The sequence below is a fragment of the Heterodontus francisci genome, chromosome 34, assembly GCF_036365525.1.
Source record: "Heterodontus francisci isolate sHetFra1 chromosome 34, sHetFra1.hap1, whole genome shotgun sequence".
Classification (NCBI taxonomy): Eukaryota; Metazoa; Chordata; class Chondrichthyes; order Heterodontiformes; family Heterodontidae; genus Heterodontus; species Heterodontus francisci.
Window position 1 is genome coordinate 22,531,647 of NC_090404.1, and position 60,948 is coordinate 22,592,594.

At 42.4% G+C, this 60,948-nt stretch overlaps 1 protein-coding gene across 1 annotated transcript; it reads left to right on the forward strand.

The window, feature by feature from the left end:
- Positions 1-24,031: 24,031 nt before the first annotated feature.
- On the forward strand, positions 24,032-39,103 carry LOC137348723 (probable G-protein coupled receptor 139). Its single transcript, XM_068013978.1, has 4 exons — positions 24,032-24,101; positions 30,249-31,126; positions 33,310-33,479; positions 38,938-39,103. The coding sequence occupies exons 1-4, from the start codon at positions 24,032-24,034 to the stop codon at positions 39,101-39,103; spliced, it is 1,284 nt and encodes a 427-aa protein (XP_067870079.1).
- Positions 39,104-60,948: the final 21,845 nt, after the last annotated feature.

Sequence of the window (60,948 nt, forward strand, 5' to 3'; positions counted from 1 at the left end):
TTGCACGTTGAACCTAAATGTGCTGAACTAAACCTGTGCACACAGATTGTGACCTCGCTGAACTTGGCCTCTCCACATTGCATATAACTGGGCCTATCTCGAGCAAATGCAAATGTGCTCAACTGGACATGTCTCCACTGAATATAGTGCTGAACTTGACCATCAATACTGATCGCAACCATGCTGAACTGGATGTTTCCACACAAAACCTAAAATGCGCACAATTGCATCTTTGTAGACTAAAATTACCGTGCTGACCTAAACCTGTGCACACTGAATACAATGAGTTGTGTTGAAGTGGATGCACCATCTCAGCGAGATTTGGAGTCAGGTGCATATGCTGCAGGATCACATGGAGTGGAGCTGAATAGTGATCAGGAATGCATCTTGGCTACATTTTCCTTCAGAACCAGAATATCTCTGACCAATTATACCTTGTACTGAGGGCACTTAACTCAGCTTTGAAGGGCTTAAACAGGGATTTCTCGTACACAAGTTTCATTTTCATCATTGCATCGCTTAATAACATTTTCATTATCATAACTGTAACTAGAATCATTGTGTAATCTCTGGGTATTTCCGTTTAAAGCAGTGTCAGTATCCTTGTAAGCCATTTAATTTCATTAAAACAAAAACATGAGTCCGCCAGCAGTTGCGCTAATTTGTTTGTTTCAATTAGTGTACATAGGAAAATAGGAATATAGGAACATGGAGTAGGCCATTCAGCCCATCGAGTCTGCCCCGTCATTCAATATGATCATGGCTGAACATCCACTTCAATGTCTTTTTTCCACACTACTCCCATATCCCCTTATGTTATTTGTTATGTCATGTGTAATTAATATAAAACATTAAACCATCTAATTATCTCCCTGGAGCCTGACATCAGGTATAAATATGTCAATCTTTGATTGCAGTTCAAAGCGTGCTCAAAGCTTCCAATTGAAATGCACGTATCACCAACAGGTCTGGTGTTTGCCATTTACTATCCCATCATTGCAGCTATTGGGGTTCCAGGTAAAGTATTGCACTTAGATATTAGTTACGGGAATCATTGATTAATTGTGTCACTGCTCTCGTTTGCCAGTAGCGCATTTCCACATTATGGATATCCTTTCGCGCCTTTAACAAGTCAATTTCTCTTCCTTAAAGGGAAAATTTCACTTCCACTTTAACGGTATTATTTCTCCATTGTAACAGTATAATTTTCATTGACTGATATAATTTCTCATCATTAATGATATAATTTCTCCCCTTTACTGGTATAATTTCTTTACAGTGTTAGTGTAATTTGCTCCCCCTTGCCTATATCACTTTCCACTTTCCTGGCATAATTTCTTATCTTTAGCAATATATTTTCCCATTAACCAGTGTAATTCTTCCTACTCAAAAGTATAATTTAGTTCTTGCAAACTGCATAATTTCTCCCCTTTATTTGTGCCATTTCGTGGTGTAAATGTATTTCCATTCTGTTCACACTGTTGCTGTGAGTGAATTATCACACTGTTATCATACTGTAAATTTAGTTCTCGTGTGTTAATGAGACTGTTTCTGTGGGTGAATTATCATGCTGTTACCACAATGTTAATGCAGTTATATTGTGTTATTGACACTCTTATTGTGGGTGAATTATCACACGGTTAGCAAGTTATGAATGTATTTCTATTGTGTCATTGACACTGTTACTGTGGGTGAATAATCACACTGTTATCACAGTGTAAATGTAATTCTATCATGTTATTGACAGTCGCATTGCTTCAGGCCTGCTTCTTCTTCAAGATTAGCTGCTGCTGACTGTCCCACAGTGACCACTACTGCGTCCAAATGTTCCTTATGCTCCAAGCCCTGGCAATGTCCTGGACTGTTCCTGTCTTCAATCTTTTCTTCTTATTTTGTATAACATCTCTCGCATTTGAGTCAAAAAGATTTAATTTCAATACCCACTACAGGACTACCCTGAACATCCATGCTGACATCCCAGCATAGTTTCCTCAAATGAGACCTCATAATCTGACAGTTATGGTGGTTCAGATTGACACAAAAGATCCCAGGTGACTAACAGGAGAAGCAGTCAGTGTTATCATTGCTCTTCAGCAACAGAAAGTCAGGGAACACTAACTGTCTCTTCAGTTATCTCTGTTTGAGGATCTTTCTGAACAAGTTGACAGTGGAATCGTCCAACAATGAATCATTTAAGTAATTCATTGGTCGAGGGCGTTTTAGTTTAGTTTAGTTTAGAGATACAGCACTGAAACAGGCCCTTCGGCCCACCGAGTCAGTGCCGACCATCAACCACCCATTTATACTAATCCTCCATTCCTACCACATCCCACCTGTCCCTATATTTCCCTACCACCTACCTATACTGGGGGCAATTTATAATGGCCAATTTACCTACCAACCTGCAAGTCTTTTGGCTTGTGGGAGGAAACCGGAGCATCCGGAGAAAACCCACGCAGACACAGGGAGAACTTGCAAACTCCACACAGGCAGTACCCAGAACTGAACTCGGGTCGCTGGAGCAGTGAGACTGCTGTGCTAACCACTGCGCCACTGTGCCGCCCTGAGCAGGATATCCTGAACAGGATATAATCCGCTCAATTGCAAGTTTTTCCTACTTTCCTGTTAGTTTCCACTTTTATTGTCGGTTATTGTATTTTTTACCCTCTTAAATATCTTCCAGAATATGTTCCTGATGTTATTTTTCTTGTCTGTTTGATGTTCCCATTTTGTTTTCAATGGGGTTCCGATGCCTTCTTGTTCCCATTATTTTTTTTTTAGTTTAGTTTAGTTTAGAGATACAGCACTGAAACAGGCCCTTCGGCCCACCGAGTCTGTGCTGACCATCAACCACCCATTTTATACTAATCTTACACTAATTCCACATTACTACCACATCCCCACCTGTCTCTATATTTCCCTACCACCTACCTATACTGGGGGCAATTTATAATGGCCAATTAGCCTATCAACCAGCAAGTCTTTGGCATGTGGGAGGAAACAGGAGCACCCAGAGGAAACCCAAGCAGACACAGGGAGAACTTGCAAACTCCACACAGGCAGTGTGTATATTGGATTGTATTTGATGGTTTTATTTTACATTCTGATGTGATTGAGATGTGTGATTTTTAATCCAGATGATTATTTTAAGTAATTGATCAGAGGTTAAGTGATAGTTTTCCACTCAGGATCAGGTGTCAAAGCTATGCATTTCACACAAAATTCTGTAAAATGGATGATTTTTTTGTGAGTCTGACCAGTAATTTTCCTGTTTTCTCTCGCTCACACACATACACTCTTCCTCTCTCTTAGTCTCTCTGTCTCTATTCCAGCTAACTTGGCAGTGATTGTGATCCTGTCCCGAGGAAGATGCGGTCTCTCCAGATGTATCACTTACTACCTGGTGTACATGGCAGTGACGGATTTCCTGCTCATTATCACTGTTGTAATATTAAACCGGATTTCTGGTATTTATTTCCCAATCAGTTTCCTGTACATCACACCAGTATGCAGTCTCCGTGTTGCCCTAAGCTTTGCGACCATAGACTGTTCTGTCTGGTTAACGGTCGCTTTCACCTTTGATCGATTTATGGCCATTTGTTGCCAAAGGCTGAAAATAAAATATTGCACTGAGAAAATGGCAGCACGAATTATAGGAATCGTGTCTACACTGAGCTGTTTAAAAAATACCTTATTGTATTTTATATATGAACCGTTGTATATAATTAACACCATACCCTGGTTCTGCAGCTTAAAATTAATATTTTATACATCATCGGCATGGGCTGCTTATGACTGGATGCATCGCATTTTAACCCCTTGTCTCCCATTCATTCTGATTATACTGCTCAATGCTTTGACTGTCAGACACATTCTAGCGGCTAGTAAAGCTCGCAGGAGACTCAGGGCCCACAGCAACGGAGATACTCAGAGTGACCCAGAGATGGAGAAGCGGAGGACCTCCATTGTTTTACTGTTCTGCATCTCAGGCAGTTTCATCCTGTTATATTTACCACTTCTTATAAATTTCCTTTATGTCCGAATTTCAAAATTTGCTTATTTTTCCGGTTCCAACTTCAATGAATCAAATTTTATTCTGGACCAAAGTGGATATATGCTTCAGCTTTTGAGTTCCTGCGTCAATCCGTTTATTTATGCTGGGACCCAAAGGAAATTCAGAGAGGAGTTAAAGAATGGGTTGAAATATCCACTGAGTCTAATTGTTCAATTGTTTAATTGATGAAAAAAGTGCAATCAAACATGAATTTCATGTTATATTCCATCCATTGCTGTCCCTGTCCATGTCATACATGGTCTCTCCTTCCAGAAAAATAGGGGCTAGCTTCGACCTCCTTATCTATTGAGTGAATTTAAGAACACATAAGCAACTCTGCATCACCGCACAATCCAGTTTTGTTATGTCATCTGTCTGCCAAATTTCCAAGTAGTTTAACCTTCCTGTAGATTATCCTCTTCAGCTTTGCAGTCTAACACCTGCATCAGCGTTGTTTCATCTGTAAATGTAGCCGTTGTCTTGTGACTCCTGGTTCCAGATCATTTAAGAAGTTAGAAAAAATAAAGAGACCCCAAACATATCTCTGTGCAACCCACTGGAAACATTTTCCCACCGCTATGACAATCCCTATATCACCAGCCTTTGGGTTCTATCGATCAAACAATTACAAATCCTATCTAAAATATGTTGAATGATTCCCGCTTTATTTCTTTTCAGTCCCATCATTTTCAGAGGAAGTTTACCAAAGGTCTACACAAATCTAAGTGCATCACATCCGCTGCCTTAACTGTATCACGCTCTTGTGCCACAGACTCAAAGAAAACTAGGGAACTATGTTGGCAAAAAGTTGCCACACCCCATTCATGAATAAATATAGACTTTATTTGAAGATTATGTTTCTATCCAGATGCTCCATGGTCTTATTTTTAATAAAGGTTTCCACAACTATACCCACAATGGAGGTGGAACTCACTGGTCTGTAGTTTCCACAGTCACATTTCCAACCTTAAAAAAAAATTAGGAATAGCATCTACTTTTATCTCCACCAGACACCTCTCCAATATTTAGCAATTTCTTCCAGATTTATGCTTAATGTCCTTCTATGTTCTCCCTTAGTTTCACTTGTCTCCTGGGATACATCACATCCATCCCCTGAGATGGATGCATCTTCAGTTTTCACAGCTTTTCGTCAACCGTGCTGGAGGTAATGTGAATAATGTCACAACTAACCTCTGAAAGATCCTCTAGTTATCATTTCCAGATCAAATCTATTATCTGTTCTCTCCTTGGTTAAAAAAAACTGAGGCAAAACATTATTTAGATTTTTGCAGGCTAAGTTGCCAAACGCCATCCATCGTTGTAATTTTTTCTCTCAATGTAACTAAAAAAAAAAGTATAATTATTGACCGGTTCATCTCTTTCCACATTCAGTTTTTCAAAGCTATCTTGCTGCTTTTTTTTGTACACTTCAGACTTGCCTTTTGGCAAGTTGAATCCATCTACACTATTTAGTGTGCCACTTAATAACATCATCAGCAAACTTGGATATACGCCTCTCTGTTCCGGCATCTCCTGGTATGCCTTTTACTACTGAATCCATCCTGAGTCGATGACATCTTCCCTAATGAACTTAAATGATTTAATTATTTCGTTGTACTTCTGCCAGCCTGGCTTTCAGGGTCACAAAAGTTGTCCCAGCATATCGAGATGCAGTCACTAGGAAGCGGTATAACTGTTGGTGGAAACACATTTTAAAAAATAATATTAGACAATTAGATAGTTGCCAATAAATTGCTCTCAGCCACGTATTGACTAATGAAGTAAATGCATTACATGCTTGCATTAAATTTAGACAATATATAAGTCTCAGTGTTCAAATTTTCAATTGACCATTAGTGTCAACAGCTGATAGAAACAGAATTCCACATAACTGATACTATTTATGTGAAGGAGTGCTTCCCGAAATTACCCTTGAATGGCTTAACTTTAATTGTACTTGAAGTCCCCTTTTTCTGGACTCCAAAATCAGAAGTTCACATTTCTCTCTACCTAACCTAACAAATTCTCTAATATTCGTAAACACTGTGTGTGGCTGGGCTCGGTTCGCCACTCCCTGGTTTCCCTCTCTCTCCTCCCCTGAAGGTGCCAACTCTGGCTGAGTTGAGCTCTACACTTATTGGCGCCTCTCCCTCTCCTCACCTCGAAGGTGATGACTCTGGCTGTGTTCATTTGTACAATCACTCGGTCCACTCCTTCTTCTCCCCTGAAGGTGTTGTCACATAGAAAGTGTGGTGAATGAGCCTTTGTATATGACAACAATGGATAGGTGGGGTATTCTGGGGATTGATGTGTTAAAACATCCTAGCTCACAGAGATCCACAATTTACATCTCTGATACAACAACACTTCTCTGCTTTCGCCACATCCAAACATGATTATGGCCGAATGGTAGGAAAATATTAATGGCCCAGTCCATTGGCCCTGTAAACAGTATACCATTCCTAAAGGCCACCTCCCCTTTTTCTGAAAGGTTGTTGAGTCCCTTAGCGAGCAAGTTGTCGTTCACACAGGAACCTTCATGAAAAATTTGAGACAATGTTTATTGATCACTGAGAAATCAAGACCCCTTTATATTAATCAGACAGAAGGAAAGCAAGCAGGGGATTGTGACGGATTGGTAAGGCATTTGCAGATTGAAGGAGGAATCAGTTCCTGAGCACTGCATCCTCCAGGTGGGAACTGTAAGGTTTAGAGGATTTGCATGACTTACTTTATGAATAACTTTGCCATCCCTTTTCTGTAAGGGTAAATGTAATGTCAAGACTGTATTGCAAAACATGATGGTTTTCTTTACTGAAATATGTGAAAATATCATGAGATATATGTGTGTGGAAAGTTTCACGTCGCCATAATGGAAGGAGGAAGTCATGCAGCTGGAAGGGGGGCAAATAACGTGGGGGCTAAGGACCATGACATGTTTTATGGTTGTGAAAATTAAAGACTGCTAAACTAATAGGACTAATTACATGCCTTGTATACTAATATACTGAAGTCTGTTTGAGCTAATACATGCTTTCTTATGAATGTTTTTTTCAAGGCTATATACTATTTAAAACTTTGTGTAGGAGCAATGGAAGAGATGGATTGAAGACCTCAGCACTCCATGCTGGAGGCGGTATGTGATAAATTTGAAACTGCAGAATTGCATAATGGTTGGTATCAGCACGAAAGTGACCTATAGGATCCTTGCTGAAGTAAAAAGAAACAGGAAACATCTGTAACGTGTGCAGATTGAACCATTAACTAACTTGGATCTCAAAATGATGTCAACCTGGACCAATTAGAATACTGCAGCAATTCATAACGTAATATGGTAAGATTCTGGTATCCCAAGAAATTAAAAGGAAGAGGCTTACGGAACATCGTTGGCACGCTTAGAGAGGGGTCAACAGAACATTGTTAACACACTTAGAAGGAGAAGCTGGACAACGGTGAACAGAACACAGCAAGAGAAGAAGGAGAGCATTCAGTGTCCAGCAAGTTCAGAAGAAAGAACCGTGCTGAGTCTTGCTGCATACCTATTGCCGTTGTTAAGTGTTAACTTTGTACATCTTAGTTAAGCCGAATAAACTCTCTGGCTCGATCATGGAACTTGAGTCTGTACCTTGTAGGACTATCGTGGTCAAGAACCCCTAGGCGAGACAGGTTGGATATCCTCTGTCTCACCTCTATACAGATAATATCTACCTGAAAACTCACAGATATTGAAAGAAACATGAGAATAGGAGGAGACGATTCAGCCCTTTGATCCTGTCCTCCCATTCAATCAGGTCATGGATGTTCGGCGTATTATCTTCATCTACATTTGTTCTGTGACCATTGATACCCTTACCTAATCAAAGTATATCAAGCTTAGTTTGGAAATTTTCAATTGACCTCCTGTCTCAATAGTTTTTTGTAAGAGTAGATTAAATATGGGTGGTTATGTTAATGAACAAGAAATTCTGGCACCTGTACTAATGATCTAAAGACATAAATTCAAATTCCACCATTAATTCAATTAATTAGATAAAGCTGGAATTAAAAAAAAATGAAACCATGGGATTGTCGCAAAAAAAAAAACCCACCTGGTTCACTAACATCCTTTAGGGAAGGAAATCTGTCGTCCTCAGGTCTGCCCTATGTGTGCCTCCAGACAAACTGTAATGCAGTTGACTCTTCACGAACCTCTGAAATGGCCCATACCTCTAAGAAAAATCATACTGATAATAAAGCTGATGTTTTGCTGGGGTTTAACTTGGGCATCAGATTCGAATATGGCAAGGTCGACCATGAAAAGCAGGGCTACGGGGTCGAGGGCAGGGAGGGGAATAACTGAGTTGCTCTTGCAGGCAGCTTGAACGGGCATGATGGGCTAAATGGCCTCCCTATGTGCTGTAACCATTCTATGATTCTATGATTCCATTACTCTTCACTGACATATATGGATTCGTTCCAAAGTGGAATAGCTGTCCCACAGTATAGTCATTGTCATATTCAGACAGGAGAGACCCACAGTGACACAGTGGTGTACTGTTGGGAGAGATTGGCCCGGGGAGTCCTCATCATTGATACCGGATGCCTGAAGTCTTGGAGCATCAGGTCACACCTGATAAATCGGCACTCCTCCATGTTGAACACCGTTCAGAACAAGCACTGAGGGTAGCAAGCGCACAAAATGTACTTTGAGTGGGGAACTTCAATTCCTATCACTAAGAGTGGCTCGGTAGTAACAATACCAGCTGAGTGCTGAAGGTTGTAACAGACAGACTGGGCCTGCAGCAGGTGGTGAGTTAACTAACAAGGGAGGAAAACCTACTTCGCCTCGTCCTCCAAAATGTACCTGCTGCAATGCCGATGTCCATGACAATATTGATAGGTGTGACCACCAAACAGTACTTATGGAAATAATGTCCCATCGTCACAAGGAGGATATCCTGCATCGTGTAGTGTGGCGCTATCACTGCGTGAAATTGGATAGATGCAGGACAGATCTAACAGATCAAAACTCGGCATCTGTGAGGCAATGTGGGTGATCAGAAGCAGCACAGTTTTATTCCACCACAATTTGACACATCGCAGTCTGGCATATCCCTCACACTGCAGCTACCATGAAGACAGGGGACTAACACTCGTTAAATGATAAATGCAGCAGAGCATGGCAGGACCAGCACCAGGCAAACCTGAAAATGAGGTGTCAAGTGGTGAGGCTACAACACAGGATGACGTACATGCAAAACTACGGAATCAGTATGCGATTGACAGAGCTAAACGATCCCACAACCAACAGATCGGATCAATGCTCTGCAGTCCAGCCACATCCAGTCATGAATGGTGATGGACAATTAAACAATGAATGGAAGGAGGAGGCTCCTGGAACATTCCGATCGCAAGTAATGGTGGAGGCCAGCATGTCGGGAGAAAAGAGAAGGTTGAAGCATTTGTAAGTATCATCAGCCAGAAATGCCCAGAGGATGATCCATCTCGCCCTCCTCCTGAGGTCCTCATTATCATAGATGCCTGTCCACAACCAATTGAATTCACTGCATGTGATATCAAGAAACGCCTGACGGCACGGGATACAGTAAAAACTATGGGCTCTGAAAACTTGTGTTCCAGAAATAGCCACGCTCTTAGCCAAGCTGTTCCAAAACAGCTACAACACTGGCATCTACCCGACAATATGGAAAATTGCCAGGCGTGTCATGAGCACGAAAAGCAGGAGGAATCCAATTTCGCCAATTACTGCTCCATAATTCTACTGTCAAAGTGATGGAAAATGCTGTACATAGTGCCATCAAGAGCGACGTCTCAATTCATTCCATCTTCGCTGCCTTCGGAGAATACTTGGCATCAGGTGGCAGGACTATATCTCCAACACAGAAGTCCTTGAAGCGGCCAACATCCCCAGCTTATACACACTACTGAGTCAGCGGCGCTTGAGATGGCTTGGCCATGTGAGCCGCATGGAAGATGGCAGGATCCCCAAAGACACATTGTACAGCGAGCTCGCCACTGGTATCAGACCCACTGGCCGTCCATGTCTCCGTTATAAAGACGTCTGCAAACGCGACATGAAATCGTGTGACATTGATCACAAGTCGTGGGAGTCAGTTGCCAGCATTCGCCAGAGCTGGCGGGCAGCCATAAAGACAGGGCTAAATTGTGGCGAGTCGAAGAGACTTAGTAGTTGGCAGGAAAAAAGACAGAGGCGCAAGGGGAGAGCCAACTGTGCAACAGCCCCAACAAACAAATTTCTCTGCAGCACCTGTGGAAGAGCCTGTCACTCCAGAATTGGCCTTTATAGCCACTCCAGGCGCTGCTTCACAAACCACTGACCACCTCCAGGCGCGTATCCATTGTCTCTCGAGATAAGGAGGCCCAAAAGAAGTGCCATCAAGCGGTTCCTACTCACCAATAACCAATAGCCTTGCTGCCAATTTAATTACATATTCGGTGCGGATTCGAATGGGCGGCCAATCAAAAAAAAGCCCCTTGAATGTCACCACCCAAGGCGTATTTCTATCCCTTTATCTCCTGTACATTGTGATTTGAACATTTAGTGTGGTTATTTCCAGTTTAAGCATGCTTAACGGGGTTGTGTATCGTTTGTGTTGCATTTCTTCCTTCATAAGGTATGAATCACTTAATTAATTTCAGGCCAGTAGTATCGGCAGCTGTAAGTTCAGCTGCAACAGCGTGCTATTAAAGGTTTATCTCCTCCCTTCAAGCAGAGACAATAATAAATGCTAACATGGAGATGGATGCATAGTCACTACATGATTACCTTCATGCATGTTTATTCACCGTTATTTTTACTGTTTCCTGATTATCAATTATGTTTATAGTTCTGCAGTTATGACCCTTTTTTTGGGTATGAAAACTCTCCCTGGCCTAATTCCAATTAATCCTCCCTCGCCATCTGTCTAACAGAGTGAGATCTTTAAAGATGAACTGGCAGCTGTTGAAGTCAATCGCTGTGATTCATAAATTAATTTGCTGATATCAGACTTCTGGAATCAGGGAACAACGGGTCCAGGTCTGATATGAGGAGCTGGTACAAGACGACTGGAAGCTTCTAACTGCGTTATATTTTATTAAAATGTGTCCATACGTTCCGGGTAGGTTTTGGATGATGGGATTGATGCTTTACAGCGATTAGTTTTGGGATGTGACGGGCACACCAAAGTGATCAATACTCGACCTTGCATTCGCAGCTGAACATTCTGTTAGTTCAGATGAAGGGGCACTGACCTGAAACGTTAACTCTGCTTTTCGGTCCACAGATGCCACCTGACCTGCTGAGTATTTCCAGCATTTCTTGTTTTTATTTCAGATTTCCAGCACCTGCAGTATATTGCTTTTATTTTAGTCTAAAATTCACAAGCTGGTGACTATCTTTTCTTTTTCTGGTTATTTTCCATTTTCCTGTTCCTAACTGGCAATATTTTCAAAACCTTTTTCACAAACCTCCGTCTTACATCATGTCTTGGTATGCAAAAATTCAGTTAGTGGGAAGAGTATGGAGATGGGTTTGTTCTCTTTGGAGGAAAGAAGGGTAAGTGGATATTTAATAGAGGTATCACAGAATCACAAAATTGTTACAGCGCAGAAGGAGGACTTTAGGCCCATCACGTGTGCACTCGCTCTCCGAATGGGCAATACACTTATTGCCATTCCCCCGCATTCTCCCCACAACCCTACACATTCTTCCTTTTCAGAGAACAGTATAATTCCCTTTTGACTGCTGCAATTGAACCTGCCTCCACCAGACTCACAGGCAATGCTTTCCAGACCTTAACTACTAGCTCTGTGAAAAACCTTTTCCTCATGTCACTTTTTCTTCTTTTACCAATTATTTAAATCTGTACCCTTTCATTCTCGATCCTTTCACGAGTGGGAACAGTTTCTCTCTATCTACTCTCTCCAGACCCCTCATGAATTTGAATACCTATGTCAAATCTCCTCGAAGCCTCTGCTCCAAGAAAAACAGTCCTAACTTCTCCAATCTATCTTCATAATTGAACTTCTTCATCTCTGGAAGAATTATCGTGAATCCATCTGCACTCTCTCCAATACCCTCACATCTTTCCTCAAGTACGATGCCCAAAACAGGACACAATGCTCTCGCTGAGGCTGAACTAGTGTCATATACAAGATCAATATAACCTTCTTGCTCATGTACTCTATGCCCTGATTAATAAAGCCCAGGATCCTGTATGCTTTATTAAGCATTATCTCTAGGAGGAGGGGGCAAAGTGTAATATATCCAAGATTTCCGACTATACAAAAATATGTGGGAGGGCATGTTGTGATGAGGACACAAGGAATCTGCAAGAGGATATAGATAGGTTGAGTGAGTGGGCAAAAACTTGGCAGATGGAGTTCAATGTAGGAAAGTGTTAGGTCAGGCACTTTAGTAGGAAGAATCAAAAGGCAGATTATTGTTTAAATGGAGAGAAACTCCAAAAAAAGTGCAGCACAGAGGGATCTTGGCGTTCTTGTGCATGCAACACAACAAGTTAGCATGCAGATGCATGAACTAATTAAGAAGGCAAATAGAATTTTGGCCTTTTTTGCCAGGGGGTTGGAGTTTAAAAATAGGGAAGTCTTATTACAACTGTACAGGGTGTTGATAAGGCCGCACCTGGAGTACTTGTACAGTTTTGATCCCCGTATTTAAGAAATTATATACTGGCTTTGGAGGCAATACAGAAGTGATGTATTCGGTTGATTCCTGGGATGAAGGTGTTGACTTATCAAGAACGGCTCAGAGTTTAGAAGAATGAGAGGTGATCTTATTGAAACGTACAAAACTCTGAGGGGGCTTGACAGGGTAGATGTTAAGAAGATGTTTCCACAAGTGAGGGAATCTAAAACTAGGGGACATAGTTACAGAATAAGGGGATACTCGTTTAAAACTGAGATGCGAAAGAATTTCTTCTCTGAGGGTCACGATTGTCTGTAATTCTCTGCCCCAGAGAATTGTGGAGGCTAGATCACTGCATGCATTTAAAGAGGAGGCAGATAGATTTTTGAAATATTTGGGAGTTGAGGGCTATGAGGAGCTGGCACGAAAAATGAGTTGAGATCTGGGGCAGATCAACCATGCTCTTATTGAATGGCTGAGCAGACTTGTTAGATACCAATTTTAGACTGTGTTTGACTTTGTTCAAATTCTGTGCCATTATCTTCATTACCGCCGAAAATCCCTTTGAGCACCAGAATGGCTTTTTCTTGTAGCACTTCTAATGTCTTTGACTGCGTGAGTGTTCCAGAGGATGAGTCCAAGGTTACTGTCGTTGAGGCAACGGTAGGAGCATGCTTCCTTCAGTTAGGGCAGCTGTCGAGGATGGGACACGAATTATAGAATTATGCAGTGCAGTTGAAGGCTATTTGGCCCATCGTCCCTGAACAGCTCGTTCAAAGAGTGATCCAATTAATCCCACTCCACTATTCTTTCCTTATTTCCATGTAATATTTGTCTTGAACAGTTCCCGTTTGAAAGTTACTGTTGAACATTCTTTCACTGCCCGCATTGTCAGCAGTTCATTCCAGTTTGTAACAACAAGCCAAGTAAAGAAAAATCTCTTAATTGAACCTCTCCCATCCTGGCTTTTATTTTGAGCAACGATCTTTGATTTGTGCCCCCTGGTTAGCGACCCTCTTGTCAGTGGAAGCAGTTTCTACCTATATGCTGCATTAATCCACTCCACTTCGGATAATTGTGAACAATTAAAGAAAGCCAGCATGGATTTCTGAAAGGGGAACTAAATTACTTGACGTTTTTGAAGAAGTAACAAAGAGGATTGATAAGGGAAATGCAGTTGATGTGATGTACATGGATTTCCAAAAAGGTGTTTGATACAGGGCCACACAACAGACTTGTGAGCAATGTTATAGCTCATGGAATAAAAGGGACGGTAGCAACATGGATACAGAATTGGCTAAGTGACAAGAAACAAAGATTAGTGGTTAATGGATGTTTTTCGGGCTGGAGGAAGATTTAATAGTTTTGTTCCCCAGAGGTCAGTGTTGGGACCCTTGCTTTTCCTGATATATATCAATGACCTAGTCCTTGGTGTACAGGGCACAATTTCAAAGTTTGTGGATGATACTAAACTTGGAAGCATTGTGAACTCTGAAGAGGATAGTGTAGAACTACAAAAGGACATAGGCAAGTTGGTGGAATGGCCGGACACATGGTAGATGAAATTCATTGTGGCAAAACGTGACATAATTCATGTAGGTAGGAAGAACATGGAAAGCTAATACAAAATAGTGGGTACAGTTCTAAGGTGCAGGAGCAGAGGGACTTGGGTGTATCTGCGCATAAGTCATTGAAGGTGGCACGACAGGTTGAGAACATAAGAACATAAGAAATAGGAGCAGGAGTAGGCCATTCGGCCCTCCAAGCCTGCGCCAATCTTGATGCTTGTCTAAATTAAAACCTTCTGCACTTCCGGGTTCCATATCCCTCTATTCCCTTCCTATTCATGTATTTGTCAAGATGCCTCTTAAACGTCTCTATGGTACCTGCTACCACCACCTCCCCCGGAAACAGGTTCCAGGCACTCACCACCCTCTGTGTAAAGAACTTGCCTCGCACGTCCCCTCTAAACTTTGCCCCTCTCACCTTATACCTATGTCCCCTAGTAACTGACTCTTCCACCCTGGGAAAAAGCTTCTGACTATCCACTCTGTCCATGCTGCTTATAACTTGGTAAACCTCTATCATGTCACCCCTCCACCTCCGTCGTTCCAGTGAAAACAATCCGAGTCCATCCAACCTCTCCTCATAGCTAATGCCCTCCAGACCAGGCAACATCCTGGTAAACCTCTTCTGTACCCTCTCCAAAGCCTCCACGTCCTTCTGGTAGTGTGGCAACCAGAATTGCACACAATATTCTAAGTGTGGCCTAACTTAAGTTCTGTACAGCTGCAGCATGACTTGCCAATTTTTATACTCTATGCCCCGACCGATGAAGGCAAGCGTGCTGTATGCCTTCTTGACTACTTTATCCACCTGCGTTGCCACTTTCAGTGACAGGTGGACCTGTACGCCCAGATCACTCTGCCTGTCAATACGCCTAAGGGTTCTGAGATTTACTGTATAATTCCCACCTGCATTAGATCTTCCAAAATGCATTGCCTCACATTTGTCCGGATTAAACTCCATCTGCCATTTCTCCGCCCAAGTCTCCAACCGATCTATATCCTGCTATATCCTCTGACAATCCTCATCACTATCAGCAACTCCACCAACCTTTGTGCCGTCTGCAAACTTACTAATCAGACCAGCTACATTTTCCTCCAAATCATTTATATATACTACAAACAGCAAAGGTCCCAGCACTGATGCCTGCGGAACACCACTAGTCACATACCTCCATTCAGAAAAGCACCCTTCCACTGCTACCCTCTGTCTTCTACGACCGAGCCAGTTCTGTATCCATCTTGCCAGCTCCCCTCTGAACCTGTGTGACTTCACCTTTTGTACCAGTCTGCCATGAGGGACCATGTCAAAGGCTTTACTGAAGTGCATATAGATATCATCCACTGCCCTTCCTCATCAATCATTTCCGTCACTTCCTCAAAAAACTCAATCAAATTAGTGAGACGAGAGGGATATGGACTCCGGAACTGCAGAAGGTTTTAGTTTAGGCAGGCATCAAGATCGGCGTAGGCTTGGAGGGCCGCATGGCCTGTTCCTGTGCTGTACTGTTCTTTGTTCTTTGTTCTTTGTTGTTGAAAGAAAAGATAAGATACGGGAACCAAGGTGGGTAAATGGAGTAAAGACGCGGAGCAGGCGTGATCTTATTGTTTGGTGGAACAGTCTTGAGGGGCTAAATTGTCTACTCCTATGTTTCTAACAACAGCTTCTAATTATAAAGCGCCTTTAAGGTAGCGAGGTGTTTCGCAGGAGTGTTATGAAACAAAACAATTGACATTGAGTCACATAAGCCAATATTAGGACACATGAGCAACATACAAAATTGTTCACACTGCCCATTGTCCACAGTCGCACTCTCCTTCCAATCTTGTATGCATTGCATTACTTTGAAGTTGTGTATATTTTCTCATTGGTTTTCAATGTGAACAAAGCAGAACTACGATAACCTAATGTTGTTCAGCAGATGTACTGCAGGAAGTTATATAACAGGCCGAGGATAACAGCGACTGCTCTGACATTGTGAATTGCAATTAAAGCTTGGCACCATTTTAAAGCGTCATTCAGCAGGTCGGGTTCCAAATTTCGTGATGCAGGACAAGAGAACGTCTTGCAGAGTTGTTCAGTGTCATGACGTCAAAAGAGCAGGACACACAATTAGTAAGTGCCTTCGGTTGAATAGGTTATAGGACCGCTCAATGGTTGTGAAGGCAGCAACAGTGGTACTGAGTCATGTACAATTGCAGAAATGGACATCACAGAAAGAGGTCATTTGAAAAGGTGCGTCTTTGAAAGAGCAATTCTCCGTGGTTGATCAGGAACAAAATTTGTGCCAGTTTGAACAGCAAGCAAAAATCCTCTCTTATTTTGCCTTGCACCAGCATCACTTCTGTCACATTATCACTTATGCATTCCACGTTATCACAACCCTTCCCTTTTTTCCCCTCTGTAATTGGTTACGACCTGGTCATCTCTGACGTTTCCAGTTCTGATGAAAGATCATTGACCTGGAATATTAATCCCGTTTCTGACTCGACAGATGCTTCTGGACCTGCTGAACCTTTTCTCCTTTAGTTTGACAAGAAAGTCATGTTCGTCACGAAAATTGATCCAGCAGCATGAAAGTTTAATTTGTTCATTGGGATTCGAAACCTGAACACCGCATTTAAAAACATGCCTAATTTCAGCCATTCAAACACCACAGAATCTATTTCGCATCACTGCCAGGCGGGTGATTCACGCTGCTTTTACCATTTTGGCACTTCAGGCCACTGGCGTTGCAGACAAGCTTTATGTGCAAAATGGCATGTCTATTTAGAAGACAAAAGACATATTCAGCCAATGATAGCATTGGGTGTAATAGACATGGACATGAAATGGACAGTGAAGTGAAATAATACCACAAGCTGCGGATTTACAAGCTTCAATTTCACAAAGGAACCAAACTAATCAATGCGGTTCCTGGGAATTGTACAAGACAACACACAGCTGTCATGCTTCAATAGAAACAGCAGGCACATATCAAATTCTGCCAGTTTCATGTGGCATCGCCTTGTGCTTCTGTCACTGCTTTTCCTCCAGCTCCCTCTGCTCCTCCAGCTCCCTGGTGAATTGCTAGCTTGATGCAAAATATCAAATTTGTGAAACTCAGCTTTACCTGGAAATCACGGTGTGAGATTGAAATATACAGGACATTGAGAAGCGATGGGTTTTGCAGACAACAGGGTAAGTAGACATGACAATCCCTTCTTCTTGCTTTATGCAGCTGTGAATACATGAATGGGCAAGAGATATTACCACTGCCCATTATCAATAGCCGCATTCTTCTTCCAATTTAGCAGATTTGCTTAGCTTTGAAAATGTGCATACTTTCGCATGACTTTCAATATGCAGAAAGCAGAGCTATGATATGAAAATTCTGTGAAGCTGGTTGGTATCAAACCTAGCAAAGAGGACGAAATTTGCGGTTTTTTGAGACCAATCATCTCAGCCCCAGGACAATACTTCATGGGTTGCTTCGGGTATTTTCTTGGGCCCAACAATTCCATCCACATTCAGGCTCAGGCAGATAAATGGCAAGTAGCAACCACATCTCGCAAGGAGGAAGTGGTGTAGTGGTGTAGTCACTGGAGTCACTGGACTAGCAGTCTGGAGTGATGGGGTTTTAAGTCCCACCACAGCAGCTGGTGGGATTTAAATGGATTAAAATTCAGTTTTTTAAATAAAAATCTGGAATTGAAAGCTGGTCTCAGTGACGTTGTCACGAAACTATCAGTGATAGTTGCAAAAACCCATTTGGTTCACTAATGTCCTTTAGAGAAGGAAATCTGCTGTCCTTACCTGGTCTGAACTAAATGCGACTCCGAACCCAGAACAAGGTGCTTCACTCTTAACCGCCCTCCAAAATAGTCTAGGAAGCCTCTCAAATGACAAGGTCAGTTAGGAATGGACAGCAAATGATGGCCTGGCCAGTAACACCCACATTCTATGAAAGAAGAAAAAGAAACTGCCAGGCAACGACCATCTCCCATTCACATTCAATGGCATGACCATTTTTGAATTCTCCACCATCAACATCTGGACCAGAAACTAATTTAACAATCCATGTGAGTAATGTGGCTGCAAGAGCAAGTCAGAGGCAAGGAATTCTGAGGCGAGTAGCTTACCTCAGTCACTCCCTACAACACCCGCACATGGTGGCAGCAGCGTGAAACATCTACAAGATGCACTGCAGCAACATTCCAAGGTTTCTTCGACAGCACCTTCCAAACTCGTGACCTCTGCCACCTCGAAGGACAAAGGCAGCAGATGCATAGAACACCACATACAAGTTCCCATGCAAATCACACACCTGAATTGGAAATTTATTGCCGCTCTTTCTGCTGGGTCAAAGTCCTGACCCTCCCTTCTTGAAAGCACTGTGGATGTACCTACATCACATGGACTGCAGCGGTTCAAGAATGTGGCTCAGTATAACCTTCTCAAGGGAAATTACAGATGGTCAGCAAATGCGGGCCTTTCCAAGGTCGCCTTTATCTCATGAACGAATAAAAAAGTAATCTAAGCTGATATACAACAGTCTGATGAGAACAGTGCCTGACGCTGTGAGTGGCTTTTAATGGTTGACACTATTTAGAGGGTCATTCACCTAGTCTACTTCCAAAAATCATTATAGAAATGACAATAAGTCTTCTCGTTGAAGTTAATCGATGGCATGATTGTGATTTCCTTGATTTTTTAAAATATTTATTTATTTGTGGGATGTGGGCGTCGCTGAGCTCGGCCAGAATTTATTGCCCATCCCTAATTGCCTTCGACCTGAGTGGTTTGCCAGGCCATTTCAGTGGGAATTTTAAGAGTCAACCATTTTGCTGCGGATCTGGAGTCACATGTCGGCCAGACCAGCTAAGGATGGCAGATTTCCTTCCCTAAAGGACATTAATGAACGAGATGGGTTTATACAACAATCCACAATGGTTTTCTAATATTTGTCAGTTCCAAAGAAGGGTCACTAACCCGAAACGTTAACTCTGCTTCTCTTTCCACAGATGCTGCCAGACCTGCTGAGTGATTCCAGCATTTCTTGTTTTTGATCCACAATGGTTTCATGGTCCTGATTCGACAAGATTTTTAATTCCAGATAGATTAATTGAATTTAAATTTCACCATCTGCCGTGGTGGTATTCTAACCCATGTCTGAAGAGCATTAGCCTGGGCTCTTGATTACTAGACCAGTGACGTTACCACTATGCCAGCTCCTCCCAAACTGCTGACCTTTCAGGCCTTTTACAAGTTTCATTTCTTTTCAAAACACCCATAAAGTTCACTCTTATTCTGAGCTTCCTTTTAAACTGTAGCAGGAATTCCAATTATTTTTGCAGGTGTCTTGCACTCCTTTTTTCATTTTTTTGAAAAACATAGACGTCCACGATTTTAATACAAAAATAAAACCTTTTGTGACACCTGTGATATTTCGGCGGTATCACTACCTGGTGAACAACCATCGAGTCTTCCTGCACAGTTCTGTGAGGATGTCTCCACTTCTTCATCAGAATCCCATTTTTATTAAAGCAGCTTTGCAGAACTTCCTTTACCTCAGCTTCTGTTACAGCCAATTGTGCAACTTTATTGAACTCTAAATCGGCTTGCTGAGCCTTGATCAGAGAAGACCTACTGAGCATTTTCTTCGTATTATCCAAATCCACAACGAAAGTTTCAGATATTTGGCTATCTGTCATTGGTACCATTTTTACCTTCAAAAATGTAACTTGTTTAGCCATTGCTCGGGTCATAATAAATCAAGGGAAAATCCCTTGAAACGTTTCCTGCAACTGTTCTGTCTCGATGACTTCACTTGGTCTTTCCGTGATTACTGATGAAGCTACTACCTTCACTCTGGCCAAATCATTCCCCAGGAGCGGTCAACTCCGTCTACAGGCAAACTATAGACAGTTCCTACAGTTACCTTTCCAGAGACCAGGTGGAACTCTAGGTGAACCTGATACAAAGGTACGGGTATATATTCCACTTCAATGCCATTCACTGAAAATTTGGCATTCAGTGCGTTCTATGGTGGAAAAGATATGCCTTTCCCTAGCAAAGTAGTATCCCTAAATATAACTATAGGTTACTTGCCTCACTTGAGGGATAAGCAATTATGTTTGCTCTTGACAAGAATTCCCTATAACTCTCAGGTATCTTTTTCACATCCCCCGCACTCACAGTGTTTGTTGTTTGTTTGTTTTTTAATTTGGCCTTCCAGCTGCAGTCAGAACTACAGCCTGATCTGTCATAACCTCAGTCCAGACCGCTTTCTCTGCATTGGCCTTGTTTACCCCAATGCGTCCCATGAGTTTACCTCGCAACTTCCAGCATTCTGCAGGTAGGTCTCCTGCCTTGTGAGAATGGTAGTGCTTATGCTTGGAGCCCTTTCTTTCACCCTCAGCATCTTCTTTTCTGGCCTGACAAGGAGATCCCAGAACCTTTCCAGCTATCCCTTCTTGTTCCCAGCTACTTGCCTTCCTTTGACTCTCCCACCTCCCATCCCAGCGTTGTTGGGCTGACGGACAAAAGGTTTGGGCTTGTAAACAACTTCATAATCATTAGCGATCTTAGCTGCCCGTCTGGCTGTTGAAACCTCTACATGGGTGAATTTTTAAATTCTTACAAAAGGATTATTTCCCTGAGAGCCTTATATCTTTGGTGCCCACATCCAACAATCAAAATTAATTTGCTTTATTCTTTTAAATTCTGTATAAGTCTGCCCAGGGTGTCTCCAGAGGTTCTGAAATTTCTGACGGTAAGCTTCAAGGACTAACTCAATAAACAGCAAGAATAGCATTTTTGCCATCTCATAATCTGCAAAAGCCTCCACAGAAAGCCTGGCATAAACGTCATGAGCTCTGTTCATCAACTTGCTTTGCATAAGCAGTGTCAAGCCTTCCTTCAGCCACTTCATCTGTCTCTGTCCTGAAACTTAAGGAGAGTTTGCACAAAATTAAACAGTTCTCCACTGGTTCCTGGGCAGGGGTCAGTTCTTTCCTCAACACCATTTTCACTGGAGTCAATGCCACCCTTTGTCTTAGTTCCAGCTTTTTAAATTCGTATTCCATTCCTTCTCTTTCTCTTTCCTTTTTTCTTTTTCGCTTCTTCTCTTTCTCTCTCCTGCCACTCTGCTTCCTCCCTTCGAAATAGTGGTTCAAGTTTCTTTTTTATTTTCTTTTTCTGTTCAAGTTCAATTTTTTTCATTTCTTTCTCCTATTCAACTCAACTTTACTGTTTCCAATTCTCTTTCATTTTCCTTTTAAAGATCAAGCTGCTTCATCTGTAACTGAATCCTAGTTACTTCAACTGAATTACCATCTGGATTGCCTTCAATTCCAACACACGAATCCACAAAAATAATTTTAAACGAGAAGTACTTTCATAACAACGCCCAAAACATTACTGGACCAGCCATGTAAGTACTAGAGAGGGAACACACAAGGAACAGTGGGATCTAGAGAGGGGATACACTGAGGAACAGTGGGATATAGGGAGATGACACACTGGGAAACAGTGGGGTCTAGGGAGGGGACACACTGGGGAACAGTGGAATCGAGAGAGGGGACACACTGGGGAACAGTGAAATCTAGAGAGGGGACACACGGGAACAGTGGAATCTATAGAGGGGACACACTGGGGAACAGTGAAATCTAGAGAGGGGACACACGGGAACAGTGGGATATAGAGAGGGGGGACACTGGGGAACAGTGGGATATAGAGCCGGGACACAAGGGAACAGTGGAATCTGGAGAGGGGACACACTGGGGAACAGTGAAATCTAGAGAGGGGACACACTGGGGAACAGTGAAATCTAGAGAGGGGACACAGGCGAACAGTGGAATCTAGAGAGGCGACACACTGGGGAACAGTGAAATCTAGAGAGGGGACACACGGGAACAGTGGGATATAAAGAGGGGGGAACAGTGGGATACAAAGAGGAGACACACTGAGGAACAGTGGGTTGTAGAGAGAAGACACAGTGGGGCAATGGTTAGCACTGCAGCCTCACAACTCCAGCGACCTGGGTTCAGTTCTGGGTACTGTCTGTGTGGAGTTTGCAAGGTCTCTCTGTGACCACATGGGTTTCATCTGGGTGATCTGGTTTTCTCCCACATACCAAACCCCTGCGGGTTGATAAGTAAACTGGCCATTGTCAGAAAACAATTGCCCCTAGTATAGGTCAGTGTTAGAAGAATTGTGGGGCTGTAAGAGAGAAAAGATTAATATAGGATTCGTATAAATGGGTAATTGATGGTCAGCACGGACTTGATGGGTCGAAGGGCCTATTTTGGTGCTGTATCTGTCTATGACTCTAACAGCATGTTAGATGTTGGGAATACTGTGGCGAGTAACTCGGCTCCTGAATCGACAAAGCCTTACCAGACCGAATGCGACCTTACTTTACTGGATCTGTGCACACTAAATGTCAGTGTGCTGAACTGGGCCGATCAACACTGAATATAACCATGCGAAAGTGAATGTTTCTACAGAACATGCAATCCTTGTGAACTGACCTCTCCACGTATGTAGTAACTGTGCAGTACCGGACCTGTGCACACTAGCAGCAACCGTGCTCAACTATCCATCTTCACACTAGATATAAGTTTGTTGACCTGGGCAAGATTACATCGGCAGTACCCATATTGTATTGAGTCTGTCCACATCCAATGGAACAGGATGAAAATGACGCTGCTCTCACTGAAAGTAACAACACAGAACTGGATCTGTCAAATCTGAATGTGAGTCAGCTGAACTGCAACTTTCGACACCGAATATCACTATGCCGAACCTGGACCCGTCCACACTGAATGTTACCGCGCAAACCTAGACCAGTCAACACTAAATAGCAACGTGCTAGTTGCACCTTTCTCTACTGAACGCAACCGTACTGAACCTGACCAGTCAACACTGAGTGCAACCATGTTGGATTGGACTTTTCAACTCTGAGAATTAGCATACCCAACTGGAACTGTGTACAGGGAACATAACAAGGTTAAATCCGCGAACACCAACAGTAACTGTGCTGAACAAAACCTGTGAACCCTGGGCGCAACTGTGCTGAAATAAATCTGTGCATACAGACTATAATCGTGCTGAACCTGACATCTCCACACTACATATAAACGTGCCGACCTTGACCAGTCCACACGAAATGTAAATGTGCTGAACTGGACATGTCTGCAGTGAATATAACGGTACTGAACTTACCTATCTACACTGAAAGTACCGTGCTGACTAGACCAGTCCACACTGAATACAGTCACCTGCATTGATGTAGATGCACCGACTCAGAGGGATATGGAGTCATGTCCAGGTGATCCGGTATCACCAGGACAGGAGTTGAATGGTGATCAGGAGCGAGACGTTGGCTGCAGTTTCCTTCAGGACCAGAATATCTAAATGCCGTGTAACTGTGTGCTGAGAGCACTTAACTCAGCATTAATGGGTTGGAACCCGAGGATTCCACGTGCACTTTCACCATTGAACAGTCTATTTAGCTTTCAGTTATTGTAACTGCAACTAGAATCAAATTGCAATCTCTGCGTATTGCATGTTAGCGGCGTGCCAGATCCTTTCAAAAGCATTCCATTCCATCAAAACACAAACACAAGCTAGGCAGCAGTTGCACTAATCTGTTTGTTTCAATTAGTTAATTAATGTAAAAGATCAAACAATGTAATTATCTCCCTGGAGACAGGCACCAAGTATAAATGTGACAATCCATGAGTACAGTTCAAAGCGTGCTCAGAGCATCTATAGAAATGCATGCAACAGCCAAAGATCTGGTGTTTTCTATTTACTATCCCGTCCTTGCAGCGATTGGGGTCCCAGGTAAAGCACTGTAGTTCGTTATTTGTTTTTAATTCGTTCATGGGATGTGGGCGTCGCTGGCTAGCACAACATTTATTTCCGATCCCTAATTGCTCTTGAGAAGGTGATGGTGAGACATCTCCTTGAACTGCTGCAGTCCATGTGATGTATGCACGGCAACACTGCCGTTAGGAAGGGAGTTCCAGGATTTTGACACAGCGACAGTGAAGGAACGGCAATATAGTTCCAAGTCAGGATGGTGTGTGGCACGGAAGGAACTTGCAGGTGTCGATGTTCCCATGCATTTGATGACCTTGTTCTCCTAGGTGGTAGAGGTCGTGGGCTTGGAAGGTGCTGTCTAAGAAGCCTTGGTGCATTGCTGCAGTGCATGTTGTAGATCGTACACACTGCTGCCACTGTGTGTCACTGGTGGAGTGAGTGAATGTTCGTGAATGGGGTGACGATCAAGCATGCTGCTTTGTCCTGGATTGTGTTGAGCTTCTTGAATGTTGTTGGAGCTGCACCCACCAAGGCAAGTGGAGAGTATTCCATCACATTTCTGACTTGTGTCTTGTCGATATGGACAGGTTTTGGGGAGTCAGGAGGTGAATTACTCGCCGCAAGATTCCTAGCCTCTTACCTGCTCTTGTAGCCACGGTATTTATATGGCTACTCAAGTTCAGTTTCTGGTGAATAGTAACCCCCGAGGATGTTGATCGTGGGGGATTCAACGGTCGTAATGTCACTGAATGTCAAGGGCAGATGGTTAGATTCTCCCTTGTTGGAGACAGTTCTTGCTTGGCACTTGTGTGGTGCAAATGTTACTTGTCACTTATCAACCCAAGCCTGGATATTGTCCAGGTCTTGCTACATTTCTACACAGACTGCTTCAGTATCTGAGGAGTCATGAATGGTGCTCAACATTGTGCACTCATCAGCGAACATCCCCACTTCTGACCATATGAGTAAAGGAAGGTCATTGATGAAGCAGCTGAAGATGGTTAGGCCTAGGACACTACCCGGAGGAACTCCTGGAGTGATGTTCTGAAGTTGAGATGATTGACCTCCAACAACCACAACCTTCTTCCTTTGCGCTAGGTATGATTTCAACCAGCAGAGATTATTTCCCTGATTCCCATTGACTCCTGTTTTGCTAGGGCTCCTTGATGCCATACTCAGTCAAATGCTGCCTTGATATCAATGGCAGTTACTCTCACCTCACCTCGAGTTCACTCTTTTGTCCATGTTTGAACAAAGGCTGTAATGAGATCAGGAGCTGAGTGGCCCTGGCGGAACCCAAACTGAGCGTCAGTGAGCAGATTATTACTAAGGAAGTGCCACTTGATGGCACTGTCGACGACACCTTCCATCACTTTACTGATGATCGAAAGTAGGCTGACGGGGCAGTAATTGGTCTGGTTGGATTTGTCCTCTTTTATGTGTACAGGGCATACCTGGGCAATTTTCCACATTGCCGGGTTGATGCCAGTGTTGTAGCTGTACTGGAACAGCTTGGCTAGGGGCATGGAAAGTTCTGGAGCATAGGTCTTCAGTACTATTGCCGGAATGCTGTCAGGGCCCATAGCTTTTGCACTATCCAGTGCCTTCAGTCGTTTCTTGATATTACGCAGAGGGAATTGAATTGGCTGAAGACAGGCATCTGTGATGCTGCGGACTTCAGGACGAGACCACGATGGATCACCCACTCAACACTTCTGGTTGAAGATTTTTGCAAATGCTTCAGCCTTATCTTTCGCACTGATGAGCTGGGCTCCCCCATCATTGAGGATAGGGATATTTGTGGAGCCACCTCCTCCAGTTAGTTGTTTAATTGTCCACCACCATTCACGACTGGATGTGGCAGGACTGCAGAGCTTAGATCTGATCCATTGGTTGTGGGATCGTTTAGCTCTGTCTATCGCACGCTGCTCACGCTATTTGGCATGCAGGTAGTTCTGGGTTGTAGCTTCACCAGGTTGACACTTCATTTTGAGGTAGGCCTGGTGCTGCTCCTGGCATGCCCGCCTGCACTGTTCATTGAATTAGTGATAGTTACGGAAATTGTTGATTAGCTTTGTCACTGCTGTTTAACACTAGCGCGTTTCTACGTTTTGGATGTCCTTTCTGCCCTTTAAAGGATAATTTATCCACTTTAACGGGGAAATTTCGTCCCTCCAATTGTTATAATTCGTTCCCTTTTCCAGTATAATTTCTTCACATACATGGTATCATTTCTCCATTTTAATGTTATGATTTCTTCCATGTACTAATATAATTTTCTGTCATTAAAATATGTTATATATGTTCCTTTTAAGAAATGTCATTTCTCCCCATTGCTAGTATAATATATTTACATTACCAGCATAATTTCTCCCGCTTTGTGATATCACTTCACACTTTGGTGGTGCAATTTATCTGTATCATTTTCTGATTAACCAGTGTAACTTATCATGATTGCAAGTTTTTTAGTTTTAGTTTTAGAGATACAGCACTGAAACAGGCCCTTCGGCCCACCGAGTCTGTGCCGACCATCAACCACCCATTTATACTAATCCTACACTAATTCCATGTGTAATTCAATGCTTTTAGCTGCATAATCTTCCCACTTTACTTGTGTTGTTTCATGGTATAAGTGTAATTCTACTGCGTTATTGGCACCATCACTGTATGTGAATTATCACACTGTTATTACAGTGGAATTGTAGTTCTATAGTGTCATTGTCATTGTTCCTGTGGGTGAATTATCACACTGTTATTATGCTGTAAATGTAGTTCTATTGCATTATTGACATTGTACTGTGGGTGAATTATCATGCTGTTATCACGATATAAATGTAGTTCTATTGTGTTACTGACACTGTACTGTGGATGAATTGTTATACTGCTATCACGGTATAAATGTAGTTCTATTGCGTTACTGACGGTGTTACTGTGGGTAAAGTATCATACACTGTTATCACGGCGTAATTGTAGTTCTATTGTATTATTGACACCGTTACTGTGGGTGAAATATCCCATTATTATCATGGTGTAAATGTAGTTCTGTTGCATTATTGACAATGTTACTGTGGGTGAATTATCAAACACCGTTATCACATTGCAAATGTTGTTCTATTGTGTTATTGACACTGTTACTGTGGGTGAAATATCACACACCGTTATTACGGTGTGAATGCTATTATATTATTGATCTACTTACTGTGGGTAAATTATTACACTATTATCACGGTATATCTGTTGTATTGACAGTGTTACTGTGGGTAGATTATCACTGTCACCACAGTGTACACAGAGGTGTACCGTGTTAATAACATTGAGAACGGCTGTCTGATTTCCACAACTGATTCACTGATTGAAATTCTTCAACAGTTGAATAATTCCTGACTGAATTTAATGAGTGAATTCATTGATGGGACATTATTAGGAATCGAGTTATTAACAGAAATAGAAGCAATGAAGCAAGTGGACATTTTATGACTGAATCTGCACTTACACTGAACTCAGAGTGAAGTGTTTCTGCTGTCAGTTTTAAACTCGCACTGCTTCAACCAGTTCTCCTCTCCAAAATTAGCTACTGCTAACGGATTAACAGTGATCTTTATTGTGTGTGAATGTTCCTTCTGCTCCAAGCCCTTGGTAATGCCCCGGACTGTTCCTGTCTTCAATCTTTACAGTATATGTTGCATATCAGGTGGCATCCCTCGTATCTGAGTCAAAATGTCTTAATTTTAATATCCACAAGAGGGCGAAACTGATCATCTGTGCTGACAGTGCAACGTACTTCTGAGGAACTGCTGCTTTGTCGGAGGGAACTTTCCTCAAATGAGCCCTCAAAATCTGCCACTTCTGGTGCTGTTCAACACCGACGTTCACAGGTGACTAATGGGAGAAGTGGTTGGAGCTATCATTGCAACTTCAACAACATCACCTCCGCAAAGTCAGGAAACGCTATTTGTCCATTCTGTTCCCTCTGTGGATCTTTTCCAACATGTTTACAGTCGAATTTTCCAACAATGAATCTTTTTACAGTAATTCGTTGTATCAGTGTCTTTAGGTCTTCAGCAGGATATAACCTTTCTTAAATGCAAGTTTCTCCTAATTTCCTAAAATTAAAGCAAAAATCTGAAATACAAACAAGAAACGCTGGAAATACTCAGCAGGTCTGGGAGCATGTGTGGCGCGAGAAGGAGAGTTAACATCTCAGGTCAGTGACCCTTCATCAAAACTGGCAGAAGTTAAAAATGTAATAGGTTTTAAGCAAGTGAAGCGGGGTTGGGGCAAGAGATAACAAAAGAAAAGATGCTGATAGGACAAGATCACAGAGAATAACTGACCAGAAAGTCATTGAGCAAAGGCAAACGGTATGTTAATGGTGTGGTGAAAGACAAAGCGTTCATACAGCCAGGGTGTTAGTTGACAGAAAACTGAACAGCCTGGCTCCAAGCCCAAACATGTAAAAAGCTGTGGGTAGGCACAGTAGAAACAAACTAAACAAGCTAAAGTAAAATGAACACATAAAATATAATAAAGAAAAAGAAAAAAAATAACTAAAAATAAAAATAAAAAGTGAGGCCCGTCATGCTCTGAAATTATTGAACTCAATGTTCTGTCCGACAGTCTGTAGCGTGCCTAGACACCCTGAAATTATTGAACTCAATGTTCAGACGATTAGGCACGCTAAAGCCTGCCAGACTGAACATTGAGTTCAATAATTTCGGAGTATGGCGGGCCCCCCTTTTTATTTTTATATTTAGTTAATTTTTCTTTTTTTAGTTTGTTTCTACTGTGCCTAGCCACTGTTTTTTTCATGTTTGTGCTTGGGGCCAGGCTGCTTAGTTTTCTGTCAATTAACACCCTCTCTGTACTAACGCTTTGCCTTTCACCACACCATTACCATACCGTCTGACTTTGCTCCATGACCATCTGGTCAGTTATTCACTGTAACCTTGTCCTATCAACACCTTCTCTTCGAGTACCAGAGCAGGGATCGCTTGCTGCAATTATATGGGGCCTTGGTGAGGCCACACCTGGAATAATGTGTGTAGTTTAGGTCTCCTTATCTTAGGAAGGATGTTCTTGCTATAGAGGGAGTGCAGCGAAGGTTTACCAGACTGATTCCTGGGCAGGCGGGACTGATGTATGAGGAGAGAGTGAGTCGATTAGGATTATCTTCGCTGGAGTTCAGAAGAGTGACGGGGGATCTCATAGAAACCTACTAAATTGTAACAGGACTTGACAGGGTAGATGCAGGAAGGATGTTTCCGATGGTGGGGGAGTCCAGAACCAGGGGTCACAGTCCAAGGATACGGGGAAAACATTGCAGGACTGAGGTGAGGAGAAATTTCTTCACCCAGAGAGTGGTGAGCCTGTAAAATTCGCAACCACAGAAAGCAGTTGAGGACAAAACATTGTATGTTTTCAAGAAGGAGTTAGATATAGCTTTTGGGGTGAAAGGGATCAAAGGATATGGGGGGAAAGCGGGAGCAGGTTACTGAGTTGGATGATCAGCCATGGAGATAATGAATGGCGGAGTAGGCTCGAAGGGCCGAATGGCCTACTTCTTCTCCTATTTTCTATATCTGTATGTTATTTCTTGCCCCACCCCCGCTATAGTTGCTTAAAATCTATTACATTTCTAATCTCTGAGAGTTCAGATGAAGGGTCACTGACCTGAAACATTAACTCTGCTTCTCTTTCCACAGATACTGCCAGACCTGCTGAGTATTTCCAGCGTTTCTTGTTTTTATCTCCTAATTCTCTGTTAGTGTTAGTTTCCACTTTTATTGTCGGTTATTGCATTATTTACCCTCTTAGATATCGTCTACTATGTTGCTGATTTTATTTTTGCTGTCTGTTTGATGTTCCCATGTTGGTTTCAATGGGCTTCCAGTGCCTTCGTGCTCTCCATTATTTTTGATTGTATTATCTTATATTCCAAACCAGTCTGTTCTTTTAAATCCAGATGATTATTTTAAACACAGAAACAGGTGCTCGGATGGTAAGTGATAGTTTTCCACTCAGGATCAGGTGTCAAAGCTGTGAATTTCACACAGAATTCTGTAAAACAGATGATTTTGCTGGGAGACAAACCATTAACTTTCCTGTTTATGCTCGCTCACACAAATACACTCTCCCTCTTTCTCTTAGTCCCTCCGTTGTCTATTACAGCTAACTTGGCAGTGATGGTGATCCTGTGGCGAGGAAGATGCGGTCTCTCCAGATGTATCACTTACTACCTGGTGTCTATGGCAGTGTCGGATCTCCTGGTCATTATCACCGCCGTGATCTTAAACCGGATTGCTGGTATTTATTTCGCAGCCAGTTTCCTGTCCATCACACCAGTATGCAGTCTCCGTTCTGCCCTCAGCTATGCGATAATAGACTGTTCTGTATGGGTAACGGTCGCTTTCACCTTTGATCGGTTTATGGCCATTTGTTGCCAGAAACTGAAAATAAAATACTGCACTGAGAAAACTGCAGCTCGGGTTATAGGAACTGTGTCTGCACTGAGCTGTTTAAAAAATATCTTCGCGTATTTTATCTACAAACCATTCTATATAATTAACAATATACCCTGGCTCTGCAGCATAAAAGCTGCATTTTATACGTCACCTGCATGGATTGCATATGACTGGATCCGCAGAATTTTAACCCCTTGTCTCCCATTTTGTCTGATTTTACTGCTCAATGCTCTGACCGTCAGACACATTCTCGTGGCCAGTGGAGCCCGCAGGAGACTCCGGGCCCACAGCAATGGAGAGACTCAGAGTGACCCAGAGATGGAGAAGCGGAGAAAGTCCATTGTTTTACTCTTCGCCATCTCAGGCAGTTTCATCCTGTTATATTTGGTACTTCTTATAAATTTCCTTTATGTCCGAATTGCGAAACTTAGTTATTTTTCTGGTTCCAATTTCAATCAATCAAATTTTATTTTGCAGGAAAGTGGATTTATGCTTCAGCTTTTGAGTTCCTGCGTTAATCCATTTATTTATGCAGGGACCCAGAGAAAATTCAGAGAGGAGTTAAAGAATGGAGTGAAATATCCAGTGAGTCTAATTTTTAAATTGTTTAAATAATGATGACAGTGGAACCCAACATGAATTGCAGATTATATTCCATCCATTGTTGTTCATGACAATGTCACACAAGAAATAGTCACTCGCTTTGAGATCCTTATCCACTGTGTGAATTTAAAAATGTATGAGCAACGCCACGTCACCACGCAATTCAGTGTTGTAACACACTAGCATTTAATTTCCAGTTCTCTTCCCCGTGCTGACTCAAATTTTCTACATTCCCATCAGCTCTGAGGACCCCGGAATAATGTGGGAGACAGAGAGTCTGACCTCTGATCTGTTATTAGTTATCAAGTTTAACTGTTCAATGAAGGTACATTAATATACCTACTGGAAATGATTTGGATTCAAGGGTAGGACAGGCACTGAAATGGAAACGTGGACTACCACTTGCATTGTTCTCCAGTCCATAGGCACCGCCTCGCAGACACACACTTGTGCCTATAAACATAGGAATAGAGGAAATGCTGGAGGGAAAATGCAAAAACATTAATTCACCTTCTACTCTTTTCATTGGCCAATTAGGACAACACCCCTGTCTCATCAAACACAGTTAAATTGTTGGAACAAAACTGCCCCCTTTTTAAAGTAGATACAAGCTAAAAACACCCAAATCATAAAAAAAGAAACTTATCAATGAGTTATATTATCGTCGGTATTGGCTGTGCAGTCTCATTACTTTGTCTTCTACCTTTGAGGTTGTCCCATGATACAATGTTAATAGAGCTTTTGATTTATCAGAGCAATCACTTTACACTTGTCTACAACAGACCGAGACATGAGGCGAAGTAAACATTAGTGATGGGGCGCTTAAATCCTCCAGGTCATGCTCCCTCTTCAGATCTGAAGTAGTTTCCTTAATAGTTGCAGCTACTCATTCTCCTTTCCTTCCATCCTTATCTTTAAAAAACATTTTGTATCCGGAAATATTTGGTGCCCATTGCGCCCCGTTTTTGAGCCACTTCTTTGATATTGTCACAACACCATATTCCCATGTGGCTATTGTTACCAGCAAGTCGGGAACAATGCACTGTCAATTCTGTCCCATTACTCCTAAGGTCGCAGCATATTATTCAAGCTTTCCCACCCAACCAGAAAACAGCCAAATTAAACACTTTAGTAACCGCCAGAATAAAACAGACCAAACCAGGGATCTTTAGGTAACAACAAATTAACTGTTTATTAAAACTAAATATTAAACACTATTAAGATAAATCTACGTCTAAAGACCTTATAACTTCTTATTTTAACCTAACTCTCCCATTCAGACACATACACTAAAAAGTCAACTGTTAACCTGTTTTTAAAGAAGAATTTTTTTTTAAATTAGCTGTTTCTTAAGAATAATTAAATAACTGGGTTGTTAGTCTTTTTAGGTTACGTTCCTGATGTGTGAGATAACGTGGCATAAAAATAATCAAATGCCAGTCCAAGTCTCGAAGCTGATTTGATGAAACAGTCCTTCAATTGATAGGCATTCAGTCACTTCGGCTGCAGCAGGCATCAAACAGTTCTTGAAATAGCAATGGGGCTAAAATTCGACAGTCGCTCAGTCGAAACTTTACAGCACATTCCAGAAAATACAATCAATCAAGAGAGATTCAAGGTTGAAGCAAATACTTCTTGGATTGGAAGTAAAGACAAGGAATTTTGCAACCTCCAGTAATACAAATGGTCATTTCAAAGGGTTTCTTTAATCCTTAGGCAATTAAAAAGGCCTGTAATTCATTGCGGAGTTTCTGATGAGAGAAATAGCCAGCTCTTTCCTCAAGTAAGCACGCTTCACTGTTGTCTCTCAAAAGCTGGATTTAGTAGTTTTTTACACAGTCAAATTTAAACATTATACCATGTGACCTCCTCACTCTTCTGCTGTCAGCTAAGTAACAGGCGCAGCTGGCACACTGCTGTCAGAAATCTAAAACTTCCCTCTCTGTCTTAAAGTTACACTATTTATAAACAAAGTCTGAAAAGCACACTGTTTTCATCCGAGGAGAAAATAAATTCAGTTTAGTGACACTATTTGCACCTGCAACTCTCCAACCGAATTTCCTATGCTCCGTGTGTTTACATATTGCACAGTAAACCTAATTTTGACCTTATTGCATTCCTTCTTTCTCTTACCCCACCCAATGCCTTACTGGTTCTTACTGTAGAGCAATCTAACTTCTCCGAATCATTTGTGTACCTCGTTTATCATTCCTAATGCTACATCTTGGTTCCCAACTTCCCTGCAAAACTGGTTTATGCCCTCTCCAACAACACTAACAAACCAAAATCTCGATGGCATTGATTCCGGCTCAGTGGAGATGCAGCCCGTCGGCCTGTATAGATCCCACCTCCCGTAGGATCAGTGAAAAATGTCCCAGGAATCTATACAGCTCTCCCCTTCACCACCTCCAGCTACTCCTTCATGTGTTTTATTTCCATACTCACCAGCACATTGCACCTGGAATAATCTGGAGATCCCGTCCTTTGAAATCCTCTTTCCTGGCTCCCTAAATTCAGATTCGAGAACGTCATCCTTCTTTCAACCTCTGTCGTTGTTACCAATATGGACCACGATCTTTGGGCGTTCACCCTTCCCACTCAGAGTTGGCTGCACTTACCCTGAACTCATAGAGTGCACTGTTTCTACTTTCAGTCTCTAACTCTCAGTGGTTCACTCCGGCTCTCCTCTGAACATTAGCTGCAGCTGATGGTTCTACAGTGACCGTTGGTGAATCCAAGTGTTCCTTCTGCTCCTGTCATCTGACAAAGTGCCGGACTGTTCCCGGCTTCACTCTTCTGCTCCACATTGAGTGAGGCCGTACAACTGACATTTCTCATATGAGTCTGAAGGTTTTACCTTGAGTACCTACTATGCAACCAGGCCGATTACGTCTCCCAACAGCACAGTGCAGTACTGAGGAATTGCTGCATTATAGAAGGGACGTTTCATCGAATAAAAGCTCATAACCTGCCAGTTAGGGTGCCTCAGATGACACTGAACATCCCACGTGGCTATCAGAGGAGCTGGGAGTTATCATTGCATCCTTATGAATTTTCCCACTGCTAAGTCAGAAAGCGCCAATTGTCTGTTGGCTCCCTGCAGTTTAGATTTTTTTTGAGCTGGTTGTCTTCCATATATTCCAACACTGAATAGTTTTGTAGTAATTCATCACATGAGGCGCTTTTGGCCCTCAGCTGTCTCCAGCCCGTTTTAAATGCAGGTTTCCCACCTCCCCCCCTTACTCTCGTGTTAGTTTCCACACTTTTCAAAGTTTATTGTGCTATTTACCCTGTTGTGTGTTTTCTATGGCATTTTACTGATGTCATTTTTCCTGTCTATTGGATGTCCACGTGCTTCCGATGCCTTCTTGTTCTCTATTATGCTTCATTATAATATGTTGCTTTTTGTTGTCATTGGTCTTTGATGTGCATGATAGTTTGAAACACAGAAACATAAGCCTGTAGCATAAGCGGCAGTGTCCAGCTCAGGGTCATCCAGCTCAGATCACGTATCAAAGCTGTGACTTTCACACAGAATCCTGTAAAGTGGCTGATTTTGCTGGGAGTTGGACGAGTAACTTTCCTGTTCTGACTCGCTCACACGCATCCTCTCTCCGACTTGCTCTCACCCTTTCTCTCTGTTACCACTAACTTGGCATGATTGCGATCCTGTCCCGAGCAAGATGCGGTCTCTCCACATGTATCATCTACTACCTGGTGTCTATGGTGGTGACGGATCTCCTGGATATTATCACCACTGTGATATGAAACTGGATTGCATGGATTTTTTTTCCAACTCAGTTTCCTTTCGATCAAACCGGCATGCAGTTTTCGTTCTGTCATAAACTATGCAAACATAGGCAGTTCTGTCTGGTTAACAGTCACTTTCACGTTTGATCAGTTTATTACCATTTGCTGACAGAAGCTGAAAATAAAATATTACACTGAAAAAGTGGTGGTGATGGTTATAGGAACTCTCTGTACACATAGCTGGTTGAAACAAAATGTCTACTTGTATTTTATAAATGAACCTTGACAAAAGAACCTGGTTCTGCAGTATAATATTCATATTTTACACGTTACCTGCATGGGCCACATATGACTGGATTCATCGCATTTTGAACCCTTGTCCTACATTCGTTCTGATGTTTCTGTTCAATGTTCTGACTGTCACACATTTTCTTGTGGCCAGTAGAGCCCACAGGAGCCTTCGGGCCAACAGCAATGGAGAGAATGAGAGTGAACCAAAGATGGAGAAGTGGAGAAAGTCCATCATGTTACTCTACACCATCTCTGGCTGTTTCATCCTGTTATATTTGCTGTTTCTTATAATTGTCCCCGATGTCTGAATAGAAAGCATTAGTTATTTCTCTGGTTCAAATTTCAATTATTCAAATTTTATTCTGGAGGAAAGTGGATTTATGCTTCCGTTTTTTAATTCTTGCATCAACCTTATAGGTAAATTGGCCATTGTAAATTGCCCCTAGTGTAGGTAGGGGTAGGAGAGTGGTGGGGATGAAGGATGGGGTTAATGTAGGATTAGTATAAATGGGTGGTTGTTGGTCAGCAGAGACTCAGTGGGCCGAAGGGCCTGTTTCAGTGCTGTATCTCTGAATAAAAAAATAAATAAAATAAATAAATAAAATTTATGCTGGAACCCAGAGCAAATTGAAGGAGGAGTTAAAGAATGAGATAAAATATCCACTGCTCTAATTGTTAAATTCGTTAAACGATGAAAACAGTAAAATCCAACAGGAATTGTACATTGTATTCCCTCTATTGTTGGTCTTGTTCATGTCATACACAACGTCCTCCCCCAGATATACATTCACTCGCTTTGAGATCCTTAGATACCATGTGCTTTAAAGGGAAATGTAGAGGGACCCTGCATCAGCGGATAATTCAGTGTTGTAACCTGCTCCTGGTTTCCAGCTGTCTTGCTTTTGTTAGCTCAGGCCTTATACCATCCCACCAGCCCCAGGGGCTCTGGCATATCTCTATATTCACGTAGGAGACAGAGTCCAGCCTCTGAACTGTTATTCGATATGAAGTTGAACTGTTTAATGAAAGGAGCACAATACCCTCCCTGGAATGATTTGGATCTTGAGGGTAGGATACACTCTGAAATGGGAATATTTACTGTCCCCATGCATTCTTCTCTCATCACCAGGCACCGCGACATGGCCGTTTGCTGGTGGAAAAAAGACAAAATAGCATCTACTTAATCTTTTACTCTTTCATTGCCCAATTAGGACGACACCACCAACCCCCTCCTCATCTAACAAAGGTGCTCCTTTATAAAGCACCAGATACAATAAACAACCAAATCAGGGAAATGAAACTTAGTAAATTAAATGAGAACAAGATCTTCAATATGGACTGTGCATTCCAGTCCAATTCTCTTTCTGCCCTCCTGACAGTCTCATAATGTAATAATAATGGAACTGTTGACTAATCACAGGAATCAATCTTTATAAATTCGTCAACAACAGACCCAAATCTGAGACGAGGAAAACCCCAGTGGCTGCGAACCTTATGAACTAAAGGTCCAAATTTGCCTGGACCTCTCAAACATTATTCACTTCCCATATGTCATGCCTGAAATTACTCACATACTGTATCGCAAAATGGTATTCCGGGAATGAAATCTTTCTACTTGACATTGTAAGAATCAGTATTAACCGTAGGGAGTCTGCTTCACAGATCGATCTCTCAGTGAAATATTGTTTCACCAGATTGGTTGTTAATTTACCTCCTTCAAGTGCAGACCGTGATCTTTGTTTGTCCTATTCTGGGCAAGGTTAAATAACATTACCTAGACCCTTTAGAAGCTTCAAAGCAGCAATCATTTTATCTTGCTCCATTCTGTTTTCCAATGAGAGCATGCTTAATCTGTATAATCATTCCTCTCAATCCAATCCATCCAGACCCTCAATACTTCTGGTGACTCTCTTCTCTGTCCGATCACTAGCTGCAATATCCTGTGGTGTCCAGAATTGTCCACATTAATTTAAGAGTGGTTGCATCAAATTAGCAGGATTACGCACTATCACGGCTCAGTATTGACCTTTTTAATATATCCAAACGTCTGGTTATCTTTACTCATTGTTGTGATGATACCATCACTCTATTGTCAGGCAGAACGCCCAGATCTCTTTCATTTTCCATTTAAATTAATTCATTTTCGTTTCAGTGACGGTCCCTTCCTGAATTTCTTGCCTCCATGTGACAAACTTTGCATTTCTCGACATTGTATGCCACCTGTCTATCAAATTCCCAAGTGTTTAAATCCTCCTGTCGCTTATCCGCTCCAGCTTTGCAGTCTACCACCTTCGTGAGCTTTGTTTCGTCTGAAAATGTAACCATTGTTCTTGTGACTCTTAGTTTCTGATTGTTAATAATGATTTTGAAGCTATAAAGTCCAAAATATATCTCTGAAGGACATATACTCCCAGGCCGATGGCAATCCCTGTATCACCACCCTCTGGGTTCCAGCAATCAGTCAGTTACGAATACCCTATGAAATATTTCCACTGATTCTCGCTATATTTCTTTTCAGTCCTATGCTTTCCAGATGAAGAGCATAAAAGGCCTACAGAAATCCAAGTGCACCCACCTCAACACCCTTACCCCTAAAAAGCTCCTTTGACAAACGCTCAGAGAAAGCTGGTGAACGAGATTGGCAAGTCCACGACTTCATGAACACTCATTGACAATATTTTATGATTATATTTCCATTCAGATGCTCTTGGTCTTATCTTTAAGAAGTATTTCCGTACCTTTATCCATGTTGGACCTCTAATTCCATGGTCTGCTGTTTCTGGAGCCACTCTTGCCTCTTTTGTTATTTAAAAATGGATGTGTAATGTGCCTTTGTCTAGTCTCCCAATACCTCTGCAGTATTAATTAATTTATCCTGGATATAGGATCATGGCCGTGCAATTTTCTCCCTGATTTCCAAAAAAATTTAAGAAGCAAATTATACAGTGGCTTGGACTGATTAATTTTCAGTTTGTGCAGCTGCTCGGCAACCATGCTGGTGGTAATGTGAATGATGTCACAACGACCTTCTGAAACAACATCCAACTCCAATTTCTAGATTAAATATATTACCTGTCCCCTCTTTGGTAGAAACAAACGGCTTGAGCACTATTTCAGCCTGTGGAGCATCAGTTTTTAAGCCGGCATCCGCTTACATTTTTCATGGCTCCTACTCCATCAATTGATTTACCTTTACTTTTGCTGCAACTAAAAAAAAAGTAACCTTCTCTTCTCCTGCTGTAATCAACCCAATATTTTTCATTGCCATTTTCTGCCCTTTTTACACTCCAGACATGCCATGGAGGCTGAGGGGAGACCTGATTGAGGTATACAGAATTGTGAGGAGCATAGATAGCGCAGATAGGAAGAAACCTGTTTGCCCTCAACAGAGGTTTCAATAACCAGGGGACATAGATTTAAGGTAAGGGGCAGGAGGTGTAGAGGGGATATGAGGATTTTTAAAATTTTACCTGGAGGGTGGTTGGCATCTGGAACACACTGCCTGAAGGAATGGTAGAGGCAGGAACCCTCACAACATTTAAGAAGTATTTAGATGAGCACTTGAAATGTGACAGCATACAAGGCTACGGACCAAGCGCTGGAAAATGGGATTAGAATAGATAGGTGCTTGATAGCCGGCATAAACATGATGGGCAGAAGGGCCTGTTTCTGTGCTGTATAACTCTGTGACTACTCTATGACTACCTGTTGCTATGCATTTTGCTGAACGATCTGTGTGATGCCTGCTGCAGACGAATTGCTGTGAAAACCTACCCTTCACAAACTGTTCATCTATCTCGCCTGGAGAGACTTCGAGTGCCATCCGACTATTCGACTCTGGGACGCTTCACCGATCTGGAAATATCCTACCAGACCGTGACTACCAATTATTTTATTATTCCTAAGAAACAGTTGTAAATCAAAACATCCTTTTTCTCGGGTTAACCTGTTTTTGAATGTATATGTGTGTGCATGAGGGTCAGGAAGAACAAGAAGTAATAAAATCTGTTCGTATATAAATTTATCACATTACTGTTGAATAATTAGTTTATTATTAAATAGTTAATTTTGTTGTTCTTTAAAGAAATCTGGTTGGGTTAGAATTGAAATCAGGTGCTAAAAAAGCATAAATAATTAATCAATTGCCTAATATCTGAAATTGGAAGAGGAAGAAGAACAAGAAGATAATAAGTCAGAGGGTCATGTAGCTGAATTGGCTAAAATTCAGTTACAGTTGAGGAAACGGGAGCATCAACAGGAAAAAAAAAACAATAAAATTGAAAAATAACGAGGCTGAGAAGGAATTGACAATCAAAAAAAACTTGAATTTGAACTTCAGAGAGAAAGTGAAAGAGAGGAGAGGGAATTCAGGTTAAAAAAGATGGAACGAAGACAAAATGGTAGTCTTGACACCAGGGAAAATTCTGATCAGGAAGAATCTGAATCCAGCCCAGGACCCAGAAAAAAGCTGTTTAAATGTATACACCCTCTCCCTAAGTTTGCGGGAAAGGACATAGAGGCATTTTTTTCATTTCTTTTCAATAAATAGCCAAACAAATAAAATGGCCAAAGGAAAGCTCGACATTGCTTATGCAAAGCAGGTTTATATGCAGAGTTCATGAAGGTTATGCCATGCTTCCTGAAGAGGCTTCTGCAGATTATGCAGTGGTATAAAAAGCTATTCTCGCTGCGTATGTGTTATTCCATGAAGGTTACTGATAGAAGTTTCGGAACTTACGGATATTGGCCGGGCAGACATATGTAGACTTTGAGAGGGTAAAGCTAATAAAATTTGGTCGTTGGATACGGGCAGTAAAGATGGAAGTAAAGAGAACATTGGAGAATTGATTCTCTTGGAAGAATTTCAAATTTGAATCCCTCCGGTCGTGAGAACTCATGTAGAGAACCAAAACGTTTGAAAAGCCAGGCAAGCAGCAAAAATCGCTGATGATTTTGAGGTTGTGAATAAGCCTAAACCCCTTCTCCTTCACCGTCACAAACTCGAGAAGGATAGAATGTGGGAGAGTGAAAAAAAGGCATGTAGCAGGGGACAAGAATGAACAGCTGGGAACGCCACAGGATCCCCTCGTCAGGCCAGACAAGAAGGTGCTGAGGGTAGAGGTGGGATCCACAAGCCGAACTGTTATCATTATCACAAGGTGGGACATCTTCGTTCAGAATGCTGGAAGTTGTGATGTAACCCCATGGGACTTGTTGGGGTATACAAAGCTATTGCAGAGCAAGGAGCTCTCACTGACCAGGCTGTAGCTTTGATGGCAGCCATAAAACCAGACAGAACAGGTAAAGTGAGTGGAGAGGTTGAGAATGAGATACCTGAAAGTTATAATGAATTCTTGTTGAAAGGAAATGTTACTCCATATCCCTCAAGTGAAGCAGGCAAACCTATTGTTATACTTAGGGATACAGGAGCAACCCAAACTCTTTTGCTGTGGAAAGATATGATAATTCCACCAGAGAGTGCACTGAATGCTAAAGTTTTAGCTAATGGTATTGGCGGGGCGGATACACCCGTACATTGGTATTACATGCAACGAGAGTGTGACTTAATGCCGAGGATGGTAACTGTAGGAGTTGTCCATCGTTTCACGGTAGAGGGAATTCGCCTATTCCTAGGGAATTATTTGGCTGGAGCTAAAGTGTCAGTTTCTCCTATAGTCACAGAAAAAACAAGTGAAGTTAGAGAAACAGAACAATTACCGGAACAAGTTTCAGGAATACTTCCTACATGGGTAGTAACCCTAGCAATGGCAAAGCAAGTTCCATTGTCAGAGGTAGAATTGGCACCACAAACAGATAACCGAGTATCTGAAACTTTCTTTGGGGATTTAGATCATCCAAATGAGATGTTTAACAAATTTCCTATAATTGCAGCCCAACAAGCTGATTCAGAGTTACATAGAATAGCACAGTCGGCTCTGACAGAATTTGAGGTGAAAGGAGTACTAGTCGGCTATTATGGTGAAGACGGGGTTCTGATGAGGAAATGGAAACCGTCTCATAAACATGCAGACGAAGACTGGATTGTTTTTCGACAGGTAGTGGTACCACCTAAATATCACCAGGAATTATTAAGGTTAGCACATGAAATTCCTCTCGCAGGTCATAGGGAATCAGGAAGACCAAATCACCTGTAAGCCAACATTATTACTGGCCAGGCCTTGCAAAGGACGTGAGGCAATTTTGTCGGACATGCCATACATGCCAAATGATGGGAAAACAGCAACCTACCATAACACCGGCACCACTAATTCCCATACCAGTGACTGAGGAATCATTTAGTATTGGTAAACTCTTGAGGATCCTTGGCAAAAGCAAAAGCAGGACATCAATATATCCTTACTATCATGGATATGGCTACTCGATTTCCAGAGGCCATTCTCCTGAGGACAATTACTGCTAAAGTAGCAATAGAGAAGTTAACCCAACCCTTTACGAGATATGCATTAATAATTGAAGTTCAACTAGATAAACGTTCTAATTTCATGTCGAAGATATTTTAAGATGTTCATGGGTAATTTGGGTATCAAACAGTTAATAACTTCAGCATTTCACCCACAGACACAGGAAGCTTTAGAAAGGTACCATCAAACTCTCAAAACAATAATGAGGACATACTGTCACAAATATCCCCATGATTGGGATAAAGGGCTAGACTTTCTTATAATTGCCAATAGCGATTCACTGAATGAGTCTACAGGTTTCATTACTTTTGAATTGGTTTACGAAAATGAAATAAAAGGTCCTCTAAAACTCATCAAAGACAGGTTCTTAGAACAAAGGAATGAATATCTGGTACTACACTATGCATCTGTGTTCCGAGAAAGGCTCACAAAAGCTTGCAATGTGGCTCAGGAACACCTTAAAACATCCCAAGTCAACATCAAAAAATGAGCAGACAAGAACGCTAAGACTCGAAATTTTGAACCAATGGATGAAGTATTAGTATTATTACCTTTGCAGGGTGAACAATTAAAAGCACGGTTCAGTGGTCTGTATGAAGTGATCAAAAGGGTGAGCAGGTTACATTACTTGATTGGCACCCCTGATCACTGGAAAAAGAATTGGTTGTGTCATATCAATATGTTAAAGCAATAATATCACAGGGTGGAGGATAAGCCAGTACAGGTATGTCAGCTAATCGGGAGTATTGTGATGGAAAGTGATAGTGAGGATGAGGCAGAAGGAGGCCTAGACAATTCTCAAATTGGACCTCCTACTATCCGATTAGCTAATACAGAATGGCTAGGAAAATTGGACAACATGCTTTCATACTTAGATGCAAAACAATGATGGCGCAGTGGTGCAGTGGTTAGCACTGCAGCCTCACAACTCCAGTGACCTGGGTTCAGTTCTGGGTACTGCCTGTGTGTCGTTTTCAAGTTTTCCCTGTGTCTGGGTACGTTTCTGCTGGGTGCTCTTGCAGGTTGATATATAAATTGCTGCTAGTGTAAGTAGGTGGTAGGAGAGTGGTGGGGATGTGGTGGAGAATATGGGGTTAATGTACAGTTAATATAAATGGGTGGTTGTTGGTCGGCACCGACTTGGTGGGCCGAAGAGCCTGTTCCATTGCTGTATCTCTAAATAAAACGAAAAGACCTTACCAAACTACTCACGGTAGTTAGAAGAGTCTGTAGGGATGATCCAGGATGCAAAACCTTTGCCACACATGATGTGGATGTAGGGGAATCTATTCCTGTAAAATAGCATCTTGCACTTAAGTCCAGGAAAATAATCCCAAGTAAAAGCAGAAATCCAATACATGCTGCAAAACCTAACCAAAGCAGTTGGCGTTCACCAATGCCTAAACCTGATGATTCAACCCGACTTTGCACAGACGACGGAAAAGACAATTCTGTAACAAAGGCAGCCTCCTACCCAATTCCTCGCTTGGAAGACAGTATTGACAGCGTGGGCAGTGTCATCTTTCTTACAAAGATAGCTTTGTTAAAGAGATACTGGCAAGTACCTTTGACACCGAGAGCTGAAGAAATATCAGCTTTTGTCACACCAGGCGGTCTTTATCAGTACCGCGTGATGCCATTCGGGATAAACAATGCCCCAGCAACTTTTCAGAGACTAATGCATCAAAGTGGTAGCCAGTGTTCCCTAATGTATTATGTACCTTGATGATGACCACTTGGAATGATTGCATGAAATCACTGGGAGACGATGTTTGGAAGTGAAATTGACTGATAGGAACAACCTTTGTGGAAAAGTTACAAAAACGGAATGCCAGAATATTCAGGTGGAGTTTATTGTTACAGCCTTATCACTTGAAGATTGAACACATTTCAGGAAAAAAAGCTATGTTATCGCCGATTCTTTTCCACGAATTTAACCTTATTGAGTTACATGAGTAACAATGGTTCAAAGAAAAATTGTGCTAACTACCAGTATGGGCTCGTGAATGCAAAAATATGTTTACAATTTTTTTTTTCAATTTCTGTTCATGAATGACGTTTCAGTTAGCCAGGGCAGAGGTGTCACAAGAGCTTTGTTTTTATATTATTATTGAATGCTAAGAATTCTATGTGCTTTTAAAAACTGAGAAAAATGATTTTCTGTGAACATTGAATGCTGAAACTTGGTGTTTGAACTAAGTGGGACAAACTGCAAGACACCTGTTCCAAGCAACTCAACAGGGAAATGACAGGAAGATTTATGACTGTCACATGACTTGATGGTGGATTTTCGTTTCACTGTACACTGTGAACTGAGCACCACTGCAATGAGCTGGCTGGGGGCCTGCGTTTGCAGACCAGAAAAAAGATCTACCCTTGAAAAAAGATTTGTCTAAAAAAAAGGACCTTAGAGGTGTGGCCGGGGTCTGCCTGGAGAGAGGAAAAGACCCCTGCAATTTTAGACTTCAAGTATTCACAATTACAGGTACAAACTTTACAAATCTTGTCATTAAAAAAAATGTATCACTTTATTCAAAAACTAATTGTCATGCACCCGAAAATCAGCACCATGGGATTTGTTCTCTCTAGTTTTCCTTTTTTTGCATTGCAATTTGTGCTGGATATTGATGACAATTTCATATTAGGATGAGGGCACAATGTACAACGTTTAAAACTATCAACTCTTAAAACGGCAGAAAGGGTGTTTTCAGCACTTCTGATACTAAACCCTCTCAATGCCTGTCAACAGGTAAATTGATGAACGAATGCGCATGATGCGAGAACAAAAATAGGCCCATGTCATTTAAAGCAATCAAACACATTTCTAAGTAAGTTTCGTGTGCACAATAATCAAATGAAAAAGTCTTGCTTCGATTTACCCCATTAATTTCTTTCCTAATCCTAAAAAACCGTGAATCAAATCAGCACTTAATTTTCTATACTTCAAGGAATACACATTTTATTGATTTTCGCCTCAGTATCTAACCATTAGAATCCTGCAGACATCTGGTTGATCTGCACTGCCCTATATCAGACAGAGTCAACATGGATTTGTGAAAGGGAAATCATGTTTAACCAATTTATTGGAGTTCTTTGAGGAGGTTACATGTGCTGTTGATGAAGGAGAAGTGGTGATTGTCTTGTACATAGATTTCCAGAAGGCATTTGATAACGTTCCACCTCAAAGGTTATTGCAGAAAATAAAAGCTCATGGTGTAGGGGGTAACGTATTGGCATGGGTAGAAGATTGGCTAGCTAACAGGAAACAGAGAGTAGGCATGAATGGGTCATTTACTGGTTGGCAAGATGTAACGAGTGGTGTGCCACAGGAATCTGTGCTGGGACGTCAACGTTTTACAATTTATATAAATGACTTAGATGAAGGGACGGAAGGTATGGTTGCTACATTTGTTGATGACACAAAGATGGGTAGGAAAGTAAATTGTGAAGAGGACATAAGGGGGTTACAAAGGGATATAGATCGGTTAACTCAGTGGGCAAAGACCTGGCAAATGTAGTATAATGTGGGAAAGTGGGAAATTGTCCACTTTGGCAGGAAGATTAAAAAAGAGTATATTATCTAAATGGTGAAAGATTGCAGAGCCCTGAGATGCAGAGAGATCTGGATGTCTTAGTGCATGAATCACAAAAGGTTAGTATGCAGGTACATCACATAATTAGGAAAGCTAATAGAATCTTATCGTTTATTGCAGGGGGAATTGAGTACAAAAGTAGGGAGGTTATGCTTCAGTTACACAAGGCTTTGGTGAAACCACATCTGGAATACTGTGTACCGAACTGGTCTCCTTATTTAAGGAAGGATGCAAATTCTTTGGGGACACTTCAGAGAAGTTGAACTAGACTAATACCTGGAACGGGAGGGCAGTCTTCCGAGGAAAGATTGAACAGGCTAGGCTTGTATCTGCTGGAATTTAGAAGAGTAAGAGGCGACTTGATTGAAACATATAAGATCTTGAGGGGTCTTGATAGGGTGGATGTGAAAGGATGTTTTCCCTCGTAAGAGAATCCAGAACTAGGGGTCACTGTTTTAAAATAAGGGGTCACCCATTTAAGACAGAGATGAGGATTTTTTTCTCTCTCAGAGGGTCATGAGTCTTTGAAATGCTCTTCCTCAAAAATCGGTGGAAGCAGAATCTTTGAATATTTTTACGACAGAGGTAGATAGATTCTTGATAAGCAAGGGGGTTGAAGATTATCGAGGGTAGGTGGAAATGTGGAGTAATCAGTTCAGCCATGAACTTATTGAATAGTGGATGAGACTCGAAGGGCCCAGTGGCCTACTTCTGCTCCTAATTTGTATGTTCGTATATATGCATGTAACTTAACTTAGATTGCTTTGTGTATTCTGGACACCATAGGATATTGCAACTATTGAACAGCCACCAAAGAGAATAACCAAAATAATTGAGGAAATGGATTAGATTGGATTGTGAGGAACAATTGTGTATATTGAGCAGGTTGCCATTGCAAAAGGGAAGATTGTCGGGTAGAATGTGTTCTTTTTTCCGGCTTCTAAAGGGACTAGATGATGCAGAGCTCGACAAGTTTCCCAGAACAGTAGAACCAGAGGTTACAAGGGTTAGTTCAAAGCAAATCTACTGAAACAATATTTCTCTAAGAGGTCGACCTGTGGAGCAGAATGCCTATAGCTAAGGTGGAAGCAGTTAATATTGATTCCAACAATGCAAATTGGAGAGATTGTATTCATAGCATGCCATTTCGGGATACAGCAGGCGTGATTTTATGGAGAAGGCGGGGCTACCGACATCGGGTTAAACAGGCAGCTTTTTCATGCCCGGTACTTTGAGGCGGTTGCTATGGATTGCAGACCACGGAACAGTACAGGTTTCCATTTTGGACCCTAAACTACCCCTAAGACCCAAACCTTTCCCAGAAGAGATATTGATGTCCCTTCATTGAACAGTTAAATGTTGAAATCTAATAACAGATCAGAGGCTGGACACCCTGTTACCGACTGAATGCAGTGATATTCTATGGCCCTCGGTGTTGATGGGAATGTACCAAGCCTCAGTCAGCATAGGGAAGAGAATCACAGAATCACAGAATTATTACAGCACAGAAGGAGCCCATTCGGTCTCTGGGGTCTGAACCATCTCTCCAAATGAGCAAGTCACCTCGTGCCATTAACATAGAACATAGAACATAGAACATACAGCACAGAACAGGCCCTTCGGCCCACAATGTTGTGCCGATCCTTTGTCCTCTGTCAAGGACAATTTAATCTATACCCCATCATTCTCCTTTATCCATATACCTATCCAAAAGCCTTTTGAAAGTCCCTAAAGTTTCTGACTCAACAACTTCCCCGGGCAAGGCATTCCATGCCTCGACCACTCTCTGGGTAAAGAACCTTCCCCTGACATCCCCCTTATATCTCCCACCCTTCACCTTAAATTTATGACCCCTTGTAACGCTTTGCTCCACCCGGGGAAAAAGTTTCTGACTGTCTACCCTATCTATTCCCCTGATCATCTTATAAACCTCTATCATGTCACCCCTCATCCTTCTCCTTTCTAATGAGAAGAGGCCTAGAATGTTCAGCCTTTCCTCGTAAGACTTATTCTCCATTCCAGGCAACATCCTGGTAAATCTCCTCTGCACCCTCTCCAAGGCTTCCACATCCTTCCTAAAATGAGGCGACCAGAACTGCACCCAGTACTCCAAATGAGGCCTTACCAAGGTCCTGTACAGCTGCATCATCACCTCACGGCTCTTAAATTCAATCCCTCTGCTAATGAACGCTAACACCCCATATGCCTTCTTCACAGCCCTATCCACTTGAGTTGCAACTTTCAATGATCTATGCACATAGACCCCAAGGTCTCTCTGCTCCTCCACATGCCCAAGAACCCTACCGTTAACCCAGTATTTTGCATTCATGTTTGTCCTTCCAAAATGGACGACCTCACACTTTTCAGGGTTAAACTCCATCTGCCACTTTTCAGCCCAGCACTGCAACCTATCCAAGTCCCTTTGCAGACGACAATAGCCCTCCTCGGTATCCACAACTCCACCAACCTTTGTATCATCTGCAAATTTACTGACCCACCCTTCGACTTCCTCATCCAAGTCGTTAATAAAAATCACAAACAGGAGAGGACCCAGAACTGATCCCTGCGGCACGCCACTGGTAACTGGGCTCCAGGCTGAGTATTTACCATCTAAGACCACTCTCTGCCTTCTATCAGTTAGCCAATTCTTAATCCAACTGGCCACATTCCCCACTATCCCATGCCTCCTGACTTTCTCCATAAGTCTACCATGGGGGACCTTATCAAATGCCTTACTAAAATCCATGTACACCACATCCACTGGTTTACCCTCATCCACTTGCTTGGTCACCTGCTCAAAGAATTCAATCAGGCTTGTGAGGCAAGACCTACCCCTCACAAAACCGTGCTGACTGTCCCGAATCAAGCAGTGTCTTTCCAGATGCTCAGAAATCCTATCCCTCAGCACCTTTTCCATCAACTTGCCTACCACCGAAGTAAGACTAACTGGCCTGTAATTCCCAGGGTTGTTCCTATTCCCTTTCTTGAACAGGGGCACAACATTTGCCACCCTCCAATCACCTGGTACCACCCCCGTCAGCAGAGAAGATGAAAAGATCATTGCCAGCGGCTCTGCAATTTCATCCCTTGCTTCCCATAACATCCTTGGATATACCCCGTCAGGCCCGGGAGACTTGTCTATCTTCAAGTTATTCAAAAACCCCAACACATCTTCCCTCCTAACGAGCACTTCCTCGAGCTTACCAGTCTGTTTCACACCGTCCTCTTCAGTAATACACCCCTTCTCATTCGTAAATACCGAAGAGAAGTACTCATTCAAAACCTCACTTATCTCTTCCGGCTCAACACACAGTCTCCCGCTATTGTCCTTGACCGGACCTACGGTCCCCCTAGTCATCCTCATATTTCTGACATACGCGTAAAAGGCCTTGGGGTTTTCTTTTATCCTACCCGCCAAGCATTTTTCATGCCCTCTCTTAGCTCTCCTAATCCCTTTCTTCAGATCCTTCCTGACCATCTTGTATCCCTCCAGAGCTATGCCTGTGCCCTTTTTCCTCAACTTTATATACGCATCCTTCTTCTTCCTAACAAGACTCTCAACCTCTCTTGTCAACCACGGTTCCCTCACATGACCATCCCTTCCCTGTCTGACAGGGACATGCTTATCAATGGCCCCTACTATCTGCTCCTTGAAAAAGTTCCACATTTCGACCGTGCCCTTCCCTGCCAGCATATGCTCCCAACTTATGCTCCTCAGTTCCTGCCTGACAGCATCATATCTACCCTTCCCCCAATTGTAAACCTTGCCCTGTTGCACATACCTATCCCTCTCCATTACCACAGTGAATGCTACAGAATTGTGATCACTATCTCCAAAGTGCTCGCCCACCAACAGCTCTATCACTTGCCCTGGTTCATTACCTAGTACCAAATCCAATATTGCCTCCCCTCTGGTCGGGCAATCGACATACTGAGTCAGAAAAGCTTCCTGGACATACTGCACAAACACTACCCCATCCAAACTATTCGATCTAAAGAGTTGCCAATCAATATTTGGGAAGTTGAAATCCCCCATAATTACTACCCTGTGACTTCTGCTCCTTTCCAAAATCTGTTTCCCAATCTGCTCTTCCACCTCCCTGCTGCTATTGGGGGGCCTATAGAAAACTCCCATCAAGGTGACTGCTCCTTTCCTGTTCCTGACCTCAACCCACAGCGCCTCAGTCGGCAGATCCTCCTCGAAAATTCTTTCAGCAGTTGTTACACTATTTCTAACTAACAATGCCACCCCCCCACCTCTTTTACCACCATTCCTAATCTTATGAAAACATCTATAACCAGGTACCTCCAAAAACCATTCCTCCCCCTCACCTATCCACGTTTCAGTGATGGCCACAACATCGTAGTCCCAAGTGCCCATCCACGCCTTCAATTCACTCACCTTATTCCTGATGCTTCTTGCGTTGAAGTATACGCACTTTAACCCTTCTCCGTGCCCATCTGTCCTCTGTGACAGTGCTACCTTCCCCAATACCTCACTACACTCTTTGTCTTTCTGAGTGGACCCACTGGTCCCTGGATTACAAGTCCGGTTCCCATCCCCCTCCCAAACTAGTTTAAACCCTCCCGAACAGTACTAGCAAACCTCCCTCCCAGGATATTGGTGCCCCTCTGGTTCAGATGCAGCCCGTCCTGTTTGAACAGGTCCCATCTTCCCCAGAATGCAGTCCAATTATCCAAGAACTGGAAGCCCTCCCTCCTACACCATTCCTGCAGCCACGTGTTCAGCTGTGCTCTCTCCCTATTCCTAGCCTCACTATCACGTGGCGCCGGCAACAAACCAGAGATAACAACTCTGTCCGTCCGAGCTTTCAGCTTCCAGCCTAACTCCCTAAACTCACTTCTAACATCTGTGCCACCCTTCCTTCCTACGTCGTTGGTGCCAATGTGCACCACGACCTCTGGCTGCTCCCCCTCCCCTTTAAGGATCCTGAAGACGCGATCACAAACATCACGGACCCTGGCACCAGGGAGGCAACAAACCATCCGTGCGTCTCGCCTGCGCCCACAGAATCGCCTGTCCGTACTCCTCACCATCGAGTCCCCGATGACTAGTGCTCTCCCATTCTCCCTCCTTCCCTTCTGAGCCACAGTGCAGGACCCCGTGCCAGAGGCCCGGTCACTGCAGCCTGCCCCCGATAGGCCGTCCCCCCCAACAGTATCTAAAACTGTATACTTGTTGTTGAGGGGAACGACCACAGGAGATCCCTGCACTGACCTCTTCCCACCTCTAACTGTTACCCAGCTGCCTTTGATTTGTGGAGTAACGACCTCCGTGTAGCTTCTATCTATCAACCCCTCAGCTTCCCGAATGATCCTCAGTTCATCCAGCTCCAGCTCCAATTCCCTAACACGGTCTGATAGGAGCTGGAGACGGATGCACTTCCAGCAGGTGAAGTCGGCAGGGTCACCGGAGGTTCCCCTCACCTCGAACATACTGCAGGAGGAGCAATACACTACACTGGCTGCCATTTCTTTTATTCAATTACCCCTTAGTTAAGTACAACTATAGATATTAACAAAAACAGTAAATAGCTTACCTGCTCAGTCCTTTTTGGTTAGAGGAGGGTAAAAAGGGTCTTATTATTAGGTTAGAGGAGGAGGATGGGTGGGAGACACTACATGTGTAGTGGCTCAGGTTTACTCAGCTCCGCACCTTTAAGGAAAATACCTGCCCAGGAGTCCTCGCTGCCGACCAGCTTCCGGTTCCTCCGGCGCCAAAAGAAACTCAAAGACAAGGAAAACAGTAAGTAAAACAGTAAGTACTTACTTTCAAAACACAGCTCCTGATGCCTTCACTCACCCACCGAAGAGTCGCTACCTTCTCCTGCTGCTCCGCCGGGAAATGAGCTCTACCTTCTACCTTCTCTACCTTCTCTCTGTACTCTGCACATTCTTCCTTTTTAGATAATTCGAATTACTTTTTTGAATCCCTTGGTTGACCCCGCCTCCACCACACTCTCAGGCAGTGCATTCCAGATCTTAATCACTGGCAGAATGAAAAGGATTTTCCTCATGTCACTTTTGCTTCTTTTGCCAATTACTTTAACTCATCGCTTTATATGGGTGGGAGTAGTTCCTCCCTGTCTACTCTGTCCCGACTCCTCATGATTTTGATTACCTCGATCAAATCACGTACCAGCCCTCTCTTTAAGGAAAAGAATCTCAACCTCTCTGATCAATCATCATTACTGAAGTTCTTCATCCCTGGAACCATTCTCGTGAATCTTTTCTGTACTCTCTCCAATGTTTTCACATCTTTATTAAAGGGTGGTGCCCCAAAATGGGCACAATACTCCAGTTGAGGCTGCACTAGTACCTTATACGCACTTAACATAACCTCCGTGCTTTTGTACTCTATGCTAGCTTTAATAAAGCCTAGGATACTGTATACTTTAATAAGTGCTCTCTCAATCTATCCTGGCACCTTCACTATCTCATGCACATTTACACCCAGGTTGCTCTGCTCCTTGGAGAGCTGGAAAATAACTGAGAACATGTTACACCACTGAAATGTGTCGTGATGGGCTGTTCCTTATGCATTTTAAATTCACACAGGAGACAATGATCTCTAGGTAAGTGACTACATATTTACATTTGGCTCGAAGGGTTGAATGGTCTACTCCTGCTCCTTTTTTTTAGATGTTTCTGTATATGACATGTCGAAGAACAGAAATAGATTGAACATAACGTGCAATTCATGTTGGATTGTACTATTTTAATCATTTGAACAATTTAGCAATTAGACTCAGTGAATATTTCACTCCATTCTTTAACTCCTCTCTGAATTTTCTCTGGGTCCCTGCATAAATAAATGGATTGACGCAGGAACTCAGAAGCTGAAGCATAAATTTGCTTTCATCCATAATAAAATTTGATTGATTGAAATTGGAACCAGAGAAATAACTAAGCTTCGCAATTCGTACATATAGGAAATTTATAAGAAGTAGCAAATGTAACAGGATGAAACTGCCTGAGATGCAGAAGAGTAAAATGATGGACTTTCTCCGGCTCTCCATCTCTGGGTCACTCTGAGTCTCTCCATTGCTGTGAGCCCGGAGTCTCCTGCGAGCTCTACTGGCTGCAAGAATGTGTCTGACGGTCAGAGCATTGAGCAGTAAAATCAGAATTAGTGGGAGACAAGGTGTTAAAATGTGCTGAATCCAGTCAAATGTGACCCACGCAGTTGACGTATAAAATACAGACTTCATTTTGCACAACCAGGGTATATTGTTAACTATATACAATGGTTCATATATAAAAAATATGAAGGTATTTTTTATACAGCTCAGTGCTGACACGATTCCTATCACCCGTGCCGCTGTTTTCTCGGTGCAATATTTTATTTTCAGCTTCTGGCAACAAATGGCTAAGCAACGATCAAAGGTGAAAGCAACCATTAACCAGACAGAACTATCTATGATCACATAGTTTAGGGCAGATCGGAAACTGCAAATGGGTGTGATGGACAGGAAACTGACTGGGAAATAAATACCAGCAATCCGGTTTAATATCACAACGGTGATCATGAGCAGGAAATCCGTCACCGCCATGGACATCAGGTAGTAAGTGATACATCTGGAGAGACCGCATCTGCCTCGGGGCAAGATCACAATCACTGCCAAGTTAGCTGTAATACAGACAGAGATACTGAGAGAAACAGGGAGAGTGCATGTGTGTAAGCGAGTGAGAACAGAAAAATTACTGGTCTGACATCCAGCAAAGTCACCTGTTTTACAGAATTATGTGTGAAATTCACTACTTTGATGCATTAATCTGAGTGAAAACCCATGGCTTAACCTTAGGGTACTTGTTTCATTTTTTAAATAATCACGCAGATTATAAATAACAGGTCCATGACATCAGATGCAAAATAATACACGCAAACATAATAGAGGACATTGGAAACCCATTGAAACAAAAATGGGAACATTAAACAGACAAGAAAAATAACATAATTAACATATAAAAGATTTTTAAGAGTGTGAATAGTTCTTGAACCAACAATAAAAGTGGAAACTAACAAGAGATTAAGAAAAACGTGGATTTCATATGGATTATCACCAGCCAAGGATCTAAAAAAGCCCTCATCTGATGAATCAATGAAAAATGATTAATTTTTTGAAGATTCGACTGTGAACACATTCAAAAGGAATCTCAGAGAGAAACACATGCACAATTGGTGTTTCCTGAATCTGTGGAAGGGCTGGTGAAGACACAATGATAACGCCATCCACTTCTCCCATTTGTCTCCTGGGAACTTCAGTGTCGATTTGTCCCAGCAGAACTGGCAGATTAGGAGGAAAGTTACCTCCAACAATGCCGCAGTTCCTCAATACTGCACTGTGCTGTAGGCATAGACGATCAACTTAGCTCTATAGTGGCTATTGAAATTAAAACTTTTTGACTAAGACAGGAGAGATGCCACCACTTATGCGCCTTCATAAAATATGGAGGAATGATGAATAGGGGAACAGTCTGGGACATTACCAAGGGCTTGGAGCAGAAAGAATATTCAGAGTCAGTAGCGGTCACTGTAGAAACGTTAACAACAGCTAATGTGGATGAGGAGAACTGGGCTGAAGTAATGCAACTTAGACACTGAGGGAAGAAACGCAGAGCACTGTGACTTCAGGGTAAGTGAAGATTCGTTCATAAAACGGCCACTTGTTAAATTGCTTTTTTTTGTTAACAATTCGACGCCTAATATTGTTCCTTCAATAAATCCATTAATTAATTTTAATTAGGAATAAATTAGTTATTCAATAATTTCAAAAAGTGAAGCATTTGTGAAAATCAGACATCTACTGTCGCTGTCATTAACACAGAACACGTCCATGTATACAGTGATAACTGTGTAATAATTCACCCCCAGTAACAGTGTAATTAACACAATTGAACTACAATTATATTGTGATAACAGAGTTATAATTCACCCACAGTGTCAGTAACACAACACAACTGCATGTAGACTGTGATAGCAGTGTGATAATTCACCCATATTAACAGTGTCAATAACACAATAGATCCACATCTGCGCTGTGATTGTGTGTTAATTCATCCACAGTAGCGGTGTAAATAACACAGCAGAACTACATTTACACCGTGATCTTCTTTTTGGGCCTCCTTATCTCGAGAGACAATGGATACGCGCCTGGAGGTGGTCAGTGGTTTGTGAAGCAGCGCCTGGAGTGGCTATAAAGGCCAATTCTGGAGTAACAGGCTCTTCCACAGGTGCTGCAGAGAAATTTGTTTGTTGGGGCTGTTGCACAGTTGGCTCTCCCCTTGCGCCTCTGTCTTTTTTCCTGCCAACTACTAAGTCTCTTCGACTCGCCACAATTTAGCCCTGTCTTTATGGCTGCCCGCCAGCTCTGGCGAATGCTGGCAACTGACTCCCACGACTTGTGATCAATGTCACACGATTTCATGTCGCGTTTGCAGACGTCTTTATAACGGAGACATGGACGGCCGGTGGGTCTGATACCAGTGGCGAGCTCGCTGTACAATGTGTCTTTGGGGATCCTGCCATCTTCCATGCGGCTCACATGGCCAAGCCATCTCAAGCGCCGCTGACTCAGTAGTGTGTATAAGCTGGGGATGTTGGCCGCTTCAAGGACTTCTGTGTTGGAGATATAGTCCTGCCACCTGATGCCAAGTATTCTCCGAAGGCAGCGAAGATGGAATGAATTGAGACGTCGCTCTTGGCTGGCATACGTTGTCCAGGCCTCGCTGCCGTAGAGCAAGGTGCTGAGGACACAGGCCTGATACACTCGGACTTTTGTGTTCCGTGTCAGTGCGCCATTTTCCCACACTCTCTTGGCCAGTCTGAACATAGCAGTGGAAGCCTTACCCATGCGCTTGTTGATTTCTGCATCAAGAGACAGGTTACTGGTGATAGTTGAGCCTAGGTAGGTGAACTCTTGAACCACTTCCAGAGCGTGGTCGCCAATATTGATGGATGGAGCATTTCTGACATCCTGCCCCATGATGTTCGTTTTCTTGAGGCTGATGGTTAGGCCAAATTCATTGCAGGCAGACGCAAACCGTGATAACGGTGTGATAATCCACCCACAGTAACAATGTCAATAACGGAATAGAACTGCATTTACACCGTGAAATGGCACTAGGGGATAAAGATACAGTTAGATACACTAAATTATACTTTTCAACAGAGAAATTACACAGTTAATGGGAAAATTATACCGCTAAAGAGACGAAATTATACTGTGTAAGTGGAAAGTGGTACTGGCAAGCAGGAGACATTACATTGGTAATGTAAAGAAATTATACCGTTGAAGTGATGAAATTACAATTCTAAACGGCAGAAATTTATCATTAATGATTAGACATTATGTCATCGAATGGAAATATATATTGTTAAAATGGAGAATTAATACCGTTAAACTAAATGATGTGATACTGTAAAAGGGGAGAAATTATACCAATTGGAGGAAAGAAAGATTCCCGTTAAGGTAGAGAAATTAACCCGTTAAAGCGGAGAAACTGGAGACGCGCTAGTGGTAAATGGGAGCGATGTCACAGCTGATCAATGATTCTCATAACTAATAATTAACTACAATATTTTACCTGGAATCCCAATAGCTGCAAGGATGGGATAATAAATAGCAAACACCAGACCTTTCAGTGATACGTGCATTTCTGTCAGAAGTTCTGAGCACACTCGACCTTCACTGAATGATTCTCATGGTTATACCTGATGTCAGACTCCAGGGAGATAATTAGATGATCTGATGTTTTACACTAATTGAAACAAACAGACTCGGACAGCAGGTGCCGAACCGCTGCAGTTTAATAAGGCAACTCATCACCACCTTCTCAAGGGTAATTAGGGATGGGCAACAAATGCTGGTCCAGCCAGCGATGCTCACATCCTGTGAAATAATTTAAGAAATAAAGTTACGTTCGGTAGAGACAAGTACAATTATCACAGTGATATTTAGTGTGCACTGGTACAGGTCTGCAGGTAATTTTGAGTGTTGACATTCCAGTTCAGCAGGCTCACGTTCAGAGTGGACAGACCCAGTTCAGTCTTGTAACTTTCAGTGAGGGCAACTTCTACGTGGTTCCATTGAATGTGGACCGGCTCAATTCAGCACTGTTACTGCCAATATGATCTTGACCAGCTCAGCGTGCTTTCATCTAGTCTGCACGTAGCTAATTTAACATGTTTACTGCTGGCATGTGCAGCTCTTGCACAACAGTTACTTTCATTGTGGAGGTATCCAGTTCATCAGGGTTACATTTATTGTAGAAACGCCCAGTTTCACACAGTTACATTCAGTGTAGGCACGTCCAGTTCAGTATGATTACATTTAATGCACAGAAATCCAGTTAAGTGAGGTTGCATTCGGTGTGGGCAGGCTTTGCAGTGTTAGGAGGTGCGTTAATTACTGCAGAATTGCCAGCCTCTGTTTTGCTCTTGCAGCCACAGTTTTTATATGGGTGTTGCAGTTAGGTTTGGTCTATTGAACGTCAACCTCTGTTACAAGATCCTTTTATTTCATGATGTGCGTCTCTGGCAAGGCAGTCATTTGTTGCCCATCAAATTGCCTTTGATGAACACTATATCCGACAGTACAGCTCCTACTCGGAGGACTGTAAACTGTTCTCACATGTCTTAGCCTCCTTGTTATTTTGTATCTTTACCAACCTGATTTTATTACCTATTCTTTCAAACCAAGATCCTTCTTTACTACCATCCTTATGTGATCCTTTATTATCAGGGACAGGCTGCCTGTTTTTTTTGTCTGTCTTTGCAAATTGTCAAGTACCATGGAATATATATTTCCAAACTTTGGTCACCATGCAACTACGTTTCAATAATGCTATTAAATGATCTCCATTTGTTTACATTAACATCTCACACTGAAGAGTGTCTGCAGACACTCATCAACAGGATTGTGGCTGCCTGCAACGAATTTGGCCTAACCATCAGCCTCAAGAAAAGGAACAGCATGGCATAGGACGTCAGAAATGCTCCATCCATCAACATCAGTGACCACGCTCTGGACGTGATTCAAGAGTTCACCTACCTAAGCTCAACTATCACCAGTAACCTGTCTCTCGATGCAGAAATCAACAAGCGCATGGGAGAGGCTTCCACTGTTATGTCCAGACCTGCCAAGAGAGTGTGGGCAAATGGCGCACTGATACGGAATACAAAAGTCCGAGTGTATCAAGCCTGTGTCCTCAGTACCTTGTTCTATGGCAGCGAGGCCTGGACAATTTATGTCAGCCAAGAGCAACGTCTCAATTCATTCCATCTTTGCTGCCTCCGGAGAATCCTTGGCATCAGGTGGCAGGACCGTATCTCCAACACAGAAGTCCTCGAGGTGGCTAACATCCCCAACATATACACCCTGCTAAGCCAGCAGCACATGTGATTGCTTGGCCATGTGAGCCGCATGGAAGATGGCAGGATCCCCAAGGACACATTGTACAGCGAGTTCGTCACTGGCATCAGACCCACCGGCCATCCATGTCTCCATTTTAAAGATGTCTGCAAACGCGACATGAAGTCCTGTGACATTGATCACAAGTCATGGGAGTCAGTTGCCAGTGATCGTCAGAGCCGGCAGGCAGCCATAAAGGCTGGGCCAAATTGTGGCGAGTCGAAGAGACTTAACAGTTGGCAGGAAAAAAGACAGAAGCGCAAGGGGAGAGCCAACTGTGTAACAGCCCCGACAACCAATTTTATCTGCAGCACCAGTGGAAGTGTCTGTCACTCTAGAATTGGCCTTTATAGCCACTCCAGGCACTGCTTCACAAACCATTGACCACCTCCAGGCGCTTACCCATTGTCTCTCGAGACAAGGAGGCCAAAGAAGAAGAATTTGTGTCAGTAACTTGTCTATCTTGTTATAATTCCTCCAGGCATTCAGATAAAGTGGTTTTAATTTTAACTTCCTGCCATTTTCCCCCGATGTTACCTTCTTTAGTGATCACTGGTGCTGTTAAACTCACCATCTCTTCATGTCACATTCTGTTTAATTTGACCCAAGTTGCTCTTTTCCCTTAACTTTTCTCTTTACATCTAGAAATTCTCCATCAATTGAAGCTTCCACAGCTTTTTATTTTGATGATCCATCGACAATGCTAGTTATTGGATTCACCTGGATTCAGCCCGATTTAAGTGGACCTCGTCCCAACGATGCAGCGCCCTTTTCCCCCAGTACTGGAGCCAGTGACCCATGAAATGAAATGCCTGTCTCCCACACTACTGTTTGAGCAAAACATTAATTCATAACATTGATCGTTACTCCTCTATTACGACTAAATTCTGTCCCATTCACCAAACACCTGGGACAATGTAAAGCTGAATTGCTCAGCTATTCCTCTATTACCTGGACATACAGTTCAGCTCACCAAACACTGGGGTCCAAGTAAAATAGTTTCATCCGCTATTATTTTCTTAGCCTAGAATTCTGTTCATTCATAAAACACCGGTGACAGTGTAAAGCTACATTGATCAGTCAATCCCCTATTACCCATACATTCTATCCCATTGAACAAACATCTGGGACAGGGTAAAGCTACATTGATCCGTTAATTCCTGTTACCTGTACATTCTATACCATTGGCCAAACATGTGAGGCATGGTAAATATATATTGAATAGCTATTCCTCTATGACCCGAACATTCACATACGTGCTTCGAGCATTCGTGTGTAAAAAAATGTGAAGTGTGGTTGATAAGATTGGTGAGCTACTGGCATAAATTGTCCTTTGGGAAGATGACGTTCTGGCAATGTTTGAGAAATGCATCTCACCACCACCTTCTCAAGGGAACTAGGGATGGGTAATAAATGCTGGCTTTGCCAACAACGTCCACATCCTATGAAATGAATAAAAAAAGAAGCGATGATTGTTTGCATAATAGTCATGGTTGCAAGACATTCAGGAGAGAACGGCAAGGAAAAAATGAGGATAGCAGTTCTGATGAAGAAAAATTTTGCAGTGTTATAATGAACGTCTTTGAGGGATCAAAGACCGAATCTCTTTAGTTAGTATTGGGAAAACATGAAGGAACTATTACTTCTTGTATTTTACCCGCCAAATAGTAGTGCAAAGCAGATAGAGGAGCCGAACTACAGCAAAATTAACCAGAGAGACAAGAGCTATAGTGTAGTGATAATGGGAGATTTTAATTCCAATAATATTGAATGGGTCAGTGACTGTGTTAAGGGCAGAGATGAAGGGAATTTTTGAAAGGTGTACGAATCTGACTGAAGGACAGCAAGCAGGGGGGTTCTTATGGATTGGTAAGGCGTTTGTAAATTGTGCGAGGAATCAGTGCAGGAGCATTTCATCCTCGAGGTGGAGCCTGTAACGTTTACAGCATTTTCATGGTTTACTTTGATGACTAGCTTTGTGATACTCTTTCTGCAAGAAACTAGTGTCAAGACTTGACTGCAAGGCATGATGGACAGGCTTGACTGAAATAGGTCAATGTCTGGCTGTGCAATGCTGAATTGACATTTGCAGAGTCTAGAAAACATATTTTTCTGCACTTGTGTAAGAACAAGGATAAAAAATGTCAGAGTCTAGTCACTAAAAACTGCAAAGCTGCAGTAATAGAGCTTTCTCAGATAAAGGGGAGTTTTAGGTATCTGGCAAGGGTTAAATGCAGGACCCATTTGTAAGGGTCTATGTGCTAAGCTATCATGAGACGAGTTGCAAACAATGATGTAGTCTTAACCCAATCATATTGGCTAAATTAGATCATGGTCTACAATGGCAAGACAGAGACCCCGTATGAGGGATATAAAGAGGAGCCTATGGGACCTGAGTAGCCCACTTAGAAAGGAGGCAACAGAACATCGTTGGCTGACTTACAAGGTGAAGATAGACTACCTTCAATAGAACACAGCAAGAAGAAGAAGGAGAGAAGTTCGTGCTCCAGCGAGTTCTGAAGCAAGAACCAGTGCTGAGTTGCAGCTGTATATCTACTGCCATTGTTAAGTATTAACTTTGTATATCATAGTTCAGCCTAATAAACTATCCTAAGTCTATCCTGGTCAACAACCCTAAGGTGAGGCAGGTTGGGGATCATCTGTCTCACCTCTATTCAGGTAACATCGACCTGAAACTTACAAATGTGTCCTAGCCGCTCTCTTCCATGTTTCAGAGCTCCTGGGCATGGAACAGAAGGCTCCTTTACAACTGTGTTTAGAGTCAGGAAGAATAGTGAATGCTGGAAACGTGCTGTCAAATCAGAGATTGGTGTAAAACTGTGATCTGTTCCTGACTGAAAGTGAAACGGCAGGTTTAAGTTTCCTGTCTGAAAATGACTGGGGTAATTATTCTACAAATCTTTAATGTGTTCGTGTGACAGTCCTGAGTCTACCATTGTAAAGCAGGTGTTAACTCATTTAAAATATACCTGTTTAAAATAAATTGGTCAAAGTTTGCATTAAAATAGCAGGTGGCGGTGTTCACAAGAGCCTTTTAACAGCCGGTACAATTATACAACAGACACTTGATCTCCAGACAAAGGGAGACCAGCAGTGTGTTTCCAGCAATTCCCTGTTTTATTGATGTATGTGATTTAGACACCAGGATAACTAAAAATACACAACTTGGCACATCCATGAAGATGCGATCCTGACAGATACTCTGGGATCACCCCCACTGTGACCCTGCTGAAGGTTGTCAGCTCAGAGAGTAGGGCCTTCAGAAGTGGACTGTAAGAAAGCTGGGTTTCAGT

What these genes read in the sequence shown, in the direction of transcription:
- LOC137348723 (XM_068013978.1), top strand. Translation starts at nt 24,032, where the DNA reads ATGCATGCAACAGCCAAAGATCTGGTGTTTTCTATTTACTATCCCGTC. An exon ending in TGCAGCGATTGGGGTCCCAG is followed by an intron (nt 24,102 to 30,248) that starts GTAAAGCACTGT and finishes TGTCTATTACAG; the next exon opens with CTAACTTGGCAGTGATGGTG. An exon ending in AGAATGGAGTGAAATATCCA is followed by an intron (nt 31,127 to 33,309) that starts GTGAGTCTAATT and finishes TTCTTACTGTAG; the next exon opens with AGCAATCTAACTTCTCCGAA.